At 51.5% G+C, this 70,418-nt stretch overlaps 1 protein-coding gene across 1 annotated transcript; it reads left to right on the top strand.

Moving 5' to 3' along the window:
• The first annotated feature begins 21,511 nt into the window (after positions 1-21,511).
• On the top strand, positions 21,512-45,913 carry LOC144674820 (cystatin-A5-like). Its single transcript, XM_078536020.1, has 3 exons — positions 21,512-21,667; positions 23,289-23,390; positions 45,779-45,913. The coding sequence occupies exons 1-3, from the start codon at positions 21,596-21,598 to the stop codon at positions 45,911-45,913; spliced, it is 309 nt and encodes a 102-aa protein (XP_078392146.1). The 5' UTR covers positions 21,512-21,595.
• The last annotated feature ends 24,505 nt before the right edge of the window (positions 45,914-70,418 follow it).

The raw sequence follows: 70,418 nt of genomic DNA, 5'->3' as shown, positions 1-70,418 counted from the left end.
AGGGTTTATGGGCCCAGACCTAGCAGTGAGAGTTAAGGGTCGCTGGGCAGAGAGCAGATAGTGGGAGTTAAGGATCGTTGGGCGGAGAGCGGACAGTGGGTGTTCAGGATCGTTGGTCGGAGAGCAGACAGTGGGAGTTAAGCGTCGTTGCGCAGAGGCGGAGAGTGGGAGCTAAGGATCGTTGCGCAGAAGACGAAAGTGGGAGTTAAGGGTCGTTGGGCAGAGAGCAGACACTGGGAGTTAAGGGGTCATTGGGCAGAAAGCAGACAGTGAGAGTTAAGGGTCGTTGCGCAGAGGCGGACAGTGGGAGTTAAGTGTCGTTGGGCAGAGAGTGGACAATGAGAGTTAAGGGTTTTTGGGCCCAGACCTGGCAGTGAGAGTTAAGGATCGTTGGGCAGAGAGCAGATAGTGGGAGTTAAGGGTCATTGGGCAGAGAGTGGGCAGTGGGAGTTAAGGGTCGTTGGGGAGAGAGCGGACAGTGGGAGTTAAGGGTCGTTGGGCAGAGAGCGGACAGTGGGAGTTAAGGGTCGTTGGGCAGAGAGCGGACAGCGGGAGTAAAGGATCGTTGGGCAGAGAGCAGACAGTGGGAGTTAATGGTCGTTGGGAAGAGGGCAGAGAGTGCGAGTAAAGGATCGTTGGGCAGAGAGCGGACAGTGGGTGTTAATGATCGTTGGACAGAGAGAGGACAGTGGGAGTCCAGGATCGTTGGGCAGAGAGCAGACAGTGGGTGTTAATGATCGTTGGACAGAGAGGGGACAGTGGGAGTTAAGGATCGTTGGGCAGAGAGCGGACAGTGGGTGTTCAGGATCGTTGGTCGGAGAGCAGACAGTGGGAGTTAAGCGTCGTTGCGCAGAGGCGGACAGTGGGAGTTAAGGATCGTTGCACAGAAGACCAAAGTGGGTGTTAAGGGTCGTTGGGCAGAGAGCAGACAGTGGGAGTTAAGGGGTCGTTGGGCAGAAAGCAGACAGTGGGAGTTAAGGTTCGTTGGGCAGAGAGCAGACAGTGAGAGTTAAGGGTCGTTGCGCAGAGGCGGACAGTGGGAGTTAAGGGTCGTTGGGCAGAGAGTAGACAGTGGGAGTTAAGGATCGTTGGGCAGAGAGCGGACAGCGGAAGTTAAGGATCGTTGGGCAGAGAGCAGACAGTGGGAGTTAAGGACCGTTGGGCAGAGAGGAGAAAGTGGGAGTTAAAGATCGTTGGGCAGAGAGTGGACAGTGGGAGTTTAGGATCGTTGGGCAGAGAGCGGACAGTGGGAGTTAAGGGTCATTGGGCAGAGAGCAGAAAGTGGGAGTTAAGGATCGTTGGGCAGTGAGCAGACAGTGGGAGTTAAGGATCTTTGGGCAGAGAGGAGAAAGTGGGAATTAAAGCTCGTTGGGCAGAGAGTGGACAGTGGGAGGTTAGGATCGTTGGGCAGAGAGCAGACAGTGGGAGTTAAGGGTCATTGGGCAGAGAGCAGAAAGTGGGAGTTAAGGATCGTTGGGCAGAGAGCAGACAGTGGGAGTTAAGGGTCGTTGGACAGAGAGCAGACAGTGGGAGTTAAGGGTCGTTGGGCAGAGAGTGGACAATGAGAGTTAAGGGTTTTTGGGCCCAGACCTGGCAGTGGGAGTTAAGGGTCATTGGGCAGAGAGCAGATAGTGGGAGTTAAGGGTCGTTGGGCAGAGAGCGGACAGTGGGAGTTAAGGGTCGTTGGGCAGAGAGCAGACAGCGGGAGTAATGGATCGTTGGGCAGAGAGCAGACAGTGGGAGTTAATGGTCGTTGGGAAGAGAGCAGAGAGTGCGAGTAAAGGATGGTTGGGCAGAGAGCGGACAGTGGGTGTTAATGATCGTTGGACAGAGAGAGGACAGTGGGAGTCCAGGATCGTTGGGCAGAGAGCAGACAGTGGGTGTTCAGGATCGTTGGTCGGAGACCAGACAGCGGGAGTTAAGCGTCGTTGCGCAGAGGCGGACAGTGGGAGCTAAGGATCGTTGCGCAGAAGACGAAAGTGGGAGTTCAGGGTCGTTGGGCAGAGAGCAGACAGTGGGAGTTATGGGGTCGTTGGGCAGAAAGCAGACAGTGAGAGTTAAGGGTCGTAGCGCAGAGGCGGACAGTGGGAGTTAAGGGTCGTTGGGCAGAGAGCAGACAGTGAGAGTTAACGATCGTTGGGCAGAGAGCGGACAGCGGGAGTTGAGAATCGTTGGGCAGAGAGCAGACTGTGGGAGTAAAGGGTCCTAGGGCAGAGAGCAGACAGTGGGAGTTAAGGATCGTTGGGCAGAGAGCGGACAGCGGGAGTTAAGGATCGTTGGGCAGAGAGCAGACAGTGGGAGTGAAGGATCGTTGGGCAGAAAGGAGAAAGTGGGAATTAAAGCTCGTTGGGCAGAGAGTGGACAGTGGGAGTTTAGGATCGTTGGGCAGAGATCAGACAGTGGGAGTTAAGTGTCAATGGGCAGAGAGCAGAAAGTGGGAGTTAAGGATCGTTGGGCAGAGAGCGGACAGTGGGAGTTAAGGGTCGTTGGGAAGAGAGCAGACAGTGGGAGTTAAGGGTCGTTGGGCAGAGAGTGGACAGTGAGAGTTAAGGGTTTTTGGGCCCAGACCTGGCAGTGGGAGTTAAGGGTCGTTGCGCAGAAGACGAAAGTGGGAGTTAAGGGTCGTTGGGCAGAGAGCAGACAGTGGGAGTTAAGGTTCGTTGGGCAGAGAGCAGACAGTGAGAGTTAAGGGTCGTTGTGCAGAGAGCAGACAGTGGGAGTTCAGGATCGTTGGGCAGAGAGCGGACAGCGGGAGTTAAGGATCGTTGGGCAGAGAGCAGACAGTGGGAGTAAAGAATCGTTGGGCAGAGAGCATACAGTGGGAGTAAAGGGTCATAGGGCAGACAGCAGACAGTGGGTGTACAGGATCGTTGGGCGGAGAGCAGACAGTGTGAGTTAAGCGTCGTTGCGCAGAGGCGGACAGTGGGAGTTAAGGATCGTTGCACAGAAGACCAAAGTGGGTGTTAAGGGTCGTTGGGCAGAGAGCAGACAGTGGGAGTTAAGGGGTCGTTGGGCAGAAAGCAGACAGTGGGTGTTAAGGTTCGTTGGGCAGAGAGCAGACAGTGAGAGTTAAGGGTCGTTGCGCAGAGGCGGACAGTGGGAGTTAAGGGTCGTTGGGCAGAGAGTAGACAGTGGGAGTTAAGGATCGTTGGGCAGAGAGCGGACAGCGGGAGTTAAGGATCGTTGGGCAGAGAGCAGACAGTGGGAGTTAAGGATCGTTGGGCAGAGAGGAGAAAGTGGGAGTTAAAGATCGTTGGGCAGAGAGTGGACAGTGGGAGTTTAGGATCGTTGGGCAGAGAGCAGACAGTGGGAGTTAAGGGTCATTGGGCAGAGAGCAGAAAGTGGGAGTTAAGGATCGTTGGGCAGAGAGCGGACAGTGGGAGTTAAGGGTCGTTGGGCAGAGAGCAGACAGTGGGAGTTAAGGGTCGTTGGGCAGAGAGCAGACAGTGGGAGTTAAGGGTCGTTGGGCAGAGAGTGGACAGTGAGAGTTAAGGGTTTTTGGGCAGAGAGCGGGCAGTGGGAGTTAAGGATCGTTGGGCAGAGAGCAGACAGTGGGAGTTAAGGGTCGTTGGGCAGAGAGCAGACAGTGGGAGTTAAGTGTCGTTGGGCAGAGAGCAGACAGTGGGAGTTAAGGGTCGTTGGGGAGAGAGCAGACAGTGGAAGTTAAGTGTCGTTGTGCAGAGAGCGGACAGTGGGTGTTAAGGGTTGTTGGGCAGAGAGCGGACAGTGGGAGTAAAGGATCGTTGGGCAGAGAGCAGACAGTGGGAGTTAATGGTCGTTGGGAAGAGAGCAGAGAGTGTGAGTAAAGGATCGTTGGGCAGAGAGCGGACAGTGGGTGTTAAGGATCGTTGCACAGAGAGAGGACAGTGGGAGTCCAGGATCGTTGGGCAGAGAGCAGACAGTGGGAGTTAAGGATCGTTGGGCAGAGAGCGGACAGCGGGAGTTAAGAATCGTTGGGCAGAGAGCAGCCAGTGTGAGTTAAGGATCGTTGGGCAGAGAGGAGAAAGTGGGAATTAAAGCTCGTTGGGCAGAGAGCGGACAGTGGGAGTTTAGGATCGTTGGGCAAAGAGCAGACAGTGGGAGTTAAGGGTCATTGGGCAGAGAGCAGAAAGTGGGAGTTAAGGATCGTTGGGCAGAGAGCGGACAGTGGGAGTTAAGGGTCGTTGGACAGAGAGCAGATAGTGGGAGTTAAGGGTCGTTGGGCAGAGAGTAGGCAGTGGGAGTTAAGGATCGTTGGGCAGAGAGCGGACAGTGGGAGTTAAGGGTCGTAGCGCAGAGGCGGACAGTGGGAGTTAAGGGTCGTTGGGCAGAGAGCAGACAGTGAGAGTTAACGATCGTTGGGCAGAGAGCGGACAGCGGGAGTTGAGAATCGTTGGGCAGAGAGCAGACTGTGGGAGTAAAGGGTCCTAGGGCAGAGAGCAGACAGTGGGAGTTAAGGATCGTTGGGCAGAGAGCGGACAGCGGGAGTTAAGGATCGTTGGGCAGAGAGCAGACAGTGGGAGTAAAGAATCGTTGGGCAGAGAGCATACAGTGGGAGTAAAGGGTCATAGGGCAGACAGCAGACAGTGGGTGTACAGGATCGTTGGGCGGAGAGCAGACAGTGTGAGTTAAGCGTCGTTGCGCAGAGGCGGACAGTGGGAGTTAAGGATCGTTGCACAGAAGACCAAAGTGGGTGTTAAGGGTCGTTGGGCAGAGAGCAGACAGTGGGAGTTAAGGGGTCGTTGGGCAGAAAGCAGACAGTGGGTGTTAAGGTTCGTTGGGCAGAGAGCAGACAGTGAGAGTTAAGGGTCGTTGCGCAGAGGCGGACAGTGGGAGTTAAGGGTCGTTGGGCAGAGAGTAGACAGTGGGAGTTAAGGATCGTTGGGCAGAGAGCGGACAGCGGGAGTTAAGGATCGTTGGGCAGAGAGCAGACAGTGGGAGTTAAGGATCGTTGGGCAGAGAGGAGAAAGTGGGAGTTAAAGATCGTTGGGCAGAGAGTGGACAGTGGGAGTTTAGGATCGTTGGGCAGAGAGCAGACAGTGGGAGTTAAGGGTCATTGGGCAGAGAGCAGAAAGTGGGAGTTAAGGATCGTTGGGCAGAGAGCGGACAGTGGGAGTTAAGGGTCGTTGGGCAGAGAGCAGACAGTGGGAGTTAAGGGTCGTTGGGCAGAGAGCAGACAGTGGGAGTTAAGGGTCGTTGGGCAGAGAGTGGACAGTGAGAGTTAAGGGTTTTTGGGCAGAGAGCGGGCAGTGGGAGTTAAGGATCGTTGGGCAGAGAGCAGACAGTGGGAGTTAAGGGTCGTTGGGCAGAGAGCAGACAGTGGGAGTTAAGTGTCGTTGGGCAGAGAGCAGACAGTGGGAGTTAAGGGTCGTTGGGGAGAGAGCAGACAGTGGAAGTTAAGTGTCGTTGTGCAGAGAGCGGACAGTGGGTGTTAAGGGTTGTTGGGCAGAGAGCGGACAGTGGGAGTAAAGGATCGTTGGGCAGAGAGCAGACAGTGGGAGTTAATGGTCGTTGGGAAGAGAGCAGAGAGTGTGAGTAAAGGATCGTTGGGCAGAGAGCGGACAGTGGGTGTTAAGGATCGTTGCACAGAGAGAGGACAGTGGGAGTCCAGGATCGTTGGGCAGAGAGCAGACAGTGGGAGTTAAGGATCGTTGGGCAGAGAGCGGACAGCGGGAGTTAAGAATCGTTGGGCAGAGAGCAGCCAGTGTGAGTTAAGGATCGTTGGGCAGAGAGGAGAAAGTGGGAATTAAAGCTCGTTGGGCAGAGAGCGGACAGTGGGAGTTTAGGATCGTTGGGCAAAGAGCAGACAGTGGGAGTTAAGGGTCATTGGGCAGAGAGCAGAAAGTGGGAGTTAAGGATCGTTGGGCAGAGAGCGGACAGTGGGAGTTAAGGGTCGTTGGACAGAGAGCAGATAGTGGGAGTTAAGGGTCGTTGGGCAGAGAGTAGGCAGTGGGAGTTAAGGATCGTTGGGCAGAGAGCGGACAGTGGGAGTTAAGGGTCGTAGCGCAGAGGCGGACAGTGGGAGTTAAGGGTCGTTGGGCAGAGAGCAGACAGTGAGAGTTAACGATCGTTGGGCAGAGAGCGGACAGCGGGAGTTGAGAATCGTTGGGCAGAGAGCAGACTGTGGGAGTAAAGGGTCCTAGGGCAGAGAGCAGACAGTGGGAGTTAAGGATCGTTGGGCAGAGAGCGGACAGCGGGAGTTAAGGATCGTTGGGCAGAGAGCAGACAGTGGGAGTGAAGGATCGTTGGGCAGAAAGGAGAAAGTGGGAATTAAAGCTCGTTGGGCAGAGAGTGGACAGTGGGAGTTTAGGATCGTTGGGCAGAGATCAGACAGTGGGAGTTAAGTGTCAATGGGCAGAGAGCAGAAAGTGGGAGTTAAGGATCGTTGGGCAGAGAGCGGACAGTGGGAGTTAAGGGTCGTTGGGAAGAGAGCAGACAGTGGGAGTTAAGGGTCGTTGGGCAGAGAGTGGACAGTGAGAGTTAAGGGTTTTTGGGCCCAGACCTGGCAGTGGGAGTTAAGGGTCGTTGCGCAGAAGACGAAAGTGGGAGTTAAGGGTCGTTGGGCAGAGAGCAGACAGTGGGAGTTAAGGTTCGTTGGGCAGAGAGCAGACAGTGAGAGTTAAGGGTCGTTGTGCAGAGAGCAGACAGTGGGAGTTCAGGATCGTTGGGCAGAGAGCGGACAGCGGGAGTTAAGGATCGTTGGGCAGAGAGCAGACAGTGGGAGTAAAGAATCGTTGGGCAGAGAGCATACAGTGGGAGTAAAGGGTCATAGGGCAGACAGCAGACAGTGGGTGTACAGGATCGTTGGGCGGAGAGCAGACAGTGTGAGTTAAGCGTCGTTGCGCAGAGGCGGACAGTGGGAGTTAAGGATCGTTGCACAGAAGACCAAAGTGGGTGTTAAGGGTCGTTGGGCAGAGAGCAGACAGTGGGAGTTAAGGGGTCGTTGGGCAGAAAGCAGACAGTGGGTGTTAAGGTTCGTTGGGCAGAGAGCAGACAGTGAGAGTTAAGGGTCGTTGCGCAGAGGTGGACAGTGGGAGTTAAGGGTCGTTGGGCAGAGAGTAGACAGTGGGAGTTAAGGATCGTTGGGCAGAGAGCGGACAGCGGGAGTTAAGGATCGTTGGGCAGAGAGCAGACAGTGGGAGTTAAGGATCGTTGGGCAGAGAGGAGAAAGTGGGAGTTAAAGATCGTTGGGCAGAGAGTGGACAGTGGGAGTTTAGGATCGTTGGGCAGAGAGCAGACAGTGGGAGTTAAGGGTCATTGGGCAGAGAGCAGAAAGTGGGAGTTAAGGATCGTTGGGCAGAGAGCGGACAGTGGGAGTTAAGGGTCGTTGGGCAGAGAGCAGACAGTGGGAGTTAAGGGTCGTTGGGCAGAGAGCAGACAGTGGGAGTTAAGGGTCGTTGGGCAGAGAGTGGACAGTGAGAGTTAAGGGTTTTTGGGCAGAGAGCGGGCAGTGGGAGTTAAGGATCGTTGGGCAGAGAGCAGACAGTGGGAGTTAAGGGTCGTTGGGCAGAGAGCAGACAGTGGGAGTTAAGTGTCGTTGGGCAGAGAGCAGACAGTGGGAGTTAAGGGTCGTTGGGGAGAGAGCAGACAGTGGAAGTTAAGTGTCGTTGTGCAGAGAGCGGACAGTGGGTGTTAAGGGTTGTTGGGCAGAGAGCGGACAGTGGGAGTAAAGGATCGTTGGGCAGAGAGCAGACAGTGGGAGTTAATGGTCGTTGGGAAGAGAGCAGAGAGTGTGAGTAAAGGATCGTTGGGCAGAGAGCGGACAGTGGGTGTTAAGGATCGTTGCACAGAGAGAGGACAGTGGGAGTCCAGGATCGTTGGGCAGAGAGCAGACAGTGGGAGTTAAGGATCGTTGGGCAGAGAGCGGACAGCGGGAGTTAAGAATCGTTGGGCAGAGAGCAGCCAGTGTGAGTTAAGGATCGTTGGGCAGAGAGGAGAAAGTGGGAATTAAAGCTCGTTGGGCAGAGAGCGGACAGTGGGAGTTTAGGATCGTTGGGCAAAGAGCAGACAGTGGGAGTTAAGGGTCATTGGGCAGAGAGCAGAAAGTGGGAGTTAAGGATCGTTGGGCAGAGAGCGGACAGTGGGAGTTAAGGGTCGTTGGACAGAGAGCAGATAGTGGGAGTTAAGGGTCGTTGGGCAGAGAGTAGGCAGTGGGAGTTAAGGATCGTTGGGCAGAGAGCGGACAGTGGGAGTTAAGTGTCGTTGGGCAGAGAGCGGACAGTGGGAGTTAAGGGTCATTGGGCAGAGAGCGGACAGTGAGAGTAAAGGATCGTTGGGCAGAGAGCAGACAGTGGGAGTTAATGGCCGTTGGGAATAGAGCAGAGAGTGCGAGTAAAGGATCGTTGGGCAGAGAGCGGACAGTGGGTGTTAATGATCGTTGGGCAGAGAACGGGCAGTGGGAGTTAAGGATCGTTGGGCAGAGAGCAGACAGTGGGAGTTAAGGATCGTTGGGCGGAGAGCGGACAGTGGGTGTTCAGGATCGTTGGTCGGAGAGCAGACAATGGGAGTTAAGCGTCGTTGCGCAGATGCGGACAGAGGGAGTTAAGGATCGTTGCGCAGAAGACGAAAGTGGGAGTTAAGGGTCATTGGGCAGAGAGCATACAGTGGGAGTTAAGGGGTCGTTGGGCAGAGAGCAGACAGTGGGAGTTAATGGTCGTTGGGAAGAGAGCAGAGAGTGCAAGTAAAGGATCGTTGGGCAGAGAGCGGACAGTGGGTGTTAAGGATCGTTGCACAGAGAGAGGACAGTGGGAGTCCAGGATCGTTGGGCAGAGAGCAGACAGTGGGAGTTAAGGATCGTTGGGCAGAGAGCGGACAGCGGGAGTTAAGAATCGTTGGGCAGAGAGCAGACAGTGTGAGTTAAGGATCATTGGGCAGAGAGGAGAAAGTGGGAATTAAAGCTCGTTGGGCAGAGAGCGGACAGTGGGAGTTTAGGATCGTTGGGCAAAGAGCAGACAGTGGGAGTTAAGGGTCATTGGGCAGAGAGCAGAAAGTGGGAGTTAAGGATCGTTGGGCAGAGAGCGGACAGTGGGAGTTAAGGGTCGTTGGACAGAGAGCAGATAGTGGGAGTTAAGGGTCGTTGGGCAGAGAGTAGGCAGTGGGAGTTAAGGATCGTTGGGCAGAGAGAGGACAGTGGGAGTTAAGTGTCGTTGGGCAGAGAGCGGACAGTGGGAGTTAAGGGTCATTGGGCAGAGAGCGGACAGTGAGAGTAAAGGATCGTTGGGCAGAGAGCAGACAGTGGGAGTTAATGGCTGTTGGGAATAGAGCAGAGAGTGCGAGTAAAGGATCGTTGGGCAGAGAGCGGACAGTGGGTGTTAATGATCGTTGGACAGAGAGAGGACAGTGGGTGTTCAGGATCGTTGGTCGGAGAGCAGACAGTGGGAGTTAAGCGTCGTTGCGCTGAGGCGGACAGAGGGAGTTAAGGATCGTTGCGCAGAAGACGAAAGTGGGAGTTAAGGGTCCTAGGGCAGAGAGCAGACAGTGGGAGTTAAGGATCGTTGGGCAGAGAGCAGACAGTGGGAGTTAAGGATCGTTGGGCAGAGAGGAGAAAGTGGGAGTTAAAGATCGTTGGGCAGAGAGCAGACAGTGGGAGTTAAGGGTCGTTGGGCAGAGAGTGGACAGTGAGAGTTAAGCGTTTTTGGGTCCAGACCTGGCAGTGGGAGTTAAGGGTCGTTGGGCAGAGAGCAGATAGTGGGAGTTAAGCGTCGTTGGGCAGAGAACGGGCAGTGGGAGTTAAGGATCGTTGGGCAGAGAGCAGACAGTGGGAGTTAAGGGTCGTTGGGAACAGAGCAGAGAGTGCGAGTAAAGGATCGTTGGGCAGAGAGTGGACAGTGGGTGTTAAGGATCGTTGGACAGAGAGAGGACAGTGGGAGTCCAGGATCGTTGGGCAGAGAGCAGACTGTGGGAGTTAAGGATCGTTGGGCGGAGAGCGGACAGTGGGAGTTAATTGTTGTTACGCAGAGAGCGGTCAGTGGGAGTTAAGGATCATTGGGCAGAGAGCAGACAGTGGGAGTTAAGGGTTGTTGGGCAGATAGCGGACAGTCGGAGTTAAGAATCGTTGGGCAGAGAGCAGACAGTGGGAGTAATGGGTCGTAGGGCAGAGAGGAGACAGTGGGAGTTAAGAATCGTTGGGCAGAGAGCAGACAGTGGGAGTAATGGGTCGTAGGGCAGAGAGGAGACAGTGGGAGTTAAGAATCGTTGGGCAGAGAGCGGACAGTGGGAGTTAAGAATCGTTGGGCATAGAGTGGAAAGTGGGAGTTAAGAATCGTAGGGCAGAAAGCGTAAAGTGGGTGTTAAGTGTCGTTGGGCAGAAAGCAGAAAGTGGGAGTGAAGGATCGTTGGGCAGAGTGCAGACAGTGGGAGTTAAGGGTAGTTGGGCAGAGAGCAGAAAGTGGGAGTTAAGGGTCGTTGGCCAGAGAGCAGACAGTGGGAGTTAAGTGTCGTTGGGCAGAGAGCAGACAGTGGGAGTTTAGTGTCGTTGGGCAGAGAGTGGACAGTGTGAGTTAAGGGTCGTTGGGCAGAGAGCGGACCGTGGAAGTAAAGGATCGTTGGGCAGAGAGCAGACAGTGGGAGGTAAGGGTCGTTGGGCAGAGAGCAGACAGTGGGAGGTAAGGGTCGTTGGGCAGAGAGCAGACAGTGGGAGTTAAGGGTCGTTGGGCAGAGAGCAGACAGTGGGAGTTAAGGGTCGTTGGGCAGAGTGCGGACAGTGGGAGTTAAGAATCGTTGGGCAGAGAGCGGACCGTGGAAGTAAAGGATCGTTGGGCAGAGAGCAGACAGTGGGTGTTAAGGGTCGTTGGCAGAGAGTGGACAGTGGGAGTTAAGGGTCGTTGGGCAGAGAGCAGAAAGTGGGAGTTAAGGATCGTTGGGCAGAGAGCGGACAGTGGGAGTTAAGGGTCGTTGGGCAGAGAGCAGACAGTGGGAGTTAAGGGTCGTTGGGCAGAGAGTAGGCAGTGAGAGTTAAGGGTCGTTGGGCAGAGAGTGGACAGTGAGAGTTAAGGGTTTTTGGGCCCAGACCTGGCAGTGGGAGTTAAGGGTCGTTGGGCAGAGAGCAGATAGTGGGAGTTAAGGGTCGTTGGGCAGAGAGCGGGTAGTGGGAGTTAAGGATCGTTGGGCAGAGAGCAGACAGTGGGAGTTAAGGGTCGTTGGGCAGAGAGGAGACAGTGGGAGTTAAGAATCGTTGGGCAGATGGCAGACAGTGGGAGTAAAGGGTCGTAGGGCAGAGAGCGGACAGTGGGAGTTAAGAATCGTTGGGCAGAGAGCAGACAGTGGGAGTAAAGGGTCGGAGGGCAGAGAGGGGACAGTGGGAGTTAAGAATCGTTGGGCATAGAGTGGAAAGTGGGAGTTAAGAATCGTAGGGCAGATAGCGTAAAGTGGGTGTTAAGTGTCGTTGGGCAGAAAGCAGACAGTGGGAGTTAAGGGTAGTTGGGCAGAGAGCAGGAAGTGGGAGTTAAGGGTCGTTGGGCAGAGAGCAGACAGTGGGAGTTAAGTGTCGTTGGGAAGAGAGCAGACAGTGGGAGTTTAGTGTCTTTGGGCAGAGAGTGGACAGTGTGAGTTAAGGGTCGTTGGGCAGAGAGCGGACCGTGGAAGTAAAGGATGGTTGGGCAGATAGCAGACAGTGGGAGGTAAGGGTCGTTGGGCAGAAAGCAGACAGAGGGAGTTAAGGGTCGTTGGGCAGAGAGCAGACAGTGGGAGTTAAGGATCGTTGGGCAGAGAGCGGACAGTGGGAGTTAAGAATCGTTGGGCAGAGAGCAGACAGCGGGAGTTAAGGGTCGTTGGGCAGAGAGCAGACAGTGGGAGTTAAGGGTCGTTGGCAGAGAGTGGACAGTGGGAGTTAAGGGTCATTGGGCCGAGAGCGGACAGTGGGAGTTAAGAATCTTTGGGAAGAGAGCAGACAGTGCGAGTTAAGAGCCGTTGGGCAGAGAGCGGACAGTGGGAGTTAAGGGTCATTGGGCAGAATGGAGACAGTGGGAGTTAAGGGACGTTGGGCAGAGAGCGGACATTGGGAGTTAAGGATCGTTGGGCAGAGAGCAGACAGTTGGAGTGATGGATCGTTGGGAAGAGAGCAGACAGTGGGAGTTAAGGGTCGTTGGGCACAGAGCGGACGGTGGGTGTTAAGGATTGTTGGGCAGAGAGCAGACAGTGGGAGTTAAGGATCGTTGGGCAGAGAGCATACAGTGGGAGTTAAGGGTCATTGGGCAGAGAGCAGACAGTGGGAGTTAAGGATCGTTGGGCAGAGTGCGGATAGTGGGAGTTAAGGATCGTTGGGCAGAGAGCGGACAGTGGGAGTTAAGGATTGTTGGGCAGAGAGCAGACAGTGGGAGTAAAGGGTCGTAGGGCAGAGAGCAGAGAGTGGGAGTTAAGGACTCATTGCACTTTCTCTCTCTCATCATAGCCCTGTATCAATCCCAGACTCATTCCACTGTCAGTCTCTGTCACATCAAAGCCCTGTATCAATCCCAGACTCATTGCACTTTCTCTCCCTCTCTCTAATCAAAGCCCTGTATCAATCCCAAACTAATACTAACATTCTGCTAATCTCCTACTGTCCTCTATCAAAACCACATGAATCCCTCTGTCCCCCTCTCACACCATACCCCTGAATCAACCCATGAATCAATCACAGCTTGTGCCCATTGCTTCCTTACACTCCTGTATTAATCCCAAATTAATTAGATTAATTAATTAGATCTGTTCTCAATCTATCCCACTGAGCACCATGGTCGTGCCACAATACCCAGTGTGTGCTCCATTTTCATTTCTGGTGCCTCGGTCGATGCTTGGAAGTTCACCATCCTTATTCTGATTGGAGCTTTTCTGTCACTGTTCAATATAACTAAGTATGTTATGAGGGCAATTCAGGGGGTAGTCATGAGTCAAGCACATTGCTGTGGGTTTGGAGTGACAGAATGGCCAGATGGGCTAAGGCCACTAGATTTTCTGCTCGAAAGGGTATTAGTGATCCAGATGGATTTCCATGAGAATGCAATATTGTCAAATCCTGCACTTCAGATACCAGCCTTTATTGCCGAATATCTTAATTACTTCAATTTCCATTTGCAAAGTGTCCAGATGGGATTTGAACTCAAGTTCCAGGTCTCTCAACTTCCAGGTCTCTGAAATACTAGCACATGAAAACAATCACTATGCTGCAACAGTACAATAATATGGTGTACTGTTAGAATGTTGGCACTGCCCGAGTGCTGTACTGTCAGAGCGACAGTACTGACGGAGCACCGCACTGTTGGAGTGACAGTGCTGAGGGAGTGCTCCACTGTCAGAGGGGCAATGCTGAGGTAGCGCTGCGCTATCAGAGGGTCAGGAATGAGGGACTGCTGCACGGTCAGAAGGTCAGTACTGAGGGAGTGCTGCAGTGTCGGAGGGTTCGTACTGAGGGAGTGCTGCAGTGTCGGAGGACCAGGACTGAGGGTGCGATGCATAACTGGAGCCAAAGTGTTAAGCGCTATGTCATGGGGCTCAAATCTCTGAAATATTTTCCTGGGCCCGCGACCTTCAGGTTCAGAGATGAGAGAGTGCGATTGAGGTCCACTTGAAACAGACCGAAATCTCATGGACGGGGATCCAAAACTGCTAAATGAATCCTTAGGCAGCGAACATATTTGCACAGGGATATTTTTCTAAAATAGTTTTTTGCCCTGGAGTCATCCCTTCCCGTAGAACCTGAGAAACAACATTCAACCTAGTGCAGGGAGGTCACTATCAGATTGTCGTAGGAATAGGTATGAGGGAGTCAGTACTTTACGCAACGAGCACTTCCAAGGGAAGAATTGGGAAACAGAATGGTGGAATTTTTTGCCTTCAATAATTATTGAATTCCTATTTGTCCGCTCCATTCAGACAGCAGGTTCCAGTTCACAGCATCTCACTGCGGGGAATCACTTCTCCTTATCTCTGGACCTTTTAGCCTTTATCTTCAATCTATGTCCTCTGGTCAGCAAAACTCCTGCCAGTGGGGAGACGGTGAAACTTTTCATGATGTTGAATGCCTCCAATAAATCTCCTCTTAGTCTTCTCTGCTCTCAGGAGAAGATTTAATAAGAGACTTCAGTCTCTCCACATTAACTGAAGTCTCTCCTCCCTGATGCCGGTCCAGCCAGTCCAATCTCACACCATCTCCAAAGCCCTTCAGATCCTTCCTCAAGTATTTTATCCCAAAAATATGAAACTACCTTGCAAGGATAGTATTCTAAAGGGTGTGCAGGAGCAGAGAGACCTGGGTGTATATGTACATAAGTTATTAAAGGTGGCAGGACAGGTAGAGAGAGCTGTTTCTAAAGCATGCAGTATTCTAAACTTCATTAACAGGGACATAGAGTACAAGAGCAGGGAGGTTATGATGAACTTAGATAAGATAATGGTTAGATCTCAGCTGGAGTACTGTGCACAGTTCTGGGCGCCACACTATAGGACAGTTGTGAGCGCATTGGAGTGCAGAAGAGGACTACAAGAATGGCTCCAGGGATGAGGCGTTACAGTAATGAGGAAGGATTGGAGCAGTTGGGAGTGAGGAGAATTGATGGAAGATTTAAAAATCATGAGGGGTCTGGACAGAGTATATAGGGAGAAACTGTTCAAAATCGTCAACAAGTCAAGAACCAGAGGGCACAGTTTCAAAGTATTTTGCAAACAAAGTAAATGCGAGGTGAGAAAATGTTTTTTTCACACAGCGAGCAGTTAGGGTTTGGAATGCACTGCCTGGAAGTGTGGTGGAGGCAGATTTGATTGAGGCATTCAAGAGGGCATTGGATGGTTATTTAAATAGAAACAATGTGCTAGGGTACGGGGAACAGGCAGGAGATTGGCACTAAGTTAAAATGCTCAGAGAGCCGGTGCAGACACGATGGGCCGAATGGCCTCCTTCTGAACTGTTACTATCCTGGGATTCTGTGATTGTTAGAATGTTGTGTCGCCCACGCAAAGATTGCTAACTGAAAGTGTTCAGTTTATTCCAATCTCTGTTTATTGTCCAATAAGAATTCCTCAATCCAAGTTAATATATCACCCCCAATCCCAGATGATGGAGAGTGTGATTAAAGAGACTCTCCAAATGTAAAGCTTCATTGATTAGCCCCCAGCCCTTTCCTTAGGGTTTGTGTTTCCTGCTGAGCCAGTGACTGGGTTCATCACTCTCCTGGGCCACAATACATTTCTCCACTGCACTGTATCAATCCCAAACTCATTCCACTGTGTCTCTCTCTCATCATAGCCCTGTATCAATCCCAAACTTATCCTAACATTCTGCTCATTTCCTACTGTCCTCTATCAAATCCAAATGAATCCCTCTGTCCTCCTCTCACACCATACCCCTGAATCAATCATAGGCTGCGCCCATTACCTCCTTACACTCCTGTATTAATCCCAAATTAGTCCCACTACCCAGTGTTTTGATGCCTGATTTTGAGCTGCTAGATCTGTTCTCAATCCATCCCACTGAGCACCATGGTCATGCCACAATACCCAGTGTGTGCTCCATTTTCATTTCTGGTGCCTCGGTCGATGCTTGGAAGTTCACCATCCTTATTCTGATTGGAGCTTTTCTGTCATTGTTCAATATAACCAAGTATGTTATGAGGGCAGTTCAGGGGGTAGTCATGAGTCAAGCACATTGCTGTTGGTTTGGAGTGACAGATTGTGCAGACGGGGTAAGGCCACTAGATTTTCTGCACTAAAGGGTATTAGTGATCCAGATGGGTTTCCATGAGAATGCAATATTGTCAAATCCTCCACTTCAGATATCAGCCTTTATTGCCTTATATCTTAATTACTTCAATTTCCATTCGCAAATTGCCCAGATGGGATTTGAACTCAAGTTCCAGGTCTCTGGAGTACTAGCACATGAGAACATTCACTCTGCTGCAACAGTACAATAATATGGTGTACTATTAGAATGTTGGCACTGCCTGAGTGCTGTACTGTCAGAGCGACAGTACTGAGGGAGCACTGCACTGTTGGAGTGACAGTACTGGGGGAGTGCTCCACTGTCAGAGGGGCAGTGCTGAGGTAGCGCTGCACTATCAGAGGGTCAGGAATGAGGGACTGCTGCACGGTCAGAAGGTCAGTACTGAGGGAGTGCTGTGTGTCGGAGTACCAGCACAGAGGGAGCGATGCATAACTGGATCCAAAGTGGTAAGCGCTGTGTCATGGGGCTGAAACCTCTCTGAATAGTTTCCTGAGCCCACGACCTTCAGATTCAGAGATGAGAGAGTGTGTTTGAGGACCATTTGAACCAGACCGATATTTCATGGGCGTGGCATCCAAAACTGCTAAATGAAACCTTCGGCAGGCAACATATTTGCACAGGGATATTTTTCTAAAATAGATTTTTTACCCTGGAGTCATTCCTTCCCGTAGACGCTGAGAAACAACATTCAACCTAGTGCAGGGAGGTCACTGTCAGATTGTCGTAGGAGTAGGTATGAGGGAGTCATTACTTTACGCAATGAGCAGTTCCAAGGGAAAAACCGGGAAACAGAATGGTGGAATTTTTTGCCTTCAATTCAATTCCTATTTGTCCGCTCCATTCAGGCAGCAGATTTCAGTTCACAACACATAGAAACGAGGAGCAGGAGTAGGCCATTTGGCCCCTCGAGCCTGCTCCGCCATTCATCATGATTATGGCTGATCATCCAAATCAATAGCCTGCTACCGCTTTCTCCCCATACCCTTTGATCCCTTTTGCCCCAAGAGCTATATCTAACTCCTTCTTGAAAGCATACAATGTTTTGAGCTCATCTACTTTCTGTGGTAGCGAATTCCACAGGCTCACCACACTCTGTGTGAAGAAATTTCTCCTCATCTCAGTCCTAAATGGTCTACCCCATATCCTCAGACTGTGACCATTGGTTCTGGACTCCCCCACCATTGGGAACATCCTTCCTGCATCTACCCTGTCTAGTCCTGTTAGAATTTTATAGGCTTCTATGAGATCCCTCCTCATTCTTCTGAACTCCAGTGGATATAATCCTAATCGACACAATCTCTCCTCATATGTCAGTCCCGCCATCCCAGGAATCAGTTGGGTAAACCTTCGCTGCACTCTCTCTGTAGCAAGTACATCCTTCCTCAGATAATGAGACCAAAACTGCACAAAATATTCCAGGTTTGGTCTCACCATGGCCCTGTACAATTGAGGCAAGACATCCCTGTTCCTGTACTTGAATCCTCTGGCTATGAAGGCCACATATCATTTGCCTTCTTTATCGCCTGCTGCACCTGCATGCTTACCTTCAGCGACTGGTGTACAAGGACACCCAGGTCTCGTTGCACATTCCCCTCTCTCAATTTATAGCCATTCAGATAATAATCTGCTTTCCTGTTTTTGCTATCAAAATGGATAACCTCACATTTATCCACATTATACCGCATCTGCCATGGATTTGCCCACTCACTCAGCTTGTCCAAATCACACTGAAGCATCTCTGCATCCTCCTCATAGCTCACCCTCCCACCCAGCTTTGTGTCGCCTGCAAATTTGGAGATATTACAAATAATTCCCTCATCTAGATCATTAATATATATTGTGAATAGCTGGGGTCCCAGCACCGATCCCTACGGTACCCCACCAATCACTGCCTGCCCTTTGGAAAAAGACCCGTTTATTCCTACTCTTTGTTTCCTGTCTGCCAACCAGTTTTCTATCCATCTCAATACACTACACCCAATCCCACGCGCTTTAATTTTACACGCCAATCTCTTATGTGGGACTTTGTCGAAAGCCTTCTGAAAGTTCAAATAAACCACATCCACTTGCTCCCGCTCATCAACTCTACTAGTTACATCCTCAAAATTCTAGTAGATTTGTCAAGCATGATTTCCCTTTCATAAATCCATGCTGACTCTGTCCGATTCTGCTACTGTTTTCCACGTGCTCAGCTATTAATTCTTTTATAATGGACTCTAGAATTTTCCGCACTACCGACGTCAGGCTGACTGGTCGAAAATTCCCTGTTTTCTCTCTGCCTCCCTTTTTAAATAGTGGGATTACACGAGCTACCCTCCGATCTTTAGGAATGCTTCCAGAGTCTATAGAATCTCAGAAGATGACCACCAATGCATCCACTATTTCTAGGGCCACTTCCTTAAGTACTATGGGATGTAGATTATCGGGGATTTATCGGCTTTCAATCCCATCAATTTCCCCAACACAATTTCCCTACTAATGCTGATTTCTTTCACTTCCTCCCTCTCACTAAGCCCTGTGTTCCCCGACATTTCTGGTATGTTATTTGTGCCCTCCTTTGTGAAGACAGAACCAAAGTATGTATTTAGTTGGTCAGCCATTTCTTTGTTCCCCATTATAATTTCCCCTGTTTCTGACTGTAAGGCACTTTTAAAGCATCGTCTGGCAATTTGACAGTGGAAGCCATCACAGCTGCAGAGAGAAGTCTACAAGCTCAAGACCTTCACTTCAGACAACGCAACACCTCGTCCTCAAAATATATGAGGCCTGCACTGAACAATAGTGTAGCAGGGCCCTCCTGGAGCAGGTGGCAATGGTGGGGGAGGGCACTGGGCAGCTGAACTGGTTGGCCCCCTGTGCGACACTGAGCAGTGCCTTTAACAAACTAAGGGGTGGAACCAACAGCCGTGAGGTAAGGGGAGAAAGCAGCCAGGACAAAGCCAGGACTGGTGAGTGGCCAATGTGACAGGAACCTCGGGCAGCTGAGGGCCCTGAGGGTGTCTGAATAGCCAGGGAGGGGAATTGGGACCTAGTCAGACTGACTGGCCGCACCCCTGTGTCTGAGAAGCCTGATGGAGAGAGAGAGGGGAGCAGGCAGCTGCCAGGAGCTGGGCAGCAGGGAAAGACTGAACACACCCTGGTGAGTGACAGCATTGAGGAGACGAGGCCCTGACAAGGACAGAGATCGGGAGCATTGGCAGTGAATATTCTCTGTAAATCGCTGTTTTTGGAGTTAACCTTTCCCTTGAACGTTTACACAGTTTTGATGCTGGTGAAATAAAGGAACCTTGTTTTTTATCCTTCTTGTCGTCCTTGTGCTTAAACCTCACTTTACAATAGGGAGACTGAATTGGTCCAATTTTTATAAGTATTATTTTCATCTTCATCTGTAACTAATTTGTGTGTGTGTGTGTGTCAATAACTTTGGCCTGAATTTCCCACCCCCGCCCCCCCCACCCGGCAAGCGGCGGGTCCCACCGCTGCTGGAATGGAGAGTTATTGAAATCCGGATTCACCGTAAGGTCCTGCTGGTGTGGGGGGGGCTGGAAAATTATGGCCTTTATCTTTTCTGAGGTAACTTCCAGAGCAATTGTGTGAAATAAATTGACCTGTGGTTTTTTGAACGATATAGCTTTGCTGCTGAGATATTTTGAAATTGAATTACTCACTCAAGGATAAAATATACACACACACACACTCACTCACACACACTCACACACACTCACTCACACACTCAACACACACTCACACACTCACACACACTCACACACACACACACTCACACTCACACACACACTCACACACACTCACACACACACACACTCACACACTCACACACACACACTCACTCACACACACACACACACACACACACTCACACACACACACACACTCACTCACACACACACACACTCACACACACACTCACACACACACACACACACACACACTCACTCACACACACACACACACTCAACACACACTCACACACTCAACACACACACACACACACACTCACACACACACTCACACACACTCACACACACTCAACACACACACACACACACACTCACTCACACACACACTCAACACACACACACACACACACACACACACACACTCACTCACACACACACACTCACACATTCAACACACTCATGCACATACTCACACTCAACACACACACACTCAACACACACTCACTCACACACACACACACTCAACACACACTCACTCACACACACTCACACTCAACACACACTCACACACACACACACTCACTCACTCACTCACACACACGCACACACACACTCACACACACACACTCACTCAACACACACTCACACACACACACACACACTCACACACACACACACTCAACACACATGCACATACACTCAACACACACACACTCAACACACACTCACTGAACACTCACGCACACACACACTCAACACACACTCACTCAACACACACACGCACACACACTCACGCACGCACACACACTCATGCACATACACTCAACACACACGCACACACACACACTCAACACACACTCATGCACACACACATACACTCTCACGCACTCTCACTCTCTCACAAACACAGACTCACACATAGACTCTCTCAAACACACACACGCACACATATACACTGACACACATATACACAGATGCACACAGACTCTCTCTCTCTCACACACACACACAAACAGAGGGGAGAGAGGAGGAGAGAGAGAGAGGATGGGGAGAGTGTAAGTGGTGAGAGGGGGCAGGGAAGAGGGTAGGGAAACCTATAGAGAGAGGGGAGCCGAGGGGGAGAAGGGAGGGGAGAGAGAGAGAGGTAGAGAAGGGGGAGAGAGGAGGGGTGGGGAGAGAGGAAGGGGAGGGGGAGAGGACCGGGAGAGATGAGGGGTGGGGGAGAGAGGAGAGGGAGGGGGGGTTTGAGGGGGAAGAGATTAGAGGAGAGAGGTAGAGGAGGTAAAGAGTGGAGGATGTGGGGGGACAGTGAAGATGGTGGGAGAGTGGTACAAAGAGGGGGAGAGGAGTGGGAGGAGAAAGGAAGGGTAGAGGAGGTGAAGAGGAGAGGGGAATGGAGGAGGGGGAGAGTAGGGGTAGTGAGGAGGGGGAGAGTAGGGGTAGTGAGGAGGGGGAGGGGATGAGAGGGGGGAATTGGGAGAGGGGAGTAGGAGGGAGGTGGAGAAAGAGGATGGTGGTAGAGGTGAAGGAGAGTGGAGGAGGAGAGCGGAGTGGGGAGAGAGAAGGGTGGGGGAGAGAGTGAGGTAGAGAAGTGCAGGGAGAGAGAGGAAGGGGAGATGGTAGGAGAAAGAGGTGTGGGGAGAGCAGGGCAGGGAAAGGGACAGGCGAGGGAGGAGGGGGCATGGAGGGGCTGGCGAGAAAGAGGCCAGAGAGGGGGCAGAGACGGGTGGTGAAGAGGGTGGGAGAAAAAATGGGACAGAGAGGGAGTGGAGGGGGAAGAGGAGGAGGAGAGGAGGGAGAGAGGAGGCATAGGGGGTGGAAGAAAGGAGGGGGAAGGGGAGAGAGCAGGAAGAGGGAGGGAGAGAGGAGGGGGACAGGAGGAAAGGGGGAAGAGGTGGAGAGGGTTGGGAAGAGAGAGGGCGGGGAGAGAGAGAGAGGTAGGCAGGGAGAGAGGGAGGGAGGAGCAGGCGGGTGTTAGAGAGAGAAGGATGGAGGGAGTGAGGCAATCACAAACAGGAGCGAGCACCTTCCACCCAGCCCAGCTTTCGTATCAAACAAATATCTGGAGACAGAGGGTGGAGCCAAGACAATGAGAGATTTCCCTGACAACGAGGAACATCACTGAGGGGTGGAGTAAAAATAAAGAATAAAAAGGAGGAACACTGGGCAGAAAGACAACGAGAGTTGATTAAGAGAGAGATAGAGAGAGCCAGAGACAGAGAAAATGGCAGGAAAGATGCACGGTTCAATCTCCACTTCACCTGTAACTGATGAGGTTCAGGAAATTGTCCAGTCGGTAAGTATCCACCATTCTCAATATCCTCTTTATCTCTATGACGAAGAACATTAGTCGCCCTGACTCCTGCCGCTTTGACCATCTCAGGACATCTCAAAGCACTCGACAAACAATGAAGTATTTTACTCAGTTTTGGCTACTGCTGTAATGTAGGAAACGCCAACTGGCAGACAGCAAACTCCTAGAATCAGCAATGAGAGAATGACCAGGTAAATTGTTTCAGTGATGTTGCTTGAGGGATAAGCGTTTCTTCCCCAGGACACTGTAGAGAAACTGTGTATTGTTCTTCATTCAATAATGCTCGTGGGATCTTTCACAGCAACCTGAGAGGACAGAGGGGAATTTGGCAATGTGTCAAATCGACAGAGAAGACCTCCAACAGTGCAGCACTCCCTCAGTACTGACCCTCCGGCAGTGCAAAACTCATTCAGTACTGACCCTCCGATAGTGGAGCACTCCCTCAGTCCTGACACGCCGACAGTGCAGTACTCCCTCAGTACTGACCCACCGACACTGCAGCACACCCTCAGTCCTGACACTCCAACAGTGCAGCACTCCCTCAGTACTGTCCCTCCGACAGTGCAGCACTCCCTCAGTACTGACCGTCCGACAGTGCGGTACTCCCTCAGTACTGACCCACGGATAGTGCAGCGTTCCCTCAGCAGTGACCCTCCGACAGTGCCGAACTCCCTCAGTACTCACCCCCGGATAGTGCAGCGTTCCCTCAGTACTCCCCTTCCAACAGTGCAGCACTCCCTCAGCACTGACCCCCAGATAGTGCAGCACTCCCTCAGTACTATCCCTCCGACAGTGCAGCACTCCCTCATTACTGACCCTCAGTGTGCAGCGCTCCTTCAATATAGTACTTCCAACAGTGCAGTTCTCCCTCAGTACTGACCCTCCGACAGTGCAGCGCTCCCACAGTACTGACCCTTCAACATTGCAGCACTCACTCAGTACTGAACTTCCGATCATGCAGCACTCCCTCAGTACTGACCCTCTGACAGTGCAGCACTCCCTCAGTACTGACCCTCTGACAGTGCAGCACTCCCTCAGTACTGACGCCCGGATAGTGCAGCACTCCCTCAGTACTGACCCTCTGACAGTGCAGCACTCCCTCAGTACTGACCCTCTGACAGTGCAGCACTCCCTCAGTACTGACCCTCTGACAGTGCAGCACTCCCTAAGTACTGACGCCCGGATAGTGCAGCACTCCCTCAGTACTGACCCTCTGACAGTGCAGCACTCCCTCAGTACTGACCCTCTGACAGTGCAGCACTCCCTCAGTACTGACCCTCTGACAGTGCAGCACTCCCTCAGTACTGACCCTCTGACAGTGCAGCACTCCCTCAGTACTGACCCCCGGATAGTGCAGCACTCCCTCTGTACTGACCCTCTGACAGTGCAGCACTCCCTCAGTACTGACCCTCTGACAGTGCAGCACTCCCTCAGTACTGACCCCCGGATAGTGCAGCACTCCCTCAGTACTGACCCTCTGACAGTGCAGCACTCCCTCAGTACTGATCCTCTGACAGTGCAGCACTCCCTCAGTGGTGATCCTGCGCGTTCAGCAGTTGTTCAGAAAATCTGAAATGTTCTATTTGTTATCATATCTATCCAGTTGAAGGATCGAATTGAAGAGGAGTTGAAAAGGAAAGTGGAATTTCTTCATGCACTCTTACATCGCGCGCAAGTTGTAGCTGGGATCAATTACTTCGTGAAGGTATGAAAACAGAAATAACTTGCAGTTATCTAGCAATTTGAACGCACTAAAATGCCTCAGGTTTCTTGGGGTGTTACTCAGACAGAAATTTGACAGCGACCTACAGAAATATGGAACACGTTCGGTGTAGCTACATGAAAGACGAAAGGTTTAGGGAAAATCTTAAGTTAGGACACAAAGATGGAGCGGTTCAGGGAGGGATCTCCAGGGCTTAGGGTACAGGCTGGGGAAGTTACGGCAGAACATTGGGGGAAATCATGGGATTAACAAGAAGACAGAACTGTGCGAGCTCAGAGACAAGTGAGGAATATCGGTGGTGGAGGAGGTTACAGAGATAGGGAGGGTTGTAGGGGCTGTGCAGGTTACAGAGATAGGGAGGGTTGTTGGGACTGGAGGAGGTTACAGTGATAGGGAGGGTTGTAGGGGCTGTGTAGGTTACAGAGACAGGGAGGGATGTAGGGGCTTAAGGAGGTTACAGAGATAGGGAGGGATGTAGGGGCTGGAGGAGGTTACATAGATAAAAAGGGAGGGTTGTAGGGGCTGGAGGAGGATACAGAGATAGGGAAGGTTGTAGGGGGCTGGAGGGGGATACAGATAGGGAGGTTTGTAGGTGCTGGAGGAGGTTACAGAGATAGGGAGGGATGTAGGGGCTGGAGGAGGTTACAGAGATAGGGAGCGTTGTAGGGACTGGAGAGGTTACATTGATAGGGTAGGATGGAGGGGCTGGAGGAGGTTACAGAGATAGGGAGGGTTGTAGAACTGGAGGAGGTTACAGAGATGGGGAGGGTTTTAGGGGCTGCAGGAGGTTACAGAGATAGGGAGGGTGGTAGGGGCTGGAGGAGGTTACAGAGATAGGAAGGGATGTATGGGCTCGAGAGGTTACAGAGATAGGGAGGGTAGTAGGGGCTGGAGGAGGTTAGAGAGATAGGGACGGTTGAAGGGGCTGGAGGAGGTTGCACAAAAAAGGAGGGCTGTAGAATTGGAGGAGGTTACAGAGATAGGGAGGGTTGCAGGGGCTGGAGGAGGTTACAGAGATAGGGAGGGATGTACGGCTGGAGGAGGTTACAAAGATAAAAAGGGAGGGTTGTAGGGGCTGGAGGAGGTGACAGAGATAGGGAGGGTTGTAGGGGGCTGGAGGGGGTTACAGATAGGGAGGGTTGTAGGTGCTGGAGGAGGTTACAGAGATAGGGAGGGATGTAGGGGTTGAAGGAGGTTACAGAGATAGGGAGCGTTGTAGGGACTGGAGAGGTTACAGAGATAGGGAACGATCGAGGGGCTGGAGGAGGTTACAGAGATAGGGAGGGATTTAGGGGCTGGAGCAGGTTATAGAGATAGGGAGGGTGGTAGGGGCTGGAGGAGGTTACAGAGATAGGTAGGGATGTATGGACTCGAGAGGTTACAGAGATAGGGAGGGTAGTAGGGGCTGGAGGAGGTTAGAGAGATAGGGACGGTTGAAGGGACTGGAGGAAGTTACACAGATAGGGAGGATTGTAGGGGCTGGAGGAGGTTACAGAGATAGGGAGGGTTGTAGGGGTGGGAGGAGGTTACAGAGATAGGGAGGGATGTAGGGGCTTGAGGAGGTTACAGAGATAGGGAGGGATGTAGGGGCTGGAGGACGTTACGTAGAGAAAAAGGGAGGGTTGTAGAACTGGAGGAGGTTACAGAGATAGGGAGGGTTGTAGAACTGGAGGAGGTTACAGAGATAGGAAGGGATGTAGGGGCTGGAGGAGGTTACATAGATAAAAAGGGAGGGTTGTAGAGGCTGGAGCAGGTTACAGAGATAGGGAGGGTTGTAGGGGGCTGGAGGAGATTACAGAGATATGGAGGGATGTAGGGGCTGGAGGAGGTTACAGAGATAGGGAGTGTTGTAGGGGCTGGAGAGGTTACAGAGATAAGGAAGGATGGAGGGGCTGGAGGAGGTTACAGAGATAGGGACGGTTTTAGGGGCTGCAGGAGGTTACAGAGATAGGGAGGGTGGTAGGGGCTGGAGGAGGTTACAGAGATAGGAAGGGATGTATGGGCTCGAGAGGTTACAGAGATAGGGAGGGTAGTAGGGGCTGGAGGAGGTTAGAGAGATAGGGACGGTTGAAGGGGCTGGAGGAGGTTACACAGATAGGGAGGGTTGTAGAACTGGAGGAGGTTACAGAGATAGGGAGTGATGTAGGGGCTGGAGGAGGTTACAGAGATAGGGAGGGTTGCAGGGGCTGGAGGAGCTTACACAGATAGGGAGCATTGTAGGGGCTGGAGGAGGTTACAGAGATAGCGAGGGTTATAGGGGCTGGAGGAGGTTACAGAGATAGGGAGTGTGGTAGGGCCTGGAGGAGGTTACAGAGATAGGGAGGGTTATAGGGGCCGGAGGAGGTTACAGAGATAGGAAGGATTGTAGGGGCTGGAGTAGGTTACAGAGATAGGGATGGTTGCAGAGGCTGGAGGAGGTTACAGTGATTGGGAGGGGCGTAGGGACTGGAAGATGTGACAGGGATAGAGTGGGTTGCAGAGGCTGGAGGAAATTACAGAGATAGGGAGTGTAGAGGGTGCTGGAGGGGGTAACAGAGATAGGGAGCATAGTAGGGGCTGGAGGAGGTTACAGAGATAGGGAGGGATGTAGGGCTGGAGGAGGTTACATAGATAAAAAGGGAGGGTTGTAGGGGCTGGAGGAGGTTACAGAGATAGGGAGGGTTGTAGGGGGCTGGAGGTGGTTACAGATAGGGATGGTTGTAGGTGCTGGAGGAGGTTACAGAGATAGGGAGGGATGTAGGGGCTGGAGGAGGTTACAGAGATAGGGAGCGTTGTAGGCACTGGGGAGGTTACAGAGATAGGGAAGGATGGAGGGGCTGGAGGAGGTTACAGAGATAGAGAGGGTTTAAGGGGCTGGAGGAGGTTACAGAGATAGGGAGGGTGGTAGGGGCTGGAGGAGGTTACAGAGATAGGTAGGGATGTATGGGCTCGAGAGGTTACAGAGATAGGGAGGGTTGTAGGGGCTGGAGGAGGTTACAGAGATAGGGAGCGTTGTAGAAATGGTGGAGGTTACAGAGATAGGGAGGGATGTAGGGGCTGGAGGAGGTTACATAGATAAAAAGGGAGGGTTGTAGAGGCTGGAGGAGGTTACAGAGATAGGGAGGGTTGTAGGGGGCTGGAGGAGGTTACAGAGATAGGGAGTGTTGTAGGGGCTGGAGGGGGTAACAGAGATAGGGAGGGTTTTAGGGGCTGGAGAGGTTACAGAGATAAGGAAGGATGGAGGGGCTGGAGGAGGTTACAGAGATAGGGACGGTTTTAGGGGCTGCAGGAGGTTACATAGATAGGGAGGGTGGTAGGGGCTGGAGGAGGTTACAGAGATAGGAAGGAATGTATGGGCTCGAGACGTTACAGAGATAGGGAGGGTAGTAGGGGCTGGAGGAGGTTACACAGATAGGGAGGGTTGTAGAACTGGAGGAGGTTACAGAGATAGGGAGGGTTGTAGGGGCTGGAGGAGATAACAGAGATAGGGAGGGTTGCAGGGGCTGGAGGAGCTTACACAGATAGGGAGCATTGTAGGAGCTGGAGGAGGTTACAGAGATAGCGAGGGTTGTAGGGGCTGGAGGAAGTTACAGAGATAGGGAGTGTGGTAGGGCCTGGAGGAGGATACAGAGATAGGGAGGGTTATAGGGGCTGGAGGAGGTTACAGAGATAGGAAGGATTGTAGGGGCTGGAGGAGGTTACAGAGATAGGGATGGTTGCGGAGGCTGGAGGAGGTTACAGTGATTGGGAGGGGAGTAGGGACTGGAAGATGTGACAGGGATAGAGAGGGTTGCAGAGGCTGGAGGAGGTTACAGAGATAGGGAGTGTAGTGGGGGCTGGAGGGGGTAACAGAGATAGGGAGCATAGTAGGGGCTGGAGGAGGTTACAGAGATAGGGAGCATGGTAAGGGCTAAAGGAGGTTACAGAGATAGGGAGAGTTGTAGGGGCTGGAGGAGGTTACAGAGATAGGGAGCGTTGTAGGGACTGGAGAGGTTACAGAGATATGGAAGGATGGAGGGGCTGGAGGAGATTACAGAGATAGGGAGGGTTTTAGGGGCTGGAGGAGGTTACAGAGATAGGGAGGGTTGTAGGGGCTGGAGGAGGTTACAGAGATAGGAAGGGATGTAGGGGCTCGAGAGGTTACAGACATAGGGAGGGTAGTAGGGGCTGGAGGAGGATAGAGAGATAGGGACGGTTGAAGGGGCTGGAGGAGGTTACAGAGATAGGGAGGGATGTAGGGGCTTGAGGAGGTTACAGAGATAGGGAGGGTTGTAGGGGCTGGAGGAGGTTACATAGATAGGGAGGGTTGTAGGGGCTGGAGGAGGTTACAGAGATAGGGAGGGATGTAGGGGCTGGAGGAGGTTACATATATAAAAAGGGAGGGTTGTAGAGGCTGGAGGAGGTTAGAGAGATAGGGAGGGTTGTAGAACTGGAGGAGGTTACAGAGATAGGGAGGGATGTAGGGGCTGGTGGAGGTTACATAGATAAAAAGGGAGGGTTGTAGAGACTGGAGGAGGTTACAGAGATAGGGAGTGTTGTAGGGGGCTGGAGGAGGTTACAGAGATAGGGAGGGTTGTAGGGGCTGGAGGAGGTTACAGAGATACGGAGGGATGTAGGGGCTGGAGGAGGTTACAGAGATAGGGAACGTTGTAGGGGCTGGAGAGGTTACAGAGATAAGGAAGGATGGTGGGGCTGGAGGAGGTTACAGAGATAGGAAGGATTGTAGGGGCTGGAGGAGGTTACAGAGATAGGGATGGTTGCAGAGGCTGGAGGAGGTTACAGTGATTGGGAGGGGCGTAGGTGCTGGAAGATGTGACAGGGATAGAGCGGGTTGCAGAGGCTGGAGGAGGTTACAGAGATAGGGAGTGTAGTGGGGGCTGGAGGGGGTAACAGAGATAGGGAGCATAGTAGGGGCTGGAGGAGGTTACAGCGATAGGGAGCATGGTAAGGGCTAAAGGAGGTTACAGAGATAGGGAGAATAGTAGGGGCTGGAGGAGGTTACAGAGATAGGGAGGGTTGCAGGGGCTGGAGGAGCTTACACAAATAGGGAGCATTGTAGGGGCTGGAGGAGGTTACAGAGATAGCGAGGGTTGTAGGGGCTGGAGGAGGTTACAGAGATAGGGAGTGTGGTAGGGCCAGGAGGAGGTTACAGAGATAGGGAGGGTAATAGGGGCTGGAGGAGGTTACAGAGATAGGAAGGATTGTAGGGGCTGGAGTAGGTTACAGAGATAGGGATGGTTGCAGAGGCTGGAGGAGGTTACAGTGATTGGGAGGGGCGTAGGGACTGGAAGGTGTGACAGGGATAGAGTGGGTTGCAGAGGCTGGAGGAGGTTACAGAGATAGGGAGTGTAGTGGGGGCTGGAGGGGGTAACAGAGATAGGGAGCATAGTAGGGGCTGGAGGAGGTTACAGAGATAGGGAGCGTTGTAGGGACTGGAGTGGTTACAGAGATAGGGAAGGATGGAGGGGCTGGAGGAGGTTACAGAGATAGGGAGGGTTTTAGGGGCTGGAGGAGGTTACAGAGATAGGGAGGGTTGTAGGGGCTGGAGGAGGTTACACAGATAGGAAGGGATGTAGGGGCTCGAGAGGTTACAGAGATAGGGAGGGTAGTAGGGGCTGGAGGAGGTTAGAGAGATAGGGACGGTTGAAGGGGCTGGAGGAGGTTACAGAGATAGGGAGGGATATAGGGGCTTGAGGAGGTTACAGAGATAGGGAGGGATGTAGGGGCTGGAGGACGTTACATAGATAAAAAGGGAGGGTTGTAGGGGCTGGAGGAGGTTACAGAGATAGGGAGGGTTGTAGGGGCTGGAGGAGGTTACAGAGATAGGGAGGGTTGTAGAACTGGAGGAGGTTACAGAGATAGGGAGGGATGTAGTTGCTGGAGGAGGTTACATCGATAAAAAGGGAGGGTTGTCGAGGCTGGAGGAGGTTACAGAAGTAGGGAGGCTTGTAGGGGGCTGGAGGAGGTTACAGAGATAGGGAGGAATGTAGGGGCTGGAGGAGGTTACAGAGATAGGGAGCATTGTAGGGGCTGGAGAGGTTACAGAGATAAGGAAGGATGGAGGGGCTGGAGGAGGTTACAGAGATAGGGAGGGTTTTAGGGGCTGGAGGAGGTTACAGAGATAGGGAGGGTGGTAGGGGCTGGAGGAGGTTACAGAGAAAGCGAGGGTTGTAGGAGCTGGAAGAGGTTACAGAGATAGGGAGTGTTGTGGGGGCTGGAGGAGGTTACAGAGATAGGGAGGGTTGTAGGGGCTGGAGGAGGTTACAGAGATAGGGAGGGATGTAGGGGCTGGAGGAGGTTACAGAGATAGGGAACGTTGTAGGGGCTGGAGAGGTTACAGAGATAAGGAAGGATGGAGGGGCTGGAGGAGGTTACAGAGATAGGAAGGATTGTAGGGGCTGGAGGAGGTTACAGAGATAGGGATGGTTGCAGAGGCTGGAGGAGGTTACAGTGATTGGGAGGGGCGTAGGTGCTGGAAGATGTGACAGGGATAGAGCGGGTTGCAGAGGCTGGAGGAGGTTACAGAGATAGGGAGTGTAGTGGGGGCTGGAGGGGTTAACAGAGATAGGGAGCATAGTAGGGGCTGGAGGAGGTTACAGAGATAGGGAGCATGGTAAGGGCTAAAGGAGGTTACAGAGATAGGGAGCATAGTAGGGGCTGGAGGAGGTTACAGAGATAGGGAGGGTTGCAGGGGCTGGAGGAGCTTACACAAATAGGGAGCATTGTAGGGGCTGGAGGAGGTTACTGAGATAGCGAGGGTTGTAGGGGCTGGAGGAGGTTACAGAGATAGGGAGAGTGGTAGGGCCTGGAGGAGGTTACAGAGATAGGGAGGGTTATAGGGGCTGGAGGAGGTTACAGAGATAGGAAGGATTGTAGGGGCTGGAGTAGGTTACAGAGATAGGGATGGTTGCAGAGGCTGGAGGAGGTTACAGTGATTGGGAGGGGCGTAGGGACTGGAAGGTGTGACAGGGATAGAGTGGTTTGCAGAGGCTGGAGGAGGTTACAGAGATAGGGAGTGTAGTGGGGGCTGGAGGGGGTAACAGAGATAGGGAGCATAGTAGGGGCTGGAGGAGGTTACAGAGATAGGGAGCATGGTAAGGGCTAAAGGAGGTTACAGAGATAGGGAGAGTTGTAGGGGCTGGAGGAGGTTACAGAGATAGGGAGCGTTGTAGGGACTGGAGAGGTTACAGAGATATGGAAGGATGGAGGGGCTGGAGGAGATTACAGAGATAGGGAGGGTTTTAGGGGCTGGAGGAGGTTACAGAGATAGGGAGGGTTGTAGGGGCTGGAGGAGGTTACAGAGATAGGAAGGGATGTAGGGGCTCGAGAGGTTACAGACATAGGGAGGGTAGTAGGGGCTGGAGGAGGATAGAGAGATAGGGACGGTTGAAGGGGCTGGAGGAGGTTACAGAGATAGGGAGGGATGTAGGGGCTTGAGGAGGTTACAGAGATAGGGAGGGTTGTAGGGGCTGGAGGAGGTTACATAGATAGGGAGGGTTGTAGGGGCTGGAGGAGGTTACAGAGATAGGGAGGGATGTAGGGGCTGGAGGAGGTTACATATATAAAAAGGGAGGGTTGTAGAGGCTGGAGGAGGTTAGAGAGATAGGGAGGGTTGTAGAACTGGAGGAGGTTACAGAGATAGGGAGGGATGTAGGGGCTGGTGGAGGTTACATAGATAAAAAGGGAGGGTTGTAGAGACTGGAGGAGGTTACAGAGATAGGGAGTGTTGTAGGGGGCTGGAGGAGGTTACAGAGATAGGGAGGGTTGTAGGGGCTGGAGGAGGTTACAGAGATACGGAGGGATGTAGGGGCTGGAGGAGGTTACAGAGATAGGGAACGTTGTAGGGGCTGGAGAGGTTACAGAGATAAGGAAGGATGGTGGGGCTGGAGGAGGTTACAGAGATAGGAAGGATTGTAGGGGCTGGAGGAGGTTACAGAGATAGGGATGGTTGCAGAGGCTGGAGGAGGTTACAGTGATTGGGAGGGGCGTAGGTGCTGGAAGATGTGACAGGGATAGAGCGGGTTGCAGAGGCTGGAGGAGGTTACAGAGATAGGGAGTGTAGTGGGGGCTGGAGGGGGTAACAGAGATAGGGAGCATAGTAGGGGCTGGAGGAGGTTACAGCGATAGGGAGCATGGTAAGGGCTAAAGGAGGTTACAGAGATAGGGAGAATAGTAGGGGCTGGAGGAGGTTACAGAGATAGGGAGGGTTGCAGGGGCTGGAGGAGCTTACACAAATAGGGAGCATTGTAGGGGCTGGAGGAGGTTACAGAGATAGCGAGGGTTGTAGGGGCTGGAGGAGGTTACAGAGATAGGGAGTGTGGTAGGGCCAGGAGGAGGTTACAGAGATAGGGAGGGTAATAGGGGCTGGAGGAGGTTACAGAGATAGGAAGGATTGTAGGGGCTGGAGTAGGTTACAGAGATAGGGATGGTTGCAGAGGCTGGAGGAGGTTACAGTGATTGGGAGGGGCGTAGGGACTGGAAGGTGTGACAGGGATAGAGTGGGTTGCAGAGGCTGGAGGAGGTTACAGAGATAGGGAGTGTAGTGGGGGCTGGAGGGGGTAACAGAGATAGGGAGCATAGTAGGGGCTGGAGGAGGTTACAGAGATAGGGAGCGTTGTAGGGACTGGAGTGGTTACAGAGATAGGGAAGGATGGAGGGGCTGGAGGAGGTTACAGAGATAGGGAGGGTTTTAGGGGCTGGAGGAGGTTACAGAGATAGGGAGGGTTGTAGGGGCTGGAGGAGGTTACACAGATAGGAAGGGATGTAGGGGCTCGAGAGGTTACAGAGATAGGGAGGGTAGTAGGGGCTGGAGGAGGTTAGAGAGATAGGGACGGTTGAAGGGGCTGGAGGAGGTTACAGAGATAGGGAGGGATATAGGGGCTTGAGGAGGTTACAGAGATAGGGAGGGATGTAGGGGCTGGAGGACGTTACATAGATAAAAAGGGAGGGTTGTAGGGGCTGGAGGAGGTTACAGAGATAGGGAGGGTTGTAGGGGCTGGAGGAGGTTACAGAGATAGGGAGGGTTGTAGAACTGGAGGAGGTTACAGAGATAGGGAGGGATGTAGTTGCTGGAGGAGGTTACATCGATAAAAAGGGAGGGTTGTCGAGGCTGGAGGAGGTTACAGAAGTAGGGAGGCTTGTAGGGGGCTGGAGGAGGTTACAGAGATAGGGAGGAATGTAGGGGCTGGAGGAGGTTACAGAGATAGGGAGCATTGTAGGGGCTGGAGAGGTTACAGAGATAAGGAAGGATGGAGGGGCTGGAGGAGGTTACAGAGATAGGGAGGGTTTTAGGGGCTGGAGGAGGTTACAGAGATAGGGAGGGTGGTAGGGGCTGGAGGAGGTTACAGAGAAAGCGAGGGTTGTAGGAGCTGGAAGAGGTTACAGAGATAGGGAGTGTTGTGGGGGCTGGAGGAGGTTACAGAGATAGGGAGGGTTGTAGGGGCTGGAGGAGGTTACAGAGATAGGGAGGGATGTAGGGGCTGGAGGAGGTTACAGAGATAGGGAACGTTGTAGGGGCTGGAGAGGTTACAGAGATAAGGAAGGATGGAGGGGCTGGAGGAGGTTACAGAGATAGGAAGGATTGTAGGGGCTGGAGGAGGTTACAGAGATAGGGATGGTTGCAGAGGCTGGAGGAGGTTACAGTGATTGGGAGGGGCGTAGGTGCTGGAAGATGTGACAGGGATAGAGCGGGTTGCAGAGGCTGGAGGAGGTTACAGAGATAGGGAGTGTAGTGGGGGCTGGAGGGGTTAACAGAGATAGGGAGCATAGTAGGGGCTGGAGGAGGTTACAGAGATAGGGAGCATGGTAAGGGCTAAAGGAGGTTACAGAGATAGGGAGCATAGTAGGGGCTGGAGGAGGTTACAGAGATAGGGAGGGTTGCAGGGGCTGGAGGAGCTTACACAAATAGGGAGCATTGTAGGGGCTGGAGGAGGTTACTGAGATAGCGAGGGTTGTAGGGGCTGGAGGAGGTTACAGAGATAGGGAGAGTGGTAGGGCCTGGAGGAGGTTACAGAGATAGGGAGGGTTATAGGGGCTGGAGGAGGTTACAGAGATAGGAAGGATTGTAGGGGCTGGAGTAGGTTACAGAGATAGGGATGGTTGCAGAGGCTGGAGGAGGTTACAGTGATTGGGAGGGGCGTAGGGACTGGAAGGTGTGACAGGGATAGAGTGGTTTGCAGAGGCTGGAGGAGGTTACAGAGATAGGGAGTGTAGTGGGGGCTGGAGGGGGTAACAGAGATAGGGAGCATAGTAGGGGCTGGAGGAGGTTACAGAGATAGGGAGCGTTGTAGGGACTGGAGTGGTTACAGAGATAGGGAAGGATGGAGGGGCTGGAGGAGGTTACAGAGATAGGGAGGGTTTTAGGGGCTGGAGGAGGTTACAGAGATAGGGAGGGTTGTAGAACTGGAGGAGGTTACAGAGATAGGGAGGGATGTAGGTGCTGGAGGAGGTTACATCGATAAAAAGGGAGGGTTGTCGAGGCTGGAGGAGGTTACAGAAGTAGGGAGGCTTGTAGGGGGCTGGAGGTGGTTACAGAGATAGGGAGGGTTGTAGGGGCTGGAGGAGGTTACAGTGATAGGGAGGAATGTAGGGGCTGGAGGAGGTTACAGAGATAGGGAGCGTTGTAGGGGCTGGAGAGGTTACAGAGATAAGGAAGGATGGAGGGGCTGGAGGAGGTTACAGAGATAGGGAGGGTTTTAGGGGCTGGAGGAGGTTACAGAGATAGGGAGGGTGGTAGGGGCTGGAGGAGGTTACAGAGAAAGCGAGGGTTGTAGGAGCTGGAAGAGGTTACAGAGATAGGGAGTGTTGTGGGGGCTGGAGGGTGTAACAGAGATAGGGAGGGTTGTATGGTCTGGAGGAAGTTACAGAGATAGGGAGTGTAGTGGGTGCTGGAGGGGGTAACAGAGATAGGGAGCATAGTAGCGGCTGGAGGAGGTTACAGAGACAGGGAACATGGTAGGGGCTGGAGGAGGTTACAGAGATAGGGTGAGTTGTAGGGGCTGGAGGAGGTTACAGAGATAGGGAGGGTTGTAGGGGCTGGAGGAGGTTACAGAGATAGGGTGGGAGAGGCTGGAGGAAATTTCAGAGATAGGGAGGATTGTAGGGGCTTGAGTAGGTTGCAGAGATAGGGAGGGATGTAGGTGCTGGAGGAGGTTACATAGATAAAAAGGGAGGGTTATGGGGCTGGAGGACGTTACAGAGATAGGGAGGGTTGTAGAACTGGAGGAGGTTACAGAGATAGGGAGGGATGTAGGGGCTGGAGGAGGTTACATAGATAAAAAGGGAGGGTTGTAGAGGCTGGAGGAGGTTACAGAGATATGGAGGGTTGTAGGGGCTGGAGGAGGTTACAGAGATAGGGAGGGTTGTAGGGGCTGGAGGAGGTTACAGAGATAGGGAGGGATGTAGTGGCTGGAGGAGGTTACAGAGATAGGGAGCGTTGTAGGGGCTGGAGAGGTTACAGAGATAAGGAAGGATGGAGGGGCTGGAGGAGGTTACAGAGATAGAGAGGTTTTTAGGGGCTGCAGGAGTTTACAGAGATAGGGAGGATGGTAGGGGCTGGAGGAGGTTACAGAGATAGGAAGGGATTTATGGGCTCGAGAGGTTACAGAGATAGGGAGGGTAGTAGAGGCTGGAGGAGGTTACAGAGATAGGGACGGTGAAGGGGCTGGAGGAGGTTACACAGATAGGGAGGGTTGTAGAACTGGAGGGGTTTACAGAGATAGGGAGGGTTGTAGGGGCTGGAGGAGGTTACAGAGATAGGGAGGGATGTAGGGGCTGGAGGAGGTTACAGAGATAGGGAGGGATGTAGGGCTGGAGGAGGTTACATAGATAAAAAGGGATTGTTGTAGAGGCTGGAGGAGGTTACAGAGATAGGGAGGGTTGTAGGGGGCTGGAGGTGGTTACAGATAGGGAGGGTTGTAGGTGCTGGAGGAGGTTACAAAGATAGGGAGGGATGTAGGGGCTGGAGGAGGTTACAGAGATAGGGAGCGTTGAAGGGACTGGAGAGGTTACAGAGATAGGGAAGGATGGAGGGGCTGGAGGAGGTTACAGAGATACAGAGTGTTTAAGGGGCTGGAGGAGGTTACAGAGATAGGGAGGGTGGTAGGGGCTGGAGGAGGTTACAGAGATAGGTAGGGATGTATGGGCTCGAGAGGTTACAGAGATAGGGAGGGTTGTAGGGGCTGGAGGAGGTTACAGAGATAGGGAGCGTTGTAGAACTGGTGAAGGTTACAGAGATAGGGAGTGATGTAGGGGCTGGAGGAGGTTACATAGATAAAAAGGGAGGGTTGTAGAGGCTGGAGGAGGTTACAGAGATAGGGAGGGTTGTAGGGGGCTGGAGGAGGTTACAGAGATATGGAGGGATGTAGGGGCTGGGGGAGGTTACAGAGATAGGGAGTGTTGTAGGGGCTGGAGAGGTTACAGAGATAAGGAAGGATGGAGGGGCTGGAGGAGGTTACAGAGATAGGGACGGTTTTAGGGCCTGCAGGAGGTTGCAGAGATAGGGAGGGTGGTAGGGGCTGGAGGAGGTTACACAGATAGGGAGGGTTGTTGAACTGGAGGAGGTTACAGAGATAGGGAGGGATGTAGGGACTGGAGGAGGTGAAAGAGATAGGGAGCGTTGTAGAGGCTGGAGGAGGTTACAGAGATAGGGAGGGTTGTAGGGGCTGGAGGAGCTTACACAGATAGGGAGCATTGTAGGGGCTGGAGGAGGTTACAGAGATAGCGACGGTTGTAGGGGCTGGAGGAGGTTACAGAGATAGGGAGGGTTATAGGGGCTGGAGGAGGTTACAGAGATAGGAAGGATTGTAGGGGCTGGAGTAGGTTACAGAGATAGGAAGGGATTTATGGGCTCGAGAGGTTAGAGAGATAGGGAGGGTAGTAGGGGCTGGAGGAGGTTACAGAGATAGGGACGGTGAAGGGGCTGGAGGAGGTTACACAGATAGGGAGGGTTGTAGAACTGGAGGGGTTTACAGAGATAGGGAGGGTTGTAGGGGCTGGAGGAGGTTACAGAGATAGGGAGGGATGTAGGGGCTGGAGGAGGTTACAGAGATAGGGAGGGATGTAGGGCTGGAGGAGGTTACATAGAGAAAAAGGGATTGTTGTAGGGGCTGGAGGAGGTTACAGAGATAGGGAGGGTTGTAGGGGGCTGGAGGTGGTTACAGATAGGGAGGGTTGTAGGTGCTGGAGGAGGTTACAAAGATAGGGAGGGATGTAGGGGCTGGAGGAGGTTACAGAGATAGGGAGCGTTGAAGGGACTGGAGAGGTTACAGAGATAGGGAAGGATGGAGGGGCTGGAGGAGGTTACAGAGATACAGAGGGTTTAAGGGGCTGGAGGAGGTTACAGAGATAGGGAGGGTGGTAGGGGCTGGAGGAGGTTACAGAGATAGGTAGGGATGTATGGGCTCGAGAGGTTACAGAGATAGGGAGGGTTGTAGGGGCTGGAGGAGGTTACAGAGATAGGGAGCGTTGTAGAACTGGTGAAGGTTACAGAGATAGGGAGGGATGTAGGGGCTGGAGGAGGTTACATAGATAAAAAGGGAGGGTTGTAGAGGCTGGAGGAGGTTACAGAGATAGGGAGGGTTGTAGGGGGCTGGAGGAGGTTACAGAGATATGGAGGGATGTAGGGGCTGGAGGAGGTTACAGAGATAGGGAGTGTTGTAGGGGTTGGAGAGGTTACAGAGATAAGGAAGGATGGAGGGGCTGGAGGAGGTTACAGAGATAGGGACGGTTTTAGGGGCTGCAGGAGGTTGCAGAGATAGGGAGGGTGGTAGGGGCTGGAGGAGGTTACAGAGATAGGAAGGAATGTATGGGCTCGAGACGTTACAGAGATAGGGAGGGTACTAGGGGCTGGAGGAGGTTACACAGATAGGGAGGGTTGTAGAACTGGAGGAGGTTACAGAGATACGGAGGGTTGTAGGGGCTGGAGGAGGTTACAGAGATAGGGAGGGATGTAGGGGCTGGAGGAGGTTAAAGAGATAGGGAGCGTTGTAGAGGCTGGAGGAGGTTACAGAGATAGGGAGGGTTGCAGGGGCTGGAGGAGCTTACACAGGTAGGGAGCATTGTAGGGGCTGGAGGAGGGTACAGAGATAGCGAAGGTTGTAGGGGCTGGAGGAGGTTACAGAGATAGGGAGTATGGTAGGGCCTGGAGGAGGTTACAGAGATAGGGAGGGTTATAGGGGCTGGAGGAGGTTACAGAGATAGGAAGGATTGTAGGGGCTGGAGGAGGTTACAGAGATAGGGATGGTTGCAGAGGCTGGAGGAGGTTACAGTGATTGGGAGGGGCGTAGGGACTGGAAGATGTGACAGGGATAGAGTGGGTTGCAGCGGCTGGAGGAGGTTACAGAGATAGGGAGTGTAGTGGGGGCTGGAGGGGGTAACAGAGATAGGGAGCATAGTAGGGGCTGGAGGAGGTTACAGAGATAGGGAGCATGGTAAGGGCTAAAGGAGGTTACAGAGATAGGGAGAGTTGTAGGGACTGGAGGAGGTTACAGAGATAGGGAGCGTTGTAGGGACTGGAGAGGTTACAGAGATATGGAAGGATGGAGGGGCTGGAGGAGGTTACAGAGAAACGGAGGGTTTTAGGGGCTGGAGGAGGTTACAGAGATAGGGAGGGTTGTAGGGGCTGGAGGAGTTTACAGAGATAGGAAGGGATGTAGGGGCTCGAGAGGTTACAGACATAGGGAGGGTAGTAGGGGCTGGAGGAGGTTAGAGAGATAGGGACGGTTGAAGGGGCTGGAGGAGGTTACAGAGATAGGGAGGGATGTAGGGGCTTGAGGAGGTTACAGAGATAGGGAGGGATGTAAGGGCTGGAGGACGTTATATAGATAAAAAGGGAGGGTTGTAGGGTCTGCAGGAGGTTACAGAGATAGGGAGGGTTGTAGGGGCTGGAGGAGGTTACAGAGATAGGGAGGGTTGTAGAACTGGAGGAGGTTACAGAGATAGGGAGGGATGTAGGGGCTGGAGGAGGTTACATAGATAAAAAGGGAGGGTTGTAGAGGCTGGAGGAGGTTAGAGAGATAGGGAGGGTTGTAGAACTGGAGGAGGTTACAGAGATAGGGAGGGATGTAGGGGCTGGAGGAGGTTACATAGATAAAAAGGGAGGGTTGTAGAGGCTGGAGGAGGTTACAGAGATAGGGAGTGTTGTAGGGGGCTGGAGGAGGTTACAGAGATAGGGAGGGTTGTAGGGGCTGGAGGAGGTTACAGAGATAGGGAGGGATGTAGGGGCTGGAGGAGGTTACAGAGATAGGGAGCGTTGTAGGGGCTGCAGAGGTTACAGAGATAAGGAAGGATGGAGGGGCTGGAGGAGGTTACAGAGATAGGGAGGGTTGCAGGGGCTGGGGGAGCTTACACAGATAGGGAGGACTGTATTGGCTGGATGAGGTTACAGCGTTAGCGAGGGTTGTAGGAGCTGGAGGAGGTTACAGAGATAGGGAGTGTTGTGGGGGCTGGAGGGTGTAACAGAGATAGGGAGAGTTGTAGGGGCTCGAGGACGTTACAGAGATAGGGAGTGTGGTAGGGGCTGGAGATGGTTACAGAGATAGGGAGTGTGGTAGGGCCAGGAGGAGGTAACAGAGATAGGGAGTGTGGTAGGGCCTGGAGGAGGTTACAGAAATAGGGATGGTTGCAGAGGCTGGAGGAGGTTACAGTGATTGGGAGGGTCGTAGGTGCTGGAAGATGTGACAGGGATAGAGCGGGTTGCAGAGGCTGGAGGAGGTTACAGAGATAGGGAGTGTAGTGGGGGCTGGAGGGGGTAACAGAGATAGGGAGCATAGTAGGGGCTGGAGGAGGTTACAGAGATAGGGAGCTTTGTAGGGGCTGGAGGAGGTTACAGAGATAGGGAGGGTTGCAGGGGCTGGAGGAGCTTACACAGATAGGGAGCATTGTAGGGGCTGGAGGATGTTCCAGGGATAGCGAGGGTTGTAGGGGCTGGAGGAGGTTACAGAGATAGGGAGTGTGGTAGGGCCTGGAGGAGGTTACAGAGATAGGGAGGGTTATAGGGGCCGGAGGAGGTTGCAGAGATAGGAAGGATTGTAGGGGCTGGAGTAGGTTACAGAGATAGGGATGGTTGCAGAGGCTGGAGGAGGTTACAGTGATTGGGAGGGGCGTAGGGACTGGAAGATGTGAGAGGGATAGAGTGGGTTGCAGAGGCTGGTGGAGGTTACAGAGATAGGGAGTGTAGTGGGGGCTGGAGGGGGTAACAGAGATATGGAGCATAGTAGGGGCTGGAGGAGGTTACAGAGATAGGGAGCGTTGTAGGGACTGGAGTGGTTACAGAGATAGGGAAGGATGGAGGGGCTGGAGGAGGTTACAGAGATAGGGAGTGTTTTAGGGGCTGGAGGAGGTTACAGAGATAGGGAGGGTTGTAGGGGCTGGAGGAGGTTACAGAGATAGGAAGGGATGTAGGGGCTCGAGAGGTTACAGAGATAGGGAGGGTAGTAGGGGCTGGAGGAGTTTAGAGAGATAGGGACGGTTGAAGGGGCTGGAGGAGGTTACAGAGATAGGGAGGGATGTAGGGGCTTGAGGAGGTTACAGAGATAGGGAGGGATGTAGGGGCTGGAGGACGTTACATAGATAAAAAGGGAGGGTTGTAGGGGCTGGAGGAGGTTACAGAGATAGGGAGGGTTGTAGGGGCTGGAGGAGGTTACAGAGATAGGGAGGGTTGTAGAACTGGAGGAGGTTACAGAGATAGGGAGGGATGTAGGTGCTGGAGGAGGTTACATCGATAAAAAGGGAGGGTTGTCGAGGCTGGAGGAGGTTACAGAGATAGGGAGGCTTGTAGGGGGCTGGAGGAGGTTACAGAGATAGGGAGGGTTGTAGGGGCTGGAGGAGGTTACAGTGATAGGGAGGAATGTAGGGGCTGGAGGAGGTTACAGAGATAGGGAGCGTTGTAGGGGCTGGAGAGGTTACAGAGATAAGGAAGGATGGAGGGGCTGGAGGAGGTTACAGAGATAGGGAGGGTTTTAGGGGCTGGAGGAGGTTACAGAGATAGGGAGGGTGGTAGGGGCTGGAGGAGGTTACAGAGAAAGCGAGGGTTGTAGGAGCTGGAAGAGGTTACAGAGATAGGGAGTGTTGTGGGGGCTGGAGGGTGTAACAGAGATAGGGAGGGTTGTATGGTCTGAAGGAAGTTACAGAGATAGGGAGTGTGGTAGGGCCTGGAGGTGGTTACAGAGATAGGGAATGTGGTAGGGCCTGGAGGAGGTTACAGAGATAGGGAGTGTGGTAGGGCCTGGAGGTGGTTACAGAGATAGGAAGGATTGTAGGGGCTGGAGGAGTTTACAGAGATAGGGATGGTTGCAGAGCCTGGAGGAGGTTACAGTGATTGGGAGGGGCGTAGGGACTGGAATATGTGACAGGGATAGAGTGGGTTGCAGAGGCTGGAGGAAATTACAGAGATAGGGAGTGTAGTGGGTGCTGGAGGGTGTAACAGAGATAGGGAGCATAGTAGCGGCTGGAGGAGGTTACAGAGACAGGGAACATGGTAGGGGCTGGAGGAGGTTACAGAGATAGGGTGAGTTGTAGGGGCTGGAGGAGGTTACAGAGATAGGGAGGGTTGTAGGGGCTGGAGGAGGTTACAGAGATAGGGTGGGAGAGGCTGGAGGAAATTTCAGAGATAGGGAGGATTGTAGGGGCTTGAGGAGGTTGCAGAGATAGGGAGGGATGTAGGGGCTGGAGGAGGTTACATAATAAAAAGGGAGGGTTGTAGGGGCTGGAGGACGTTACAGAGATAGGGAGGGTTGTAGAACTGGAGGAGGTTACAGAGATAGGGAGGGATGTAGGGGCTTGAGGAGGTTACATAGATAAAAAGGGAGGGTTGTAGAGGCTGGAGGAGGTTACAGAGATATGGAGGGTTGTAGGGGGCTGGAGGAGGTTACAGAGATAGGTAGGGTTGTAGGGGCTGGAGGAGGTTACAGAGATAGGGAGCGATGTAGTGGCTGGAGGAGGTTACAGAGATAGGGAGCGTTGTAGGGGCTGGAGAGGTTACAGAGATAAGGAAGGATGGAGTGGCTGGAGGAGGTTACAGAGATAGGAAGGGATGTATGGGCTCGAGAGGTTACAGAGATAGGGAGGGTAGTAGGGGCTGGAGGAGGTTACAGAGATAGGGACGGTGAAGGGGCTGGAGGAGGTTACACAGATAGGGAGGGTTGTAGAACTGAAGGAGTTTACAGAGATAGGGAGGGTTGTAGGGGCTGGAGGAGGTTACAGAGATAGGGAGGGATGTAGGGGCTGGAGGAGGTTACAGAGATAGGGAGGGATGTAGGGCTGGAGGAGGTTACATAGATAAAAAGGGAGTGTTGTAGGGGCTGGAGGAGGTTACAGAGATAGGGAGGGTTGTAGGGGGCTGGAGGTGGTTACAGATAGGGAGGGTTGTAGGTGCTGGACGAGGTTACAGAGATAGGGAGGGATGTAGGGGCTGGAGGAGGTTACATAGATAGGGAGCGTTGAAGGGACTGGAGAGGTTAGAGAGATAGGGAAGGATGGAGGGGCTGGAGGAGGTTACAGAGATACAGAGGGTTTAAGGGGCTGGAGGAGGTTACAGAGATAGGTAGGGATGTATGGGCTCGAGAGGTTACAGAGATAGGGAGGGTTGTAGGGGCTGGAGGAGGTTACAGAGATAGGGAGCGTTGTAGAACTGGTGGAGGTTACAGAGATAGGGAGGGATGTAGGGGCTGGAGGAGGTTACATAGATAAAAAGGGAGGGTTGTAGAGGCTGGAGGAGGTTACAGAGAAAGGGAGGGTTGTAGGGGGCTGGAGGAGGTTACAGAGATATGGAGTGATGTAGGGGCTGGAGGAGGTTAGAGAGATAGGGAGGGTTGTAGAACTGGAGGAGGTTACAGAGATAGGGAGGGTTGTAGGGGGCTGGAGGAGGTTACAGAGATAGGGCGGGTTGTAGGGGCTGGAGGAGGTTACAGAGATAGGGAGGGATGTAGGGGCTGGAGGAGGTTACAGAGATAGGGAGCGTTGTAGGGGCTGGAGAGGTTACAGAGATAAGGAAGGATGGAGGAGCTGGAGGAGGTTACAGAGATAGGGAGGGTTGCAGGGGCTGGGGGAGCTTACACAGATAGGGAGGATTGTATTGGCTGGATGAGGTTACAGCGATAGCGAGGGTTGTAGGGGCTGGAGGAGGTTACAGAGATAGGGAGGGATGTAAGGGCTGGAGGAGGTTACAGCGATAGGGAGGGATGTAGGGGCTGTAGGAGGTTACATAGATAAAAAGGGAGGGTTGTAGAGGCTAGAGGAGGTTACAGAGATGGAGGGTTGTAGGGGGCTGGAGGAGGTTACAGAGATAGGGAGGGTTGTCGGGGCTGGAGGAGGTTACAGAGATAGGGAGGGATGTAGTGGCTGGAGGAGTTTACAGAGATAGGGAGCATTGTAGGGGCTGGAGAGGTCACAGAGATAAGGAAGGATGGAGGTGCTGGAGGAGGTTACAGAGATAGGGAGGGTTTTAGGGGCTGCAGGAGGTTACAGAGATAGGGAGGGTCGTAGGGGCTGGAGGAGGTTACAGAGATAGGGAGGGTTTTAGGGGCTGCAGGAGGTTACACAGATAAGGAGGGTTGTAGAACTGGAGGAGGTTACAGATATAGGGAGGGATGTAGGGGCTGGAGGAGGTTACATAGATAAAAAGGGAAGGTTGTAGAGGCTGGAGGAGGTTACAGAGATAGGGAAGGTTGTAGGGGGCTGGAGGAGGTTACAGAGATAGGGAGCGTTGTAGGGGCTGGAGGAGGTTACAAAGATAAAAAGGGAGGGTTGTAGAGGCTGGAGGAGGTTACAGAAATAGGGAAGGTTGTAGGGGGCTGGAGGAGGTTACAGAGATAGGGAGCGTTGTAGGGGCTGGAGGAGGTTACAGAGATAGGGAGGGTTTTAGGGGCTGCAGGAGGTTACAGAGATAGGGAGGGTGGTAGGGGTTGGAGGAGGTTACAGAGATAGGAAGGGATGAATGGGCTCGAGAGGTTACAGAGATAGGGAGGGTAGTAGGGGCTGGAGGAGGTTAGAGAGATAGGGACGGTTGAAGGGGCTGGAGGAGGTTACACAGATAGGGAGGGTTGTAGAACTGGAGGAGGTTACAGAGATAGGGAGGGATGTAGGGGCTGGAGGAGGTTACATAGATAAAAAGGGAGGGTTGTAGCGGGCTGGAGGAGGTTACAGAGATAGGGAGGGATGTAGGGGCTGGACGAGGTTACAGAGATAGGGAGCATTGTAGGGGCTGGAGGAGGTTACAGAGATAGGGAGGGTTGCAGGGGCTGGAGGAGCTTACACAGATAGGGAGCATGGTACGGGCTGGAGGAGGTTACAGAGATAGCGAGGGTTGTAGGAGCTGGAGGAGGTTACAGAGATTGGGAGTGTTGTGGGGGCTGGAGGGTGTAACAGAGATAGGGAGGGTTGTAGAACTGGAGGAGGTTACAGAGATAGGGAGGGATGTAGGGGCTGGAGGACGTTACAGAGATAGGGAGGGTTGTAGAACTGGAGAAGGTTACAGAGATAGGGAGGGATGTAGGGGCTGGAGGAGGTTACATAGATAAAAAGGGAGGGTTGTAGAGGCTGGAGGAGGTTACAGAGATAGGGAGGGTTGTAGGGGGCTGGAGGAGGTTACAGAGATAGGGAGGGTTGTAGGGGCTGGAGTAGGTTACAGAGATAGGGAGGGATGTAGTGGCTGGAGGAGGTTACAGAGATAGGGAGCGTTGTAGGGGCTGGAGAGGTTACAGAGATAAGGAAGGATGGAGGGGCTGGAGGAGGTTACAGAGATAGGGAGGGTTTTAGGGGCTGCAGGAGGTTACAGAGATAGGGAGGGTGGTAGGGGCTGGAGGAGGTTACAGAGATAGGAAGGGATGAATGGGCTTGAGAGGTTACAGAGATAGGGAGGGTAGTAGGGGCTGGAGGAGGTTAGAGAGATAGGGACGGTTGAAGGGGCTGGAGGAGGTTACAGAGATAGGGAGGGTTGTAGAACTGGAGGAGGTTACAGAGATAGGGAGGGATGTAGGGGCTGGAGGAGGTTACATAGATAAAAAGGGAGGGTTGTAGCGGGCTGGAGGAGGTTACAGAGATAGGGAGCATTGTAGGGGCTGGAGGAGGTTACAGAGATAGGGAGGGTTGCAGGGGCTGGAGGAGCTTACACAGATAGGGAGCATTGTAGGGGCTGGAGGAGGTTACAGAGATAGTGAGGGTTGTAGGAGCTGGAGGAGGTTACAGAGATAGGGAGTGTTGTGGGGGCTGGAGGAGGTTACAGAGATAGGGAGTGTGGTAGAGCCTGGAGGGGGTTACAGAGATAGGGAGTGTGGTAGGGCGTGGAGGAGATTACAGAGTTAGGGAGGGTTGTAGGGGCTGGAGGAGGTTACAGAGATAGGAAGGATTGTAGGGGCTGGAGGAGGTTACAGAGATAGGGAGGGTTGTAGGGGCTGGAATAGGTTACAGAGATAGGGAGTGTGGTAGGACCTGGAGGAGGTTACAGAGATAGGGAGGGTTATAGGGGCTGGAGGAGATTACAGAGAAAGGAAGGATTGTAGGGGCTGGAGGAGTTTACAGAGATAGGGATGGTTGCAGAGGCTGGAGGAGGTTACAGTGATTGGGAGGGGCGTAGGGACTGGAAGATGTGACAGGGATAGAGTGGGTTGCAGAGGCTGGAGGAGGTTACAGAGATAGGGAGTGTAGTGAGGGCTGGAGGGGGTAACAGAGATAGGGAGCATAGTAGGGGCTGGAGGAGGTTACAGAGATAGGGAGAGTTGTAGGGGCTGGAGGAGGTTACAGAGATAGGGAGTGTTTCAGAGGCTGGAGGAAATTTCAGAGATGGGGAGGATTGTAGGGGCTGGAGGAGGTTACAGAGATAGGGAGCATTGAAGGGGCTGGAGGAGGTTACAGAGATAGGGAGGATTGTAGGGGCTGGAGGAGGTTACAGAGATAGGGAGGATTGTAGTGGCTGGAGGAGGTTACAGAGATAGGGAGGATTGTAGGTGCTGGCGGAGGTTACAGAGATATGGAGGTTTGTAGGTGCTGGAGGATTTTACAGAGATAGGGAGGATTGCAGAGGCTGGCGGAAGTTACAGAGATAGGGAGGGTTGCAGAGGCTGGTGGAGGTTACAGAAATAGGGGGGGTTGCAGAGGCTAGCGGAGGTTACAGAGATAGGGAGCATTACAGAGGCTGGAGGAGGTTACACAGATAGGGAAGATTGCAGAGGCTGTAGGAAGCTATGGAGATGGGGAGGTTTGTGGGCGCTGGATGAGGTTACAGACAGAGTGAACGTTGTTACTGTACTGACGCAGCACTGCACTGTCACAGGGTCAGGAATGCGGAGGGAGTGTCATACTGTCGAAGGCGTAGCGCTGAGGGTGTGCTGCATTGTTGGAGGGAACGTTGTGAGAAATGTCCTTTGCAAACCGATTGGTCTCCTTTTTGTTTTTAGGTTGTTTATGTGGCTGGGAATGCTGCTGAATGCATCCACATTCTTGTAACCAAGCCAATGTTCGGTCAGAAACCTTCACTGGTGAAAATCGAGACTAACAAGGAGCTATCCGACGAGATTACTTATATCGTTTAAAAGCCAGGCCCAGGCCACCGCCTGCTTCTCTCTCTCTGCTCATCTTAGAAAGCCCTTTCAAAATAAACATTACATTTCCCCTCCCTTTCCCTCAGCACCTTTCACAAACTTCAGCCCTTAATACCCAACTCCCTCACCTGCTTCGTCTCTGTTACACAGGAATAAGAGGAGGCCATTCAGCACCCCCCGAGCCTGCATGCAGGACAAAGCTGTCCATCCATCACCTTAAACATTCACTCCCCCAACTATCGACGTGCGTTGGTAGGAGTGTGTACCATCTACAAGATGCACTGCAGCAACTCAGCAAGGCTCCTTCAACAGCACCTTCCAAACCCTCGACCACTACCACCTAGAAGGACAAAGGCGGTGGATAGATGGAAACACCAGCACCTACAAGTTCCTCCCCAAGTCACTCACCAACCTGACTTGGAAATATATCACCGTTCCTTCACTGTCGCTGGGTCAAAATCCTGGAACTCCCTCCCTAACAGCACTGTGGGTGTACCTACACCACATGGACTGCAGCAGCTCAAGAAGGCAGCTCACCACCACCTTCTCATGGGGCAATTAGGGATGGGCAATAAATGTTGGCCTCGTCAGCGTTGCCAATGCAACCCCGAGAATGAATGATACAAAGCCAAAAACCCTGTTCCTCTTCCAAATAAATCACCTCCAGCAAGCAAAAGCCTAATGATATGCTCATGGAATCTTGCTGTGCACAAAGGTGTTTTAGTCCCCAAACGAACACAAATTACTGAAGGGCATTTGAAGATCTAAACAGGACAAGTGTTACAGCGAACTCCCCTGAAAAACCCCATACCAGTGATTGAGGTATTCAACTGCAATTGCATCGTACAGCATTCAATAAAAGAATCCTGAAGCTTTTACTTGTTGATTCTTTTTGATTTGGGGCTGGGGCTTAATGGAGGGTCTAAAGGATCCGGTGGGGGGGATTTGCATTAACCTGCGTTCCTCCCACTGCCTGGGTGCTGGCGGGGGTTGGGGTGGGCGTGAAGGTTCCACGGCTGGTCCACCAGTTCTGGAGGTGTCCAGACTTTGAACTAATTGGCCTCTGTCTCCCTCAGGGATGAGTGAGGGTTTCAGCAGTAGATCAGCTGAGATGGGTACAAAGTCAGCGTTGGCCTGGAGGTGGAAATAGGCGGTGATAGTGAGGGCAGGAATATGAGGTCGGAAGCTCATCTCGTGACACCAACGTTGTGGACAGACCGGCTTAATCTCAGACTCAGGTCGAAGCCGCCACTGGAGTGTGACACACGTGTCGGAACGGCGATCGTGCGCACAGCGGGTCACACGTGAACGAAAAGGGATGCGTGCGCAGAGTTGGTCACATGTTTCGGAACGGCGTTGTGTACGCAAAGCGGGTCACACGTGACCGAAAGGCGATGCGTGCGCAGAGCGGGTCACATGACAACGGCGAAGCGTTCGTTTTGGTCGCACGTGACAGCACAGCGATGCGTGCGCAGAGCGGGTCACACGTGACGGAAAGGCGCTTCGTGCGCAGACCGAGTCAGGTGACGGAACGCCAATACGTGTGGAGCGGCTCACGTGACGGAACGGCGGTGCGTGCGCAGAGCTGGTCACACGTGATGGAACGGCGGTTTCTGCGCAGAGCTGGTCACACGTGACGAAATGGTAGTGCGTGCCCACAGCGGGTCACACGTGGTGAAAGGAACCCAAGTGCGCATAGCATGTCGCCTGTGGGAGCCAAGACGGAGAGCCGCATGCGAAGTGCCCGCCCTTATTGCCCTGTGGCAGGAGAGGCTCCGGGTCACGGGCTGTTTCCCCTCGAGCTGCCCGCCAGCACATTGGGGCTCAGGGGTGCCTTGGCACAAAGTGCGTTTCTCTGCCTTCTCACGTGACCATACCTGTAGGGGAACGTGGTGACATCGTCCCGCTTGTGCGCGCGCAGCAGTAGCTCATTGTTGGAGGCAGTCTGTGTAGACGACATCACGCTCGATGGGCAGAATGCTGGCTACATTGCGCTTCCGCGTAAATTCAAACAAATTCTGCCGTTATTTCGGTTAATGCGAGAGACGTCCTTGCGCGTGCGCAGCGCGACGAGGAAAGAGCGCCAAATCAGAGCAGAAGGAGTTTTATTCCAGTTTTTGGGCACCTGAGACATTTATCCTTTATTTCTCACATCGGGACAATTTTAAAGGCAACTAAGATGAGTGTTGCTTGCTGGCTGAACATTTCATTTTCTTTTCATCAACAGAGCCAATGGCCGCCGAAGCCACATTCCGCCCTTTTTCCCCTGGGTCCAAATCTATTTCCATCCACTGGATTTTTAACCTGTCCTTCCCTGTGGTATAAAGGGTCAACAGAATGGATATGTCGATCTTTGGGTCACATGACGGTGTGACATTGATACCAGGCAGTCGTGTACCAGGTCTCCGTAGGGACGGGGAATTGGGCAGCCCTGGGGTGGGGGTTGGGTGGGGGGGGGGATGTGCCTGCCCGGGTCACTCGCGACGTAAACGCTGTAAATAGGGTCAATAAACTGGCTTTCAAGTCGATAGCCGGATACGCCCCTGGCTCCTTCCTCACGACAATCCTGGCCTCGCACGTCCTACAACATTCCCCGGGTCACCAGAACCTTCAGGGCACAGAAGGAGGCCGTTCGGCCCATCGTGCCTGCGCTCGCTCTCCAAAGGAGCATCATGACCTGGTGCCATTGCCCTGCCTTTTCCCCGTTCCCCCTGCACCGCCTGCGTTGTTCGGGTTGGGGGGGTTATTGTTACGGTCGACCCTCTTGTGCCTTCCACAACTGGAGGCCGCCCTCAGTATTGGAAGGTAACCTGTGTTAGTGTTTGTCGTGAGGAAGCTCGGCGTTACCCATCCCCGCCCCCCAACCCCTGCCAGGCTACTCCCTGGATTACCGGCCGGGAACTGCTTTCCTGCGCCGGGCTCCATTTTAATTCCGCCCCCAACCCCCCCTCATGAACAAACCACCTGCGTCCCTCGGCCCATGTTTCCTGCGTTATCCGATGGCAGCCTTCCCGATGGCCACATCCTTCAGTGGACCCACCTGAGCCGGTTCCCCGCCCACTCTCGCAAGCCTGGACTCGGAGAGAGAGAGGGAACTGCAACCCTTTCAGTTGGGAATCGGGGGGAGGGGTGCGTTTTGGCGGGTAACGTGGCCTGTTTGCGCATCCTGTAATGTGCCTTACTTTGCCTCGCTGTGTTAAGGCTGCTGTTTGAATGCGGGTTAATTTTGTGGTCACAGGCCACGCGGATCCTCTCCCAGTTAATCAGCTCCCGACCCCCGCACCCCCTCCGCTCGAGAGGGAGGACAAGAGACGGTGAATCCAGATCCCCAGCCACTTTAAATAGACCTCGGTGAAGCTGCACAGCGTCCAGTGCGGGCAGCCACACGCCCGTCCCGCTGGAATGAGACCGAATCAGAGGCGGGTGGGCCTTGAGTTAAGGTCAGGTTTGCAGCACCGATGCAGTTTTGCATTGAGATGCCGAACCCACCCCTGCTTCCAGCGGCTCCCCCTGGTAACAATCTGTGTTGCCGTCAGGGTGCTGCAGTGGCTGGTGGGCCATGCTGACTGGCCATGGCTGGCAGTAGTATGGGCACCTCTTTACCTCTCAGCAGCTGGGCAGGGCACCGGAAGTACTGGCGCAACTGAACCCCCAAGGCCTTCGTATGTTGTGTCGAACATACCCTAGATCTTTGCTTTAAGTCGCCCCACTTGGCGTTATTTATGAATCTCAGCCTCTCCTTTCACTGCCTTGAATCCTCTGTGTCCTCGTCCATTGCTTCAGTGTATCAGCAATGTGGGCTCTTGTCTCATCTTCATGCTGCTCCACAGACTTTTCCATGTCTCCCTCCCAACCTCACTCACTGGCTCAGCCTCCAGTTGCGTCTTCCAACCCGATCCGAAACCTTAGCTCACAGTCATGGCTCTCAGCCTTTTCCCGTTTTGCACCAGCTTCTTTCAGCTCTCACCGTTTGTCAGCCAAACAGCTGCACCCTCCCTGTCCCCAAACATTCCCAGACACCAATCTGAAGACTATATCCTGTTTAACACACATTTTCTCCCTTTCCCACCAGCATGGTACCTTCATTCAGTCATTAATAATTGTGTTTCAAACATATCTCTGTGGGAAAGCGCTGCCGAGATCAATGAATCGGTTTGCACCATTCGATGCAGCGACAAAGCTGGAAATTTCACCACAGATCGTTTCAAACTGTTGCTTCGATCAGTAATTTATCTCCTTCCTTTTCTTTCTCTTCCAGTTAACTCGGTGATGATTGTGATCACCTGGTGAAAGCACGGTCTCTCGAAATGTGTCACTCACTATGTGGTGGGAATGGCAGTGGCCCGAACCCCTGGTCATTTTCACTAATCCCATATTGAGCTGAACCGTTCCGATGTGTTTCCCAAGTACGTTTCTGTTCATTATTCCCATGTGTAGTCTTATTCTCTGCTTTGATTTTGCCCAACTGCTGTTTTCTGTGTGGCTCACAGTCACTTTTACCTTTGCTTGATTTCTGGCCACATGTTGTGAGAATCTGAAAAGCAAATGTTGCACTGAGAAAATGGAAGATGTGGTTCTAGGAATAGTGAGTGTGCTGGGTTGTTCAGAGTCTGTCCCCTGGCATTTCACACAGGATATACAGATGATATAATTGATAATGTTTCTGGGTGTTGTGTCCATAAAATGAGCTTTTTTTACTTTCCACATATGGGTCACATTTGAAATGTTAGACAACATGTTAACCCCTTGTCCCCCTTTCTGATTTTTCTGCTCAATATTCCGACGGTCAGACATACTTTAGTGACCAGTTAAGTCTGCAGGGGAGTCTGAGTCCGCAGCAGTGGAGAGAATCACAAGGACCCAGAGATGGAGAACCAAAGAAATCCATCATTTTACTCTTCAGCATATCCAGCAGTTTTATACTGTTGTTGGTGACCTGGGTTGTATATAACACTTATGCGTGAATTATATAATCAGTGTTATTACTCCTACACTGATCCTGATTTTATCACAGAACAAACATGAAAGGCGCCGCAGGTTCTCATTTCCTGCACCGACAAGGGTGACCCAGATTAAAATAAGGGCTCTCCCATTTAAGAAAGATAAGAGGAGGAATTTCTTCCTTCAGGGGATCGTTATTCTTTGGAATTCTCTCCCCCAGTGAGAAGTGGAGCCTGAGCCATTTAATATATTCAAGACTGAGTTAGGCAGATAATTGATTGATAAGGGAGCCAAGGATTATTGGGGATGGGCAACGAAGTGGAGTTAAAGTCACAATCAGATCAGCCATATTTTTTATTCATTTATGTGATGTGGGTGTCGCTGGCTAGCCAGCATTTATTGCCCACCCCTAATTGCCTCATTGTTCAGAGGGCATTTAAAAGTCAAGCACATAGCTGTGGGTGTGGTGCCACATGTAGACCATGAATGGCAGAGCAGGCTTGAGGAGTCGAATGCCTACTCCTGCTCCTGTTTCTTATGTTCTTGGGAGCTGAAGAACACAGTGAAATATCCACTCAAGCTCATTGTTAAATCAGGAGGAGCTAAAGGGTTTCAAACACTGGAACTCAATCCCATTTCATAGTCGATCTCCTGCACTCCTCACAGGGACAGAAAGTACATTTAAATGAGCAGCACAGAGCCTGAAATAATCATAAATCTGATTCTTGTTACATCAATAAGACATGAAAAGAAATCAAAACTGTATGTATCAAAACTTTATTCTTTTTGCTGTTTTAAAATGGACTTCTGATGAACCACAAGATGGCTGCTACAGGTCACATGAGTCACAAGATTGGCCATCTGTTCTGGAAGGTCCTAACAAAGACTACAAGAAAAAAGGAGTTCCAACTCCCATCCTTGTGTAATCTCACACCCGAAGGCCACATTATTATCACAAAATTAGATGGCCAACAGGCAAACTGACTCTCCCAGCTGGGACGATAACAAAGACAGACTCATCAAAACTCTTGATACCTGAAGAAGTGTTAACAGCCACCATTTTTCTCATAAGGCAAACAGTGGATTTTAGCCAGGAGTGCAGAAAGCTGCTTGCGAGGCTGCAATTAACTCATTAATGTGCCATTTAAAAAAATGTGTTCATGGAATGTGTGCTGGGCCAGCATTTATTGCCCATCCCTAATTGCTCTTGTTCAGAGGGCATTTAAGAGTCGAGCACATTGCTGTGGGTCTGGAGTCACATGTTGGCCAGACCATGCAAGGACAGCAGATTTCCTTCCCTAAAGGGCATTCGTGAACCAGATGGGTTTTTACGACAATCGACAATGGTTTCTACGTCATCATCAGACTTTTAACTCCAGATTCAAATTTCAGCATGTGCCCAGAGCATTACCCTGGTTCTCTGGATTACAAGCCTAGTGTCAATACCACTATTCCACCACCTCCCCATGTGTTACATGACGCCATGCGTCTGGCCTTTTGGATGATTTTAATATTACATTTCTAGCCTCACAGCTCTGACTGCTGCTTTAACACCAATATTGACCCTCTGATAGTGCAGAACTCCCTCAGTACTGACCCTCTGACAATGCAGAACTCCCTCAGTACTGCCCGCTGACAGTGCAGCACGCCCTCAGTACTGATCCTCCGACAGTGCAGCACTCCCTCAGGAGTGACTCTCAGTGTGTTCAGCACTCCCTCAGTACTGACTCTCTGACAATGCAGCACCCCCTCGGTACTTACCCTCTGACTATGCAGCTCTCCCTCAGTACTGATCCTCCGACAGTGCAGCACTCCCTCAGTAATGACCCCAGACAGTGCAGCAGTGCCTCAGTACTGAAACTCAGGCAGTGCAGAACTCCCTCAGTACTGACCCTCCGACAGTGCAGCACTCCATCAGTACTGACCCTTCCACGTTGCAGTAGTCACTCAGTATTGAACCTCCGATCATGCAGCGTTCCCTTAGTAGTGACCCTCCAAGAGTGCAGCATTCCTTCAGTACTGACACTCTGTGTGTAGCACTCCTTCAATATAGTTCTTCCGACAGTGCAGTTCTCCCACAATACTGACCCTCCCACAGTGCCGTGTTCCCTCAGTACTGATGCTCTGATAGTGCAGCACTCCCTCAGTGCAGACCCTCCGACAGTGCAGAACGCCCTCAGTACACCACTTCCAACAGTTCAGCACTCCTTCAGCACTGACCCCCGGATAGTGCAGCACCCCCTCAGTACTGACCCTCTGACAGTGCAGCACTCCCTCAGCACTGACGCCCGGATAGTGCAGTCCCTCAGTACTGACCCCCGGATAGTGCTGCGTTCCCACATTACTGACCCTCCGACAGTGCAACACTCCCTCAGTACTGACCCCTGGATAGAGCAGCACCCCCTCAGTACTCGCCTTCCAACAGTGCAGCACTCCCTCAGTGCTGACCCCCGGATAGTGCAGTGTTCTCTCAGCACTGACCCCCCGACAGTGCAGCACCCCCTCAGTACTGACCCTCTGTGTGCAGCACTCCCTCAGCACTGACCCTCCGACAGTGCATAACTCCCTAAGTACTCACGTTCTGACAGTGCAGCACTCCCTCAGTACTCACCTTCCAAGAGTGCAGCACTCCCTCAGCACTGACACCCGGATAGTGCAGTGTTCCCTCAGTCCTGACACTCCGACAGTGCAGCACTCCCTCAACACTGACTCGCCGACAGTGCAGCACTCCCTCAGCACTGACCCTCCGACAGTGCAGCACTCCCTCAGCACTGACCCCTGAATAGTGCAGAACTCCCTCAGTACTGATCCTCTGACAGTGCAGCACTCCCTCAGTACTGAGCCTTCAACATTTCAGTACTCACTCAGTACTGAACCTCCGACCATGCAGCGTTCCCTCAGTAGTCACCCTCCAACAGTGCAGCACTCCCTTCAGTACTGACCCTCTGTGTGCAGCACTCCTTCAATATAGTCCTTCCGACAGTGCAGTTCTCCCTCAGTACTGACCCTCTGACAGTGCAGCACTCCCTCAGTACTCCCCTTCCAACAGTGCAGCACTCCCTCAGCACTGATCCCCGGATAGTGAAGCACTCCCTCACTACTGATCCTATGACAGTGCAGTGCTCCCTCAGTACTGACCCTCTGACAGTGCAGCACTCCCTCATTATTGACCCTCTGACAATGCAGAACTCCCTTAGTACTGACCCCTGGATAGTGCAGCACTCGCTCAGTACTGATCCTCCGACAGTGCAGCACTCCCTCAGTCCTGACTCTCTGACAGTGCAGTACTCCCTCAGTACTGACCCTCTGGCAGTGCAGAACTCCTTCAGTACTGACCCTCCGATAGTGGAGCACTCCCTCAGTCCTGACACTCCGACAGTGCAGTACTCCCTCAGTACTGACCCTCCGACACTGCAGCACTCCCTCAGTCCTGACTCTCCAACAGTGCAGCACTCCCTCATTACTGTCCCTCCAACAGTGCAGCACTCCCTCAGTACTGACCGTCCGACAGTGCGGTATTCCCTCAGTACTGACCCACGGATAGTGCTGCGTTCCCACATTACTGACCCTCCGACAGTGCAGCCCTCCCTCAGTACTGACCCCCAGATAGTGCAGCACTCCCTCAGTACTGTCCCTCCGACAGTGCAGCACTCCCTCATTACTGACCCTCAGTGTGCAGCACTCCTTCAATATAGTACTTCCAACAGTGCAGTTCTCCCTCAGTACTGACCCTCCGACAGTGCAGCACTCCCTCAGTACTGACCCTTCAACATTGCAGTACTCACTCAGTACTGAACCTCCGATCATGCAGCACTCCCTCTGTACTGACGCTCTGACAGTGCAGCACTCCCTCAGTACTGATCTTCTGACAGTGCAGCACTCCCTCAGTTCTGACGCCCGGATAGTGCAGCACTCCCTCAGTACTGATCCTCTGACAGTGCAGCACTCCCTCAGTGGTGATCCTCCGCGTTCAGCAGGTGTTCAGAAAATCTGAAATGTTCTATTTGTTATCGTATCTATCCAGTTGAAGGATCGAATTGAAGAGGAGTCGAAAAGGAAAGTGGAATTTCTTCATGCACTCATACATTGCTCGCAAGTTGTAGCTGGGATCAATTACTTCGTGAAAGTATGAAAACATAAATAACTTGCAGTTATCTAGCAATTTGAACGCACTAAAATGCCTCAGGTTACTTGGGGTGTTACTCAGACAGAAATTTGACAGCGACCTACAGAAATATGGAACACGTTCGGTGTAGCTACATGAAAGACGAAAGGTTTAGGGAAAATCTTAAGTTAGGACACAAAGATGGAGCGGTTCAGGGAGGGATCTCCAGGGCTTAGGGTACAGGCTGGGGAAGTTACGGCAGAAAATTGGGGGAAATCATGGGATTAACAAGAAACCAGAACTGTGCGAGCTCAGAGACAAGTGAGGAATATTGGTGCTGGAGGAGGTTACAGAGATAGGGAGAGTGGTAGGGGCTGGAGGAGGTTACAGAGATAGGGAGGGATGTAGGGACTTGAGGTGGTTACAGAGATAGGGAGGGATGTAGGGGCTGGAGGAGGTTACAGAGATAGGGAGCGTTGTAGGGGGCTGGAGGAGGTTACAGAGATAGGCAGGGATGTAGGGGCTGGAGGAGGTTACATAGATAAAAAGGGAGGGTTGTAGGGGATGGAGGAGGTTACAGAGATAGGGGGGGTTGTAGGGGCTGGAGGACGTTACAGAGATAGGGAGGGTTGTAGAACTGGAGGAGGTTACAGAGATAGGGAGCGATGTAGGGGCTTGAGGAGGTTACAGAGATAGGGAGGGATGTAGGGGCTTGAGGAGGTTACAGAGATAGGGAGGGATGTAGGGGCTGGAGGAGCTTACAGAGATAGGGAGGGTTGTAGGGGGCTGGAGGAGGTTACAGAGATAGGGAGGGACGTAGGGGCTGGAGGAGGTTACATAGATAAAAAGGGAGGGTTGTAGGGGCTGGAGGAGGTTACAGATATAGGGAGGGTTGTAGGCGGCTGGAGGAGGTTACAGAGATAGGGAGCATTGTAGGGGCTGGAGAGGTTACAGAGATAGGGAAGGATGGAGGGGATGGAGGAGGTTACAGAGATAGGGGGGGTTGTAGGGGCTGGAGGACGTTACAGAGATAGGGAGGGTTGTAGAACTGGAGGAGGTTACAGAGATAGGGAGCGATGTAGGGGCTTGAGGAGGTTACAGAGATAGGGAGGGATGTAGGGGCTTGAGGAGGTTACAGAGATAGAGAGGGATGTAGGGGCTGGAGGAGGTTACAGAGATAGGGAGGGTTGTAGGGGGCTGGAGGAGGTTACAGAGATAGGGAGGGACGTAGGGGCTGGAGGAGGTTACATAGATAAAAAGGGAGGGTTGTAGGGGCTGGAGGAGGTTACAGATATCGGGAGGGTTGTAGGCGGCTGGAGGAGGTTACAGAGATAGGGAGCATTGTAGGGGCTGGAGAGGTTACAGAGATAGGGAAGGATGGAGGGGCTGGAGGAGGTTACAGAGATAGGGAGGGTTTTAGGGGCTACAGGAGGTTACAGAGATAGGGAGGGTGGTAGGGGCTGGAGGAGGTTACAGAGATAGGAAGGAATGTATGGGCTCGAGAGGTTACAGAGATAGGGAGGGTAGTAGGGGCTGGAGGAGGTTAGAGAGGTAGGGAGGGTTGAAGGGGCTGGAGGAGGTTACACAGATAGGGAGGATTGTAGGGGCTGGAGGAGGTTACAGAGATAGGGAGGGTTGAAGGGGCTGGAGGAGGTTACACAGATAGGCAGGATTGTAGGGCCTGGAGGAGGTTACAGAGATAGGGAGTGTGGTAGTGCCTGGAGGATATTACAGAGATACGGAGGGTTGTAGGGGCTGGAGGAGGTTACAGGGATAGGATGGATTGTAGGGGCTGGAGGAGGTTACAGAGATAGGGAGGGTTGTAGGGGCTGGAGGAGGTTACAGAGATAGGGAGGGTTGCAGAGGCTGGAGGAGGTTACAGTGATTGGGAGGGGCGTAGGGACTGGAAGATGTGACAGGGATAGAGTGGGTTGCAGAGGCTGGAGGAAGTTACAGAGATAGGGAGTGTAGTGGGGGCTGGAGGGGGTAACAGAGATAGGGAGCATGGTAGGGGCTGGAGGAGGTTACAGAGATAGGGAGGGTTGTAGTGGCTGGAGGAGGTTACAGAGATAGGATTGTAGGGGCTGGAGGAGGTTACAGGCATAGGGAGGATTGTAGGGGCTGGAGGAGGTTACAGAGATAGGGAGGATTGTAGGGGCTGGAGGAGGTTACAGAGATTGGGAGGATTGTAGAGGCTGGCAGAGGTTACTGAGATATGGAGGTTTGTAGGGGCTGGAGGCGTTTACAGAGATAGGGAGGATTGTAGAGGCTGGCGGAGGTTACAGAGATAGGGAGGGTTGCAGATGCTGGCGGAGGTTACAGAGATAGGGAGGGTTGCAGAGGCTGGCGGAGGGTACAGAGATAGGGAGGGTTGCAGAGGCTGGAGGAGGTTACAGAGATAGGGAGGGTTGCAGAGGCTGGCGGAGGGTACAGAGATAGGGAGCATTGCAGAGGCTGGAGGAGGTTACAGAGATAGGGAGCATTGCAGAGGCTGGAGGAAGCTATGGAGATGGGGAGGATTGTGGGCGCTGGATGAGGTTACAGACAGAGTGAACGTTGTTACTGTACTGACGCAGCACTGCACTGTCACAGGGTCAGGGATACGGAGGGAGTGTCATTCTGTCGAAGGCGTAGCGCTGAGGGTGTGCTGCATTGTCGGAGGGACAGTTGTGAGAAATTTCCTTTGCAAACCGATTGGTCTCCTTATTGTTTTTAGGTTGTTTTTGTGGCTGGGAATGCTGCTGAATGCATCCATATTCGTGTATTCAAGCCAGTGGCCGGTGAGAAACCTTCATTGGTGAAATTCGAGACTAACAAGAAAGTATCCGACGAGATTACTTCCTTCGGTTAAAAGCCAGGCCCAGGCCACCGCCTGCTTCTCTCTCTGCTCAGCTTAGAAAGCGCTTTCAAAATAAACATTACATTTCCCCTCCCTTTCCCTCAGCACCTTTCACAAACTTCAGCCCTTAATATCCAACTCCCTCACCTGCTTCGTCTCTGTTACACAGGAATAAGAGGAGGCCATTCAGCACCCCCCGAGCCTGCATGCAGGACAAAGCTGTCCATCCATCACCTTAAACATTCACTCCCCCAACTATCGACGTGCGTTGGTAGGAGTGTGTACCATCTACAAGATGCACTGCAGCAACTCAGCAAGGCTCCTTCAACAGCACCTTCCAAACCCTCGACCACTACCACCTAGAAGGACAAAGGCGGTGGATAGATGGAAACACCAGCACCTACAAGTTCCTCCCCAAGTCACTCACCAACCTGACTTGGAAATATATCACCGTTCCTTCACTGTCGCTGGGTCAAAATCCTGGAACTCCCTCCCTAACAGCACTGTGGGTGTACCTACACCACATGGACTGCAGCGGCTCAAGAAGGCTGCTCAGCACCGCCTGCTCAAGGAGCAATTAGGGATGGGCAATAAATGAAGGCCTCGTTAGCGATGCCAATGCAACCCTAGAATGAATGATACAAAGCCAAAAACCCTGTTCCTCTTCCAAATAAATCACCTCCAGCAAGCAAAAGCCTAATGATATGCTCATGGAATCTTGCTGTGCACAAAGGTGTTTTAGTCCCCAAACGAACACAAATTACTGAAGGGCATTTGAAGATCTAAACAGGACAAGTGGTACAGCGAACTCCCCTGAAAAACCCCATACCAGTGATTGAGGTATTCAACTGCAATTGCATCGTACAGCATTCAATAAAAGAATCCTGAAGCTTTTACTTGTTGATTCTTTTTGATTTTGGGGCTGGGGCTTAATGGAGGGTCTAAAGGATCCGGTGGGGGGATTTGCATTAACCTGCGTTCCTCCCACTGCCTGGGTGCTGGCGGGGGTTGGGGTGGGCGTGAAGGTTCCACGGCTGGTCCACCAGTTCTGGAGGTGTCCAGACTTTGAACTAATTGGCCTCTGTCTCCCTCAGGGATGAGTGAGGGTTTCAGCAGTAGATCAGCTGAGATGGGGACAAAGTCAGCGTTGGCCTGGAGGTGGAAATAGGCGGTGATAGTGAGGGCAGGAATATGAGGTCGGAAGCTCATCTCGTGACACGAAAGTTGTGGACAGACCGGCTTAATCTCAGACTGAGGTCGAAGCCGCCACTGGAGTGTGACACACGTGTCGGAACGGCGATGGCGCGCACAGCGGGTCACACGTGAAGGAAGTGGGATGCGTGCGCACAGCCGGCCAGACGTGTCGGAACGGCGATGCGTGCGCACAGCGGGTCACACGTGAGCGAAGAGGGATGCGTGCGCAGAGCTGGTCACATGTGACGGAACGGCGTATGTACGCAAAGCGGGTCACACGTGACCGAAAGGCGATGCGTGCGCAAAGCGGTTCACACATGACATATCGGCGATGCGTGCGCAAAGCGGGTCACACGTGACGGAAAGACGATGCGTGCGCAGACCGGGTCAGGTGACGGAACGGCGATGCGTGTGCAGAGCGGTTCACGTGGCGGAACGGCGGTGCGTGCGCAGGGCTGGTCACATGTGATGGAACGGCAGTTTCTGCGCTCAGCTGGTCACACGTGACGAAACCGCGGTGCGTGCGCAGAGCTGGTCACACGTGACGGAACGGCTGTGCGTGCCCACAGCGGGTCACACATGGTGAAAGGAACCCAAGTGCGCATAGCGTGTCGCCTGTGGGAGCCAAGACGGAGAGCCGCATGCGAAGTGCCCGCCCTTACTGCCCTGTGGCAGGGGAGGCTCCGGGTCACGGGCTGTTTCCCGTCGAGCTCCCCGCCGGCACATTGGCTCAGGGGCGCCTTGGCGCTAAGTGCGTGTCTCTGCCTTCTCACGTGACTATTCTTGTAGGGGAACGTGCTGACATCGCCCCGCTTGCGCGCGTGCAGAAGTAGCTCATTGTTGGACGCAGTGTGTGTAGACGCCATCACGCTCGATGGGCAGAATGTTGGCTACCTTGCGCTTGCGCATAAATTCAAACAAATTCTGCCGTTATTTCGGTTAATGCGAGAGACGTCCTTGCGCGTGCGCAGCGCGACGAGGAAGGAGCGCCAAATCAGAGCAGAAGGAGTTTTATTCCAGTTTTTGGGCACCTGAGACATTTATCCTTTATTTCTCACATCGGGACAATTTTAAAGGCAACTAAGATGAGTGTTGCTTGCTGGCTGAACATTTCATTTTCTTTTCATCAACAGAGCCAATGGCCGCCGAAGCCACATTCCGCCCTTTTTCCCCTGGGTCCAAATCTATTTCCATCCACTGGATTTTTAACCTGTCCTTCCCTGTGGTATAAAGGGTCAACAGAATGGATATGTCGATCTTTGGGTCACATGACGGTGTGACATTGATACCAGGCAGTCGTGTACCAGGTCTCCGTAGGGACGGGGAATTGGGCAGCCCTGGGGTGGGGGTTGGGTGGGGGGGGGGGATGTGCCTGCCCGGGTCACTCGCGACGTAAACGCTGTAAATAGGGTCAATAAACTGGCTTTCAAGTCGATAGCCGGATACGCCCCTGGCTCCTTCCTCACGACAATCCTGGCCTCGCACGTCCTACAACATTCCCCGGGTCACCAGAACCTTCAGGGCACAGAAGGAGGCCGTTCGGCCCATCGTGCCTGCGCTCGCTCTCCAAAGGAGCATCATGACCTGGTGCCATTGCCCTGCCTTTTCCCCGTTCCCCCTGCACCGCCTGCGTTGTTCGGGTTGGGGGGGTTATTGTTACGGTCGACCCTCTTGTGCCTTCCACAACTGGAGGCCGCCCTCAGTATTGGAAGGTAACCTGTGTTAGTGTTTGTCGTGAGGAAGCTCGGCGTTACCCATCCCCGCCCCCCAACCCCTGCCAGGCTACTCCCTGGATTACCGGCCGGGAACTGCTTTCCTGCGCCAGGCACCATTTTAGTTCCGCCCCATGAAAGAGCGAGGCTGATTTCATGAACATATTTAAATTTAAGTATGATTGAATATATAAGTTGAGTTTGTTGAACATATTTTACACTCAGCGACACTTCACACAGGATATACAGGTGATATAATTGATAATGTTTCTGGGTGTTGTGTCCATAAAATGAACTTTTTTTACTTTCCACAAATGGGTCACATTTGAAATGTTAGACAACATGTTAACCCCTTGTCCCCCTTTCTTTCTGATTTTTCTGCTCAATATTCCGACGGTCAGACATACTTTAGTGACCAGTTAAGTCTGCAGGGGAGTCTGAGTCCGCAGCAGTGGAGAGAATCACAAGGACCCAGAGATGGAGAACCAAAGAAATCCATCATTTTACTCTTCAGCATATCCAGCAGTTTTATACTGTTGTTGGTGACCTGGGTTGTATATAACACTTATGCGTGAATTATATAATCAGTGTTATTACTCCTACACTGATCCTGATTTTATCACAGAACAAACATGAAAGGCGCCGCAGGTTCTCATTTCCTGCACCGACAAGGGTGACCCAGATTAAAATAAGGGCTCTCCCATTTAAGAAGGATAAGAGGAGGAATTTCTTCCTTCAGTGGATCGTTATTCTTTGGAATTCTCTCCCCCAGTGAGAAGTGGAGCCTGGGCCATTTAATATATTCAAGACTGAGTTAGACAGATAATTGATTGACTAGGGAGCCAAGGGTTATTGGGGATGGGCAGCAAAGTGGAGTTAAAGTCACAATCAGATCAGCCATATTTTTTTATTCATTTATGTGATGTGGGTGTCGCTGGCTAGCCAGCATTTATTGCCCACCCCTAATTGTCTCATTGTTCAGAGGGCATTTAAAATTCAAGCACATGGCTGTGGGTGTGGTGCCACATGTAGGCCATGAATGGCAGAGCAGGCTTGAGGAGTCGAATGCCTACTCCTGCTCCTGTTTCTTATGTTCTTGAGAGCTGAAGAACACAGTGAAATATCCACTCAAGCTCATTGTTAAATCAGGAGCAGCTAAAGGGTTTCAAACACTGTAACTCAATCCCATTTCACAGTCGATCTCCTGCACTCCTCACAGGGACTGAAAGTACATTTAAATGAGCAGCACAGAGCCTGAAATGATCATAAATCTGATTCTTGTTACATCAATAAGACATGAAAAGAAATCAAAACTGTAAGTATCAAAACTTTATTCTTTTTGCTGTTTTAAAATGCACTTCTGATGAACCACAAGATGGCTGCTACAGGTCACACGAGTCACAAGATTGGCCATATCTTCTAGAAGGTCCCAACAAAGACTACAAGAACAAAGGAGTTCCAACTCCCATCCTTGTGTAATCAAACACCAGAAGGCCACATTATTATCACAAAATTAGATGGCCAACAGGCAAACTGACTCTCCTAGCTGGGATGATAACAAAGACAGACTCAGCAAAACTCTTGATACCTGAAGAAGTGTTAACAGCCACCATTTCTCTCGTAAGGGAAACAGTGGATTTTAGCCAGAAGTTCAGAAAACTGTTTGCAAGGCTGCAATTAACTCATTAATGTGCCATTTTAAAAAATGTGTTCATGGAATGTGTGCTGGGCCAGCATTTATTGCCCATCCCTAATTGCTCTTGTTCAGAGGGCATTTAAGAGTCGAGCACATTTCTGTGGGTCTGGAGTCACATGTTGGCCAGACCATGTAAGGACAGCGGATTTCCTTCCCTAAAGGGCATTCGTGATCCAGATGAGTTTTTACGACAATCGACAATGGTTTCTTGGTCATCATCAGACTTTTAACTCCAGATTCAAATTTCAGCATGTGCCCAGAGCATTACCCTGGTTCTCTGGATTACTAGCCCAGTGTCAATACCACTATTCCACCACCTCCCCATGTGTTACATGACGCCATGCGTCTGGCCTTTTGGATGATTTTAATATTACATTTCTAGCCTCACAGCTCTGAATGCTGCTTTAACACCAACCGGAAACTGCTCCCACAGCTCCCGGATGATCAAGCAGCCGGCCACCATCTTTCAACTCCTCAAAGCCTGTTTGCTTTTAAACATCTCTGATCTCTCCAGCCAAGCAGCCTGAGCACAGAAAGCCCTGTCTGCTGAAACCTCATTTGTTCCAAGGATTTTCGTGTTGCTATCTCCATCCAGGAACTCATCTGGACTGAAATCTGCCACAAAGGATACACCCTCTGAACTTTTCACTTCCCGGACTTTGGAAATCATATGAACTGATACTCATTTCTGTGATCGTTTTACTGTTGTTGCACATAGTTGTAAATCTTCCTCTATCTTTCCCATACCCCCCCTACTGTATATGTGTGTGTGCGAGTGTGAGGTTACGAACATGGGGAGGAGGGTAATGCTGCAGCCCCACTGGGTTTTAAGAGGGAGAAAGTTCTCACGACACTGCGCATCTTGAGTGGTGGATGACTGACACTGCAGCCCCGCTGTGTTTAAAGTAGGGGAAAGTGCTTCGGACACAGTTCATCTTGAGGTGGGAGGGTGACACTGCACGCACACTGTCCGCTCACTCACATGCACAGTTTTAATTTTCTCCCCTTGTTGGAATCTGTGTGTATCACACATTATCCACACTCACTCACACCTTGAACAATCGCCCCTCTGCTGGAATATGTCTGTCACACATTTTTTTCCGAAAAATATACTTTAATCATAAAATTTGTGAAAGTGCATTACAAAGCATTTTGACTGAAAAATTAGCAAATACAATAAAATTCAACTTTTCTCCATACAACATGTGGCCTTTCCCCATAGCACATCTGCAGCGGCTGCCCCATGATTTAGTGTGTCTCTCAGCTCATAGCCCTGGACCTAGGAATGTGCCAGTCTGCACCACTCGGTCCAGGGCAATTCTTTGCACTGGAAGACCAGCAAGTTTCGGGCAGACCAAGGAGCATTTTTCACCGAGTTGATGGTCCTCCAGCCACAGTTGATGTTTATCTCAGTGTGCATCCCTAGGAACAATCTATGGAGCGCAAGAGTCCTGTGTGACAGAGCTGCTTGGGATGAACCTCGACAAAAACCACTGCGTCTCTCTCCAGACATTCTTGGCAAAGGCACATTGTAGAAGGAGGTGGACAACAGTCTATCCCAGGTAATGTCCACAAACATAACTTTAACAATCTTTTTTGTAAAAGTATACTTCTTTCAGATATTTTATGAATAAACGTTACAAAACATTTCAAAATAGCCATCACAAAAGTGCAATAATATTCAACAATACCCTTAACAATCTCCCCTCTGCTGGACACACTCTGTATGGCACACATTGTCCAAACACACACACCACACGCGCACACACACAAACAACTTTAACAATGTACCCTCTGTTGGACTCTGTTTTACACACACCGTTCCCCCCCCCCCCCCCCCAACACACAGACAGAGTCCACACACACATGCTTTAAAAATGTACCCTCCGCTGGACTCTTTATTATACACACTGTCCCCACACACACCTTTAACAATGCACCCTCTGCTGGACTCTCTCTGCATTACACACACTGCCCATACACACCTTCAGCAATGGTATGAGGAAGGTTTGTAGTGGAGTTCCCCAGGGGTCAGTATTGGGACCTTTGCTTTTCCTGATATATATTAATGATCTAGATCTTGGTGTGCAGGGGACAATTTCAAAGTTTTCAGGTGATACATCAGAGAAGACCGATGAGGTTAATGCTGTTGATGTGGTCATAAAATATCTGAAAGAACATTACAAAACATTTCAAAATGTCCATCATCAAACGTACGATAATATTCAACAATTCCTTGAAGAAGGAAGTGAGAGTAGAATTTGCAGGGGCACTGGCCGTAATTTTTCAGTCTTTCCTCGGCACAGGGGAGGTGCCAGAGGTAACTGGAGAATTGCAAACATTACAGCCTTGTTCAAAAAAGGTTGTAAGGATAAGCCCAGCAATTACAGAACAATCAGTTTAACTTCAGTGGTGGGCAAGATTCTGGAAACAATTATTTGGGATAGAATTAGTAGTCACATGGAAAAATATGGATTGCTGAGGAAGAGCCAGCATGGATTTCTAAAGGGGAAATTCCGTTTAACTAACTTGCTGGAATTTTTTGAAGAGGTAACAGAGAAGTCCGATGAGGTTAATGCTGTTGATATGGTGTACATGGACTTTGAAAAAGCATTTGATGTAGTGCCACACAACAGATTTGTGAGAAAAGTTATTGCCCATGGAATAAAAGGGACAGTAGCAATGTGGATACAAAATTGGCTGAAAAGTAGGAAGCAGAGAGTAATGGTGAATGGATATTTTTTGGTCTGGAGGAAGGTTTGTAGTGGAGTTCCCCAGGGGTCGGTATTGGCACCCTTGTTTTTCCTGCTATATATTAATGATCTAGATCTTGGTGTGCAGGGGACAATTTCAAATTTTTCAGGTGATACAAAGCTTGGGAGTGTTATAAACTGTGAGGAGGACAGTGTAGAACTTCCGAAAGAAATGGACAAGTTGGTGGAGTGGGCAGATAGGTGGCAGATGAAGTTCAATGTGGAGAAGTGTGAGGTGATTCATTTTGGTAGGAGGAACATGGACAGACAACATAAAATAAGGGGTGAAACTTTGAAGGGGGTGCAGGAGCAGAAAGACCTGGGTGTATATGTGCATAGATCATTGAAGGTGGCAGGACAGGTGGAGAGAGCAATTAATAAAGCATTTGGTATCCTGGGCTTTATTAATATGGACAAGAACAAGGAGGTTATGCTGAATTTATATAAGATACTCGTTAGACCTCAGCTGGAATACTGTGTACAGTTCTGGGCACCATATTATAGGAAGGATGTGAACACATTGGAGAGAGTGCAGAAGAGGTTTCCAAAAATGGTTCAAGGATGAGAAACTTCAGTTATGAAGATAGATTGGAGAGGTTGGGACTGTTCTCCTTGGAGAGAAGAAGGCAGAGAGGAGATTTGATAGAGATGTTCAAAATCATGAGGGGGTTGGTCAAAGTCGATCGGGAGAAGCTGATCCCACTCGTAATAAAGAACGAGAGGGCACAGATTTTAAGTGATTTGCAAAGGAAGCAAATGTGACGTGAGAAAAACTTTTTCACAACAAATGATTTGGGTCTGTAATGCACTGCCTGGAAGTGTGGAGGAGGCAGGTTCAATCGAGGCATTCAAGAGGATGTTAGATGATGATTTGAATAGAAACAATGTGCAGGTGTACAGAGAAAATGCGGGGCAATGGCACTAGGTCATAATATTCATTTGGAGAGCCAGTGTAGGGGCTGAATGGCCTTCTTCTGTGCCATTGAAATTCTGTGATTCTGTGATCTCCCCTCTGCTGGACACTTTGTGACACACATTGTCCAAACACGTGCGCACGCACACGCAAACACACACCTTCAACATTGTACCCTCTGCTGCAATTTTTATGTATTACACACACTGCCCCACGCCCACACACACACACACACACACACTGTCCACACACACACTGTCCGCACACACATACTCACACACACGAAATTTTAACAATGTACCCTCTGATGGACTCTATTATACACACTGTCCACAACACACATAAAACTTTAACAGTATACCCTCTGCTGGACTCTCTCTGTATTATACTCACTGTCCACACACATGCATTAACACACCTTTAACAACGTACACTCTGCTGGATTCTCTCTGCATTACACGCACCGTCCGCACACACACTGTCCACACAGGCACACAGACTTTAACAATGCACCCTCTTGCTGGACTCTCTCTGTTTTACATACACTGTCTACACAGATGGACACAGATACACACTGCCCCCCCTCCCCACACACAAACACGCACACACATAGACACACAAACATGTGGCCAGGGTGGGTGTGAACCCAGAGGGGATTCTGCCCCTTTTAGGTGGGTGGGCTAGCCCACCTAAAAACCCACTGGTGAGTGAGTGTAAAACTCTGCCCTTTGTGTGTATAAGTGTTTCTGAACTGTGTTTCCTAACTTCACTCATGAAAGACTGACTCTAATTTTTTATACTATGCCCCAAGTCCTAGGTACCCCAGCTGGAAGAAATAGCTTCTCTCCATCTAACCTCTCAGTTCCCCTTAATACCTTGAAAAACTCCATTAAATCACTCCTTAAAATTCCACCTTGAATGTGTTTGTGTCCCTGTGCCTATCTTCGGTGACAGTGCTATTCCTAAATATAGTAGTGACTAATCATTATGATCTAAATAAATTCAGGAAAATTAGATGCAAGACTGTTTAATGATTCCCGTGTGCCATAAGAAAGCAAATAGTGGAATAATATCCTTAAAGGAGAGGCCTGGCCTACATTTGACTCCAGTCACGGAGCTACCGTCCGCACAGCAACATAGGGATTGACACCCATAATAACTAGAACATTAACAGAAACATTTATATAGCTCCTTTAATGTAATGAAACATACAAAACATTTAGCAGGAGCATTATTAAACAAAGTGTGACTCTGAGTTACAGAAGAAGGGGAATCAAAGACAAGAACAAAAGACAGAAAGCGGAATAAGAAGAGTGATAGTCAGAGAAATCAAGGGCAAGAATCAAACAGGGCCTCAGTGAAAAATAGTGGGAACGGGACAAGTAATGTGAAAAAGACAAGCCTTAAGGCTTTGTGCCTTAATGTGAGGAGCATTCGCCATAAAGTAGATGAATTAACCGCGCAAATAGATGTAAACAGGTATGATATATTCGTGATTACGGAGACATGGCTGCAGGGTGACCAGGGATGGGAACTGAACATCCAGGGGTATTCAGTATTTAGGAAGGACAGACAAAAAGGAAAAGACGATGGAGTTGCGTTGCTGGTTAAAGAGGAAATTAACGCAATAGTGAGGAAAGATATTAGCTCCGACGATGTGGGATCTGTATGGGTAGAGCTTGGAGAAACACTAAGGGGAAAAAAATGTTAGTGGTAGTTGTTTATAGACCCCCAAACTGTAGTGGTGATCTTGGGAATGGCATTAAACAGGAAATTAGAGACGCATGTAATAAAGGAACATCTGTAATTATGGGTGACTTTAATTTGCATATAGATTGGGCAAATCAAATTAGTAACAATACCGTAGAGGAGGAATTCCTGGAGTGTATACGGGATGTTTTTCTGGACCAATACGTTGAGGAACCAGCGAGAGAACAGGCCATCCTTGACTGGGTATTGTGTAATGAGAACGGAATAATTGGCACTCTGGTTGTGTGAGGCCCCTTGGGGATGAGCAAACATAATATGATAGAATTCTTCATCAAGATGGAGAGTGACATAGTTGTTTCTGAGACTTGGGTCCTGAATCTTTATAAAGGAAACTACGATGGTATGAGGCGCGAGTTGACTATGATGGATTGGGAAACATTACTTAAAGGGATGACGGTGGATAGGCAATGGCAAACATTCAAAGGGCGCATGGGTGAACTGCAACAATTGTTTATTCCTGTCTGGCGCAAAAGTAAAACAGAAAAGGTGGCCAAACCATGGCTTACAAGAGAAATTAGGGATAGTTTTAGATGCAAAGAAGAGGCATACAAATTGACCAGAAAAAACAACAGACCTGAGGATTGGGAGCAGTTTAGAATTCAGCAAAGGAGGATCGAGGGATTGATTAAGAAGGGGAAAATAGAGTGCGAGAGTAAGCTTGCAGGGAATAAAAAAACTGACTGTAAAAGTTTCCATAGGTATGTGAAGAGAAAAATATTGGTGAAGACAAATGTAGGTCCCTTACAGTCAGAAACGGGAATTTATAATGCGGAACAAAGAAATGGCTGACCAACTAAATATATACTTTAGTTCTGTCTTCACAAAGGAGAACACAAATAACATACCAGAAATGTTGGGGAACACAGGGTTTAGTGAGAGGGAGGAACTGAAAGGAATCAGTATTAGTAGAGAAATGGTGTTGGGGAAATTGAATAGATTGAAGGCCAATAAATCCCCGGGGCCTGATAATCTACTTCCCAGAGTACTTAAGGAAGTGGCCCTAGAAATAGTGGATGCATTGGTGGTCATCTTCCGAGATTCTATAGACTCTGGGATAGTTCCTACAGATTGGAGGGTAGTCAATGTAACCCCACTATTTAAAAAGGGAGGCAGAGAGAAAACGGAATTATACACCAGTCAGCCAGACGTCGGTAGTAGGGAAAATTCTACAGTCCATTGTAAAAGATTTAGTAGCTGAGCACGTGGAAAACAGTGGCAGAATCAGACAGAGTCAGCATGGATTTATGAAAGGGAAATCATGCTTGACTAATCTACTGGAATTTTTTGAGGATTTAACTCGTAGAGTTGTTGAGGGGGAGCCAGTGGATGTGGTTTATTTGAACTTTCAGAAGGCTTTCGACAAAGTCCCACGTAAGAGATTGGCGTGTAAAATTAAAGCGCATGGTATTGGGGGTAGTGTATTGAGATGGATAGAAAACTGGTTGGCAGACAGGAAACAAAGAGTAGGAATAAACGGGTCTTTTTTCCGAATGGCAGTCAGTGACTAGTGGGGTACCGCAGAGATGGTGCTGGGACCCCAGTTATTCACAACATATATCAATGATTTAGATGAGGGAATTAAATGTAATATCTCCAAATTTGCAGATGACTCAAAGCTGGGTGGAAGGGTGAGCTGTGAGGAGGATGCAGAGATGCTTCAGTGTGATTTGGATAAGCTGAGTGAGTGGGCAAGTTCGTGGCAGATGCAGTATAATGTGGATAAATGTGAGGTTATCCATTCTGGTAGCAAAATCAGGAAGGCAGATTATTATCTGAATGGCTATAAATTGAGAGAGGGGAATGTGCAATGAGACCTGGGTGTCCTTGTACACCAGTTGCTGAAGGTAAGGATGCAGGTGCAGCAGGCAGTAAAGAAGGCAATTGGTATGTTGGCCTTCATAGCCAGAGGATTTGAGTACAGGAACAGGGATGTCTTGCTGCAATTGTACAGGGCCTTGGTGAGACCACACCTGGAATATTGTGTGTAGTTTTGGTCTCCTTATCTGAGGAAAGATGTACGTGCTATAGAGGGAGTGCAGCAAAGGTTTACCCGACTGATTCCTGGGATGGCGGGACTGACATATGAGGAGAGATTGAGTCGATTAGGATTATATTCGCTGGAGTTCAGAAGAATGAGGGGGGGATCTCATAGAAACCTATAAAATTCTAATAGGACTAGACAGGGTAGATGCAGGAAGGATGTTCCTGATGGTGGAGGACTCCAGACCAGGGGTCACATCGACTGCAACCGGAGCAGGTTCTGCATGTTTTTCTGGAGTCGGGATGTTTCCCTCTGTTCCTTTCTAGCTTTCTGAATGCCTTTGAGGATGAAAAAGCTCTTGATGTTCTCCTTGATCGCTTCCCATCAGTGTGTCAGGGACTCAAAGAGGGGTTTCATGGTTCTCCATTGTAATCCCTCTAGAGCTCCTCAATGTTCTCTGGGGTCAGCAGTTGCACGTTCAGCTTCCATGCCCCCCTGCCAACCCTCTGGTCTTTCTGTAAGTGACAGTCAGCCAGTAGGAGGCAGTGGTCAGAGAAGAACACTGGCTTGACATCGGTGGATCTGACTGTGA

This window comes from Cetorhinus maximus, unplaced genomic scaffold (assembly GCF_964194155.1).
Source record: "Cetorhinus maximus unplaced genomic scaffold, sCetMax3.hap1.1 HAP1_SCAFFOLD_827, whole genome shotgun sequence".
Lineage (NCBI taxonomy): Eukaryota > Metazoa > Chordata > Chondrichthyes > Lamniformes > Cetorhinidae > Cetorhinus > Cetorhinus maximus.
The sequence above is the reverse complement of the archived record's forward strand: the minus strand, read 5'-3'. Positions and strand labels throughout refer to the sequence as shown.

Bases quoted from the DNA above. Each gene is read 5' to 3' on its own strand.
- LOC144674820 (XM_078536020.1), top strand. From the start codon at position 21,596: ATGGCAGGAAAGATGCACGGTTCAATCTCCACTTCACCTGTAACTGAT. The intron at 21,668-23,288 runs GTAAGTATCCAC...ATATCTATCCAG, and splicing joins TTCAGGAAATTGTCCAGTCG to TTGAAGGATCGAATTGAAGA. The intron at 23,391-45,778 runs GTATGAAAACAG...TTTTGTTTTTAG, and splicing joins GGATCAATTACTTCGTGAAG to GTTGTTTATGTGGCTGGGAA.